The following is a 72,089-nucleotide window of genomic DNA, read 5'->3' on the forward strand; positions in this document are numbered from 1 at the left end:
ATCCCTTGGTCTTTATGGGCGGGAAAATTTGTGCAGTTACCCTAGAAAGTATAAAAGATTTTTTGGAACGGATCTGTCTCTTCAGTTTTGCACTTAAGAGTTCTAGCGCGTATACCCTGGGTTCATCTGAACTTTCGCCCAAACTCAAGTCTATCTCCAGCACAAAAATCCTGTCTGAAGCGTCTTTCCTCTTTTATGTAAGTTCCCTACCTCCATTAACTCGTGCTTTTTCTTTTCTGGGTTTATTTTTCTCTAGTTCCCTTTCTTCTCCCGTCACTAGTTGGGTTTGTTTAGTAAATCATAGAGATGGCTAAATCGAGACTGAGGAAATTAGTCGATATTAAAGAGGCGATGAATAAGTTCATCGTCGATTACAGGATTCCTCCCAACGTAAATCTGAGGCATTGTAAGATGGGGGAGTGACACTATAAGAGGGAAACGGGCGAGGTAGTAATTCTCGTCCTCGCCTTTGTAGAGGGGGGTATGAGAATCCCTATGGGGCCAGTAACGAGGGGTTACCTTAGGCACTTTCGATTAGCCCCCACCCAGTGCACCGGCAACATGTTTAGGATCCTGGGTTGTGTGGATGCTTTAAACGAAAAGATGGGGTTAAGACTAACCCACCATGACGTGAATTGGTGCTATAATCTCCAAAACTTGAAGGGAAAATCCTACTACATGAAGACGAGAGACGAAAGGGTTCGACTAATTCAATGCCTCCCTGATTCTAACAAGGGGTTAAACAAGGATTTCCTTATCGTCTCCGGTGAATGGCATGATGGCAATCCATACCCCATAGTAGAAGGAGAACCAGGTGGGGTGTAGAACCAGGTGGGGTGTAGGGAATGGAAGGGTGCTGACCCTTTGTGCCATTCTAATTTGATGTGGTTTGGTAACTAACCATGCTTATGTGTTTTTCTTTTGTAGATCCACACGCTTATCAACGGCATTTTCACTTAGTTAACCGGGTGGATCTGGAGACTGTTCTACAAGCAGCAGTTTTCGTAAATGACGGAGATGGTCAAGTCCGAGCCGCTCACAAAATATTAGGGTACGCCCCCGTTCAGAAGTCATTTGCCGACGCTAGGCACGTGATCAGCGCCAGCAGTCCTCGGCTTCCGAAAATCACCGTGGTCGAGACAGGATTTTTAATCTCTGAAGTACCATCTGTCCCAGAGAGCATCCCACTAGTGGACCTCTCCTCATCTCATCAAGTAGCAGAGGACGAAGGCAAGTTAGATCAGCCCGAGGAAGGGTTTGGGGTATTTGACCTAGCCAACCAATCTGAGGATCCTCCTGGTGATATAGGTGACCCAGCCTTGTCCGAGGCGAAATTGTCATCAGTAGGCACATCTTCTCAAGCCGAGATGGGACTCAAGAGAAAGCCCCCGACCAGCCTATTCGAACTCCTCAAGGGTTAACCAGGGAAGGGTGCGCAGGGAACACCACAACCCAATGCTCCTTCCCCACCACCTCCGCCCCAGGCTATCCAGACTAGGTCATCCTCCTCAAAGTCACAGCCACAATCCCCTCGCCCCAAACTTCCTGCTTCTCCCCCACCAGCTCTGCCTCCTCGGCTGGAGAGCACTGATTCAAAGAGGAAGAGGAGTCCCAAGGGTAAGGAAACCTTGGATGGGGGAAAGTCCCAACCTTCTAAGGAGAGGGAGGAAGCCCCGCGTGCGAAGCAATTAAAAATTGGGCACCAAAGCAAGGGTAAGGAGATCGAAGTCCAACCTTCCCAAGGTAAGGGAAAGGGGATCGAGGCCCAATCCTCGCCCAGTGCCTGGCTTCTTGCCCCAATGCTCCACGGGGGTCCACTGCTGGAAACTGCGTCTATGAGGGACCTTGGAGATGGCGAGGGTGGTTACGTGGCAGACGCACTAGGGAGAACCATGCTACTTCCCACCGACGTGGATGGACTGAAGAAAATGAGGATGCAGGAGGTCTTCCTCAGTACGAAGAGGTACTTGGGCATGGTAAGGCTCTTGAAACCTAAAACTTTATTAACTCTCACTCCCGGTTTGTCATTCACGATATATTTATCTCCCTTGACAGGCTCTCCAGGCCACCTATAGGATGGAGGAAGAAGTGAACAATCAGAGTAAGGCGGCCGAGAATGAACGCTCCAAGCGCTTACTGGCCGCGCGGACACTTAAAGCTTCCGAGGACGACCTCGCCAAACCAAGACTGCCCTAACAAACGCTATCCGAGACAGGGATAGCGCCTCGGCAGGTTTAGCCAGCGCCCAAAAACAGGCCGAGGACCAAACAAAACGTTTGCTAGAAGCCGAGGATCAGTTGCAAATAGCTAAAGAGCTGATCAAGGATTTAAATAAAAGACTGGTCATGGCAGAGCATAACAAAGGTGTGGTAGAGTACGCCCGTGACAAAGCCATAAGGGCCAAGCGAGAGGCCGAGTTTGCCAGAAACGAGGCTGAGGTTACCAAGGAAACGGCCGAGGATAATGGTTATAATGCGGGGGTAGCTGAAACCCAAGCCATCCTTAAAGCCCAGATTCCTGGAGTATGCAGGCTTTACTGCTCCCAGGTTTGGGAAGAGGCCTTGAAGCGAGCTGGGGTGAATGCTTCATCCGATTTGTGGAAAGCGGAGAACATATTCTACCCTACAGCCATCCGTGAGGCCACCTCCACCAGCTCCGTGGCTGTGAGCGACGAACCCGAGGAAGGGGTCACTCAGTCGGAAACCGTATAGGTTGGCGCCTCTCCTGGCGAAACGCTCAAAAAGGGAGAACTTCAGGGTGTGATAGAAACATCTCAGCATACGGATCCCGAGGTACCCAAAGAGGTTGCTGAGCCCGTGGTTGGCACTCAGATGCCTAATGCTGAGGAGCCAGCCATACTTGCCCAGCCCCTACAGGCAATTCCCCTTGTTGTGGTCCCCAAGAGTACCGATACTAACCCTGTTCAGCCTTCCCCAGAAGGGACTATCCTCCAGGGCGTCGAAGCTGATCCTGTTCCGCCTTCCAAGGACGTGGCCGACGCAAAATTAAAGAAGTAGAAACCCTGGCCAGGCTTCGTATTTGTTTTTAGTTTAACGATTAACTTGTTTCTTTTCCATTTTGAAAAATTTGTAATCTACTAGTAGTTTGAACCTGTTGAACATGTATATATGAAATCCTTTTCTTCCTTTTTCCTTTTGGTTACTTGTTAGTTGCCCTTGTCGATACTTACTATTGTTTATGAATTTTGAACTAATTATCTTAACACGTATGAATAGTTGTGCATGTGATAAATTTAGAATCATGTTTCAAAACATTAGCTTACCTGCACCTGTAGAGCCTTGAACTCATTTCTGACCCTCATTCAATGGAGATATAGGCATCATCCTAGATGTGACGTGTAGTTGCTAAGTCCTGCTTAGTATCCAGGTTTCTTTAAAGTAGTTGGCTTCCCCATAGGTTTGAGTCCGAGGACCATACAATACCTTGGTTCTGTCCAAAACTTGATTTTTAAGTAATTGGTTTCCCCATAAGTTTGAGTCCGAGGACTATGCAATACATTGGTTCTGTCCAAAACTTGATTTTGATAAGTAGTTGGTTTCCCCATAGGTTTGAGTCCGAGGACCATGCAATACCTTGGTTCTGTCCAAAACTTGATTTTTAAGTAGTTGGTTTCCCCATAGGTTTGAGTCTGAGGACCATGCAATACCTTGGTTCTGTCCAAAACTTGATTTTGATAAGTAGTTGGTTTCCCCATAGGTTTGAGTCTGAGGACCATGCAATACCTTGGTTCTGTCCAAAACTTGATTTTGATAAGTAGTTGGTTTCCCCATAGGTTTGAGTCCGAGGACCATGCAATACCTTGGTTTTGTTCAAAACTTGATTTTGATAAGTAGTTGGTTTCCCCATAGGTTTGAGTCCGAGGACCATGCAATACCTTGGTTCTGTCCAAAACTTGATTTTTAAGTAGTTAGTTTCCTCATAGATTTGAGTCCGAGGTCCATGCAATACCTTGGTTCTGTCCAAAACTTGATTTTTAAGTAGTTGGTTTCCCCATAGGTTTGAGTCCGAGGACCATGCAATACCTTGGTTCTGTCCAAAAATTGATTTTGATAAGTAGTTGGGGGAATTAATCTCTCGGCTATGGCATAAGACCTTGGTTTTAGGGGAATTAGCCCCTCGGCCAAGCCCCTAGAACCATCCGTGCTGCTGACGCTACGAAGCGCAGCCCCTAGTAAAGAAACATAGCCCCTAGTGGAACTTTACGCTAGAACACTACAACCGGTTGTTAGAAAATGACAAGGGGACTGTCTCGACCTACCGCCTGCGCCAGCACACAAGCCTTCCCCACAGACGGCGCCAATTGTAAGGACACGGTTTGTAACGACCCGTAATAATGTTGGGTTCGCACGTAAAAAGACTCAAACAATATCATTTATAGAGCGTGGGTTTGAAAGGCTAGGCCTTGATCACAAGACAGTGGGTTTTCCGTGGTGTTCATACATAATTAAATCGTGTTCGCCCTAGGAGTTTTTCTCCTGAAGGCGGACTGGGAGGCTCTGGTTTTTGGCCATTTTTCCCAGGCCCCCTCTTGGTACATTAGCCTTCACATTATATAGCCATTCTTGGTTGATCTTAGCCCTCCACTTGTTGGTCAGGCAAGTGCCTACTTCTGTACCCGTCCCATCAGCTGTCCCTTCTTGCTTTCTGTTAGTTGCGATGATCGAAGTTACCCTGTCCAAGCGTCTTTTCTCATTAAATGGTCAGGACGCTAGCGAGTGCATTTAATGCGGAGGGGACGTATTTACCTTGAACCAATTTTGCACCGTACCTCCACGTGGGCCCCATTCTACTCGCATCCCTTTCAGGGGGCTGTTTGGGGATAGCCTTCATCGAGACGTTGCTCTTCCCCTTGAAGTCCTGGAGTGCCGAGGATAGGGTCGTCCTCAGCTGTTCCCCTTGACACCTCGGCCTTTCATCATTCGTCCTCGGCACACACCCTCCTCGGCATGGGCCCTGAGCCCTAATAGAGCGTGGGCCGGATCATAAGTTCCCCGGCCCCACAGTAAGTATTCAATTATTTTAATTAGTTAAGTATTTTATTGTTCATTTTTTTTATGAATATTTGTAAAATATTTTTGTGTTTTTGCATATGAATCTTAATTAATCTATACCTCACAATTGGGCAAAAAGTAATCATCTTTTTGATAGATAGGATAGAAATTCAACATATGGCATTCACACTTCACTTTATAAGTGTATTAATCGTTTTTTAGTATAAGTGAAATTCAAAACCCAAATCTCTTGTTTAAGAACACAAATTTTTACCAATTAAGCTAATTGGAAAACGAATAATGATAGTTTATGCAATAAACATTATGTCTTGTAATTTGCAATGCACCAAATGAATGACCTTGTCCTTTTGATTTATATATACTTTTCCTCCTTATAAATTGTAGATGGTCCTTTTACCCTTTATTTTATACAAGTAAAAGTTTTTATCTTCTATCCTCACAAATAGAAGAGCCCTTGCCACACAGTAGATATATTAAAATTATTAGTTATTACGTGAATTGTAATTCAGAAATGCGTCCTTTCTCACCAGTGGTACTATGGCTTAGGGTTGAGATTTTTGAATGAAAAATTTCATATAATGAGTAACAAAGGTGGCTAATTTGTTGGGGAATATTAGTAAGGATAGTGTTGTAATTTCACCTTGTGGAAGGGCAAAATGGACAATTTATTGCATTAGGATCATGTGACTTGCACTTGAGATCTTTTAAAAATGGAGTGGTGATTGCTTAATTTGCAAGTTTTATTTTTAACGGATTGGGGTGCAAAGTAGTGCAATGACCCCCATAATATTTAGGATAGTTCTGTACGATTAACCCTAATTTATAATATATTTAGCAAATATAAAACCCAAATTATTCTTTTTTTTTTTTTTAATGTTAAGTTGCTTTAGTCTAGTGGAACAATGGATTTTAATTGTTTTCAATTAATATATAACAGTTGTGCACTTCTTATATTTCTAGTCTCATCACACCACTTTGCTCGTATGATGAGGCTCTATTTTTCTTTTTTGGTCTAGTGTACGTGAGATTAGGAATTAAGGAAACTAGAAATTAAAAAAAAATAATAATTAAATAAGAGAAATCAATGAATCTCGATAAAGTAAAAAAAAATAAAAAAAAGTTGGAACGTGGTCATGAGGGAAATATCAAAGTGGACTAAAAAGTTTTTTTTTTTTTTTTTAATTTTAATTTTTTGGATACATTTGTTTTGAGGATATGGATTAATAGAAGAGTATCTTATTTTGTAGAAATTTAATGTGGAGTTGGAAATATGTTTCTACCGGGTTGTTCTCAAGCTTTGTTTCTATTAAACCTAGGATTTAAGGGTAATTATGAACCACATAATAATCCAATCTAAAGAATGGAATTTTATTATAGATAGTATAGATATCTCTGAAAATTTAAAGAAATAATTAAAAATAAATATTATAATGCCTACAACACTATGTGATAACTAATAACATGGAAAATTTGAAATAGTCATAAAAAATAAAAAAATCTTTGACTTTTACTATTATTATACTTTTTACTTGAGATTCATTGGTCAATTCTGCTGAAAGGTCTGCACATTCCACTGGTTGATGACATCAATCGAATTCCTGTAAGCATCCGAAAACCAGAACAGGGAAAAAGCATTCAAGAAAGATCGGATTAGGTATGTTCTTGTTTATACTCTCTTTTCTTATAATTTTATTTTGTCACAAGGAAAATTATATTTTTGGGCAACTTTATTTCATTTCTCGAGAATGTTTAGAGACAAACCAAATTTCAATACATTTTTATAATATTCTTACTTTGAGTTGCGATGGGTCTCGATATAATTTTTTATTATTTCGTTTTATTTGGACTTTTGGTGGTTTGACATGTCATTTTTTGTAAAACAATTGTGAAATATATTTAAATAAACTCTTTTTTCTCAAATGATAATATTGGTAAAATGATATTTTTAGTTCTTTTTATTTATTTTATTTTTTTTTTCGTTATTGTTTCTTGGCAACAAAAGAGGAGAAACTAATTTGGTTTTCTATATATACTAGATTAATTTGTAGGAAATTATTTGAAAGTTGGAGAAAAAAGAAGGAAGAAATAAAAAAATCAAACAGAACAGGCATAAACTAAGATGTTAAAGTAAGGAAAGAAAAAAAAGGTGATATATTAATATCTCAGGACAAATGTCTTGTTCAGAATTTATGTGATTCTCTTATTTATTTTAAAATTTTCTTTTAATAAGGACTTTTACTTACTAAAGATAGAAAATTGGAGTTAAAAAAAAAAAAAAAAACAAACAAACAAAACGAAGTATTAACAAAAACAGCAAAAATAAAATCTTGTTAAATGTGAAGAAAGGGGGAGAAAGGCCACTAACTTGCAAAATGATATGTAAATAATGCAAGTTGATGAGAATTTCTAACTTACGGATGAGTTGGCAGTGCTCGACAATCTTAACTTGTTCCGTATAAATAGAGAAGGCATGGACATAGGCCCTTAGAGAATTCTCATCAGCCTCACCAATTTAACATATTTATCAAAAATTTGACTAAACTCAACCAAAATAGACGTGCATCAGACTCCCTAGTGTATCCAAAGAAATTAACAAATGTACAGTACCTTGCCACCACTGACGAGGCTATTGTTTATCACCAAAGCCACAAAAATTTGTTTGTTTATCACTAGCTCTTGCATGCTATCTCTCTCTTTATTGTACCCTCTGTCTCTCTCTCTCTCTGTCTCTCTCTCAACTTTTCGTCAAAAAATATGTGCCCTTCTCTTTCTTCATCTTTGATGCATATGATTTGGTGCCTAACCATTTGATCTAGTTTGATGGGTTTGGGGTGTGGGTTGGGATAATGATGGGTTAGTGATGGCAATTTGGGGTGTGGGTCGAGGGTGGTCACCATTGATCTGATTGCTTGAGTGTGAGCAGTGGATGGTGGCTACCGATTTGGGGTTATGGATGTGGGTGGTGGATGATATCTGCTAATTTGGTGGCTTGGGTGTGGTTATTGGATGTTGGCTTGGTGGTTTGTGATATGAGTTTGTTGGTGTGTTATGCCAGGTTTGATGTTTGATTTTTGGTTTTTTGATGAATGCTTGTTTGGTAGAAATAATATTTAAATGATGTACAAATAGATAATTAGGGATGATGTAATTTGTACATTTTTAGACTCCTTAAATACAAACAGATTAACTTAGTTATTTAGCCAAGTGATTAACTTAGGCAAATTATTTAAATCTAGGTTAACACAAGTAAATCATATCATGTAAACAATGCGGAAAATAAAGAACACAACGATATGATAACCCAAGAAAACAAAATCGGTAAAAAACTTGGGAAGAATTTAACTTAGCTATCCTCAAGGTAAAACCGGATCCATTATGAAAGAATTGAAGTTTTACATTAGCGACTTAGACTATTAACATCCTATTGCTACCTCGAGTAGAAAACTTACTACCATGACTACGTGACAGCTCCGAGTCCACGGACTACTTCTTTCCTTGATCCACAGCAACCACAAGTACTCCCACTTGTGTTTTTCTTTAAGCTCTTTATGCAACAACTAAAACGATCACCAAGCTTTGACATCAATCTTGATTTTGATAACCCTAAGTATGTATAAAGGCAAACACATCTACATCTCATAAGAGATTCACACACATAGAATAAACAACAACATAAAAACGTGGCTAGTGTTTTTCCTTTTATACTTAAGGCAAAACATAAAACCCTACACATCATATGGGCTTGGGCTTGAGTTGAAAAAATCTACAGAAAAACATTCTGCACGAGTTTCGACCGATCGAGTCTAATTTTTGATCAATCGAGCCTTGTAGATTTACACATTAAATCTTGCAGTACACTTAATTCCAACTTTACACATAAACATACTTTGAGCAGTCTAAATCTAGACTCTAAGTTTTGTTCATGGTTTGCCAACATTACATATTGAAGTTCTAAAATATTTAGATCCTAAATCCTTAGAACCTAACAAACTCCCCATTTGACAATCCGTGACAAAACACATAATAAAACAAGATGCTCAAAGTTACAAAAATTGCCCATTACAAATAATTGCCCAACCAAAAATAATTCAACTTAACTACTATCTATCAGTTGCAAGTGTAGACAGTAGCACGACTTAATCAACTTGTATATTCCTGAAACACTTAACAAACACATAAACGCATGTGTGGAAAATACAAGTAAAACAAAATAAATTCTTGATTTCACATAACATAAAATAAAAGACATATATCATGAATAACCTCATAAATATAAAATCAATAGCCAATGTAGCACAATGTGAAACAAGAAACAGAAATAAAAAAAATATAATGTCTCCCCCTAACATATACAACTCATAAAAAATAAAGACACCAAAATAAATACATCATGTGCCAAAAAATAAGTACAACATGAAGCACCTAGATACAATCTAAAGCTCCAAAACTCCAAAACAAAAAAATCTCCCCCTATCTCCATCCGTATGTACTCTCCCTTTTTGTGACGAATTGTCAAAGGGCAATCAAACTCATCATCAAAAGGAGGTGGCAGAGGTGACCGTCTAAAGCTCGCCAAAACTGCACGCAAAGCCTGAACCTTCATGAGCATGTCCACCAAAAGCTGACCATGAGCCGCCTGAACGGTCATGATAGTGTCCAACATATGACGAAGGTGGAGGAGCAACAGCAACAACAGTCGGATCAACAAACTCCTCAGTAGTGGAATCACCTAAAGAAGGAGAAGGAGGAGGTGCAACACCCGAAGAAGACTCAACTCTAGGACGTTTAGAGCTAGCTCTCATCTGAGCAGCTCTCTACCTAAGGAAGGTGGCACCTATAGAAGCTATAATGTGTACGGGCTCAGAAGCAAGAAACTCATCTAAACCTAAATGCAACAAAATCCTATGGATAAAAATAGGAAAAAATAAACCATGTGCAGTTGAACTACTCCAATGAACCTCAACCAAGGATCGAATGAAAAGATGAGGAAAACTCATAGGAGTATCTGACACAAAGGCATACAAAAATGCATATCTCTCGATAAGAATGGTGTGCAAATGAGAGATGGGCCAAATAGAATGGCAAGAAATCCAGAAAAACAAATAATGAATCTCAGTCAACTCATGAGAGGTAATCCGAGGATCAGTACCCCACTGAATGGAAGTACCAGTGAGATATGACATAATGTCATTAAGTGGAGGGGTCTTATCATAAGGGTACACAGGCTACTGTACCTTAGGCACCCCAAGAGCAAAGGCCACTACCAAAGGAGTAATGACATACCCTTCACCCCGTATCCAACTCTTCACAAATTGAATGTTGGAATCATTGGAGTAGATAGAGAGGTTCGAGTAGAACTCTCTAATCAAGGTAGCCGAAGGAGGGTGATCTATATCCATCAAAGGTAACCAGGCCCTACGCTCAAAATTCCTCCTAATTTCTAGATCGAGCTCATCTAAAATAACTTTTCTCTCAGCCCACACTAATCTAAAGATGTTTAGCTTCTCAAAGGTCTCTTGGTTTTTCTCAATACGAAACCTAACACTCTTAAAAGCTGGAGAAGAAGTGGAGGAGGTTTTCCTATGAGCTCTAATCTTCCTAACCATGATGCTAAGGGTTGGAAAAGGACAAACAGAAGAGAACCAAAGAAAGAAAAACAAAGAAAACACAAGGGCAGACTGCATCAAACAAGGTTAGAGCAAAAAATATAGAAAATAACAATCTATATGATGCATGAACAGTATTAACACATGATGCATGCTCTAATGCATTGAGAATAGTTCAATTACACTTTAAAACACAGAATTAGCTTGAACTTAGAGTTTTTACAACAAAAACCCAAACTTTGAAAAACCCAATTTCAAAAATCCCAACAAATTGATCAATATATCATTACACAAATTAGATAATAGTATATAATGACATAATTAATCAATTACACAAGCCAAATTCATTAAATTAATCTCAATTGAACAAAATCCCCAAATCTGTTGAGTTACAAGCCCTAGAATTTTCAATTCTTCCCAATCCACCAAATTGATCAAAATAAACCATGAAGAACATGTTTATATCATCCAACAACAAAAACCCATTGATCAATTGTGAAAGAAATCAACTAAAACATCAAAACCCCCAAATTTTATTAAGTCTGAAAATTTCCCTAAAATGCATGAAAAATGAGATTAAACCAAAAAGAAAGGGTAGAATGGTCTTACCGGTGCTAGATGACAAAAACCGTGAGAAAAAATTGAGGGAAAACGACAAAAAATTGTCTTTGAATCTAGATCGGTCGAAGAGAGAGAGAGAGAGAGAGAATAGCTTTTGAAAAGTTTGAAATAGTGAAGAACATGTGAAAAGCTCATGTTTAAAAAAAACTCCCTGACTGATTTTTGATCAGTCGAAAAATAGGTTCGATCGATCGAAAAACACATTCAATCGATCCAGCATCAATTAAGTAGCGATCGAGCCAGGCAAATTCAAACCCAATTTTTAATCGCAATTTCAATCTGTTGAGCAACAGGTTCGATCGATTAAAAATCTGGAAAAATCAAATTTTTGAAAAACAGAGCATATTAATACAGAAACTCCTCAAAGCACAATGTTTTATGAATAAAATGCATGAGCATGAGATGAAACGTTTTTCAAAACCCCTTGAATTTAACCCAGATCTTCCAAAAATAAGATCTTCAATCAATTTGTCCTCAAATCTCAAATTTTAAACACATCTTGCATTAAAATCATGGAGTTTTTAATCTTGGATGGCCATAACAAGATCACACACAATATCATGTACTAAGTTTAGCAAATAATAACTTGTGTAGTGTGTGCAATTAGCAAAAACTTGAGATACATGTGAGATGATAAATAAATAGTTATCAATCACAATTTCTATAAAATTCATCACATAAGTTTGAAAGTGACTATCACCTAAAGAGTTACATCATATAACTCTCACATATCCTAGAGAACAAGCTTGCAATCATGTAAGTTTATTGATTTGCCTCATAATGTACACACCAATTTTATTTGATTTGAAACTTATTAAGATAGCCGAGATAATGTACACACCAATTTTATTTCAATTTGAACTTTATTATAAGTCAAGGCTACACCTTATGTTCTTTTTGTGCATGTGCTACACTCTCTCGAGCACAAAATCATATGATATGCATTAAAGTGTTCATGATTGGCTAGTAAACATTGGTGAGACGGTTATTTATACCTTTGTCTTAGGATTTTTTTAGTCCTTACAATCAAAAGTATATGACTTCAAGATCAAGATCATGTGATAAAAAACTACAAAGCTCAAACTAATAAAGTACAATAAAATAAGCTCATCCAAGCTAACCAAGGTACATAAACATATTATGTAAAGATAATATGGCCAACCTTGATTTCAAATCTAAGAAAAATAACGCAAAACACATTTTTCTTCCCTTTTCCTCCTTTTTTTTGTTTTTTTGGTTTTTTTTTTTTTGAAAAGAATAACAAAAACAACCTACTATGAAATGCAAGAATGTTATGCAATGCAAATCTTAGAAAAAAACAAAGAAAGCAAAAACAACTAAGAGGAATGGTCACAAAGAATAGAGCAATGAAGCACAAGGATCGAGAGAGCCAAAGATGATTAGGGACACAGACTCACACCAATTACTTAACGAAGTATCTCAAACTTACTTCTATCAAGAGATTTGGTGAAGATGTCAGCATTCTGACATTCAGTAGGGAATTCAAGAGCCACAATCTTTCTTTCAACCAGATCCCTAATAAAGTGATATCTAATCTCTATGTGCTTAGTCTTAGAGTGTTGAACAGGATTTTTAGAGATATCAATAGCACTAGAATTATCACAATAGACAACCATGGTGTCTTGTGATATCCCTTAATCTCTCAAAAGCTTTTTCATCCAAAGGAGTTGTGAACATCAACTTTCAACAGTAATATATTCTGCTTATGCAATAGACAGAGAGACAGAATTTTGCTTTTTACTCATCCAAGCAACCAGATTTGCTCCTACATAAAAACACCCACCAATGGTGCTTTTTTTATCATCAGCATTGCCGACCCAATCTGAATCAGAAAAACCAACAAGAGACAAATTTGACTCTTTGCTATAGAATAATTCATAATCACAAGTTCCACTAACATATTTTATGATTCTTTTAACAGTATTCAGATGTGAAACCTTATGATTAGATTGAAATCTAGAGCATACACCAACACTGAAAGCAATATCTGGACAATTTGCAGTTAAATACAAAAGACAACCAATCATGCTTCTATATAATGTAATATCAACAGACCTAATTGTTTGTTTTCTAGCAACAGATAATTCAAGTTCCAAAATTTTCACTTTATCAAGTAATAACACATTCTCAGTCTTCACATTATTAAGCAATTCATTAGCATCAAACAATTTCAAGAGCAAATTTTTCTTAACAAGTTCAAGAGAAGCAATTTTCTATAAGCCTAAATCAACATTCATAGTATCCTTTACAGCAACCTTGCAAAGTTTATTATAGGCTTCTTACAAATCAACACTCTCAAAGAGTTCCCTATCAGAAGGGTTCTCATCAACCACAACACTTTCATCAATTACAGCAGTAACTGTGAAAGCAATGAAATTTCCATCCTCATCATTACCAGACTCATGATCAGAAACTTCATCATCACTAAGGGTTACAGCCATAGCTTTACCCTTTGATCTTACCAGTATAGGACATTCTGATTTCACATGATTATACCCTTGACAGCCAAAACATTGTTGACCCATAGAATTATTAGAGGTTTGACCAACTTTCTCTTTAGGTTTTTCAATATTGTTCACTTTAGTGCATTCATTCCTCCTAATTTCTAGGTTCAGCATTGTTTTTACCTCTTGCCCTTCTGTTTTTGTTCCTAAGAAAGTTTCTATAGTTCTTGGCAAGATATGCAATCTCTGTAGCAAAGAGCTCATCATCAAATCCATTCCCATCAACAGACTTAAGAGCCATTGATTTGGATTTGTTTGTCTTAGGTAGGTCCAACTCATAGGACTGGAGAGATTCTACAAGTTCATCAACAGGGATGGAGTCCACATCCTTTCTTTCAGTAATGGCAGTCACTTTGCGTCTAAAGTCCTCAGTTAAAGATCTAAGTATCTTCCTAACAATCTTAGGTTGATCATAGATTTTACCCAAATTATAAGCAGAATTAACAATATCATTCAGTTTAGCATAAAATTCATCAAAACATTCATCATGAGACATTCTAATACTTTCAAACTTAGTAGTTAATTGCTGTAGTTTGTTTATCTTAACTGTCTTTGTGCCTTCATCTACAGTCTGGAGAATATTCCAAGTAGTATAAGCAACCTCAATATTAAAGATTCTCTTGAATTCCTCCATAGAAACAACATTAAAAATAGTATTCATAACTTTGCCATTAAGCACGGATTGATATAAGCACGGACTTTGTGGAAGGTCTTCCAAGATGTCACAGAATGGATGTGGTTTTTGTGGTAGTGGATTGGCTTACTACATATATCCACTTTATTGCTTTATCTCATCCTTATTCAGCCTCCAAGGTTGCTACTCTATTTGTTCAACATGTGTTCAAATTGCATGGTATGCCCAATTCAACTGTAAGTGATAGAGATCCTACCTTTACATCCCTTTTCTAGTTTGAGATTATGAGGTTGTAGGGTGTTCAATTGGCCATGTCTTCCTCCTATCACCCTCAGACTGATGGCCAAACTGAGGTGGTGAATAGGAGCCTTGAGCAGTACCTTAGGTCCTTCATTAATGATAGACCAGCTAAATGGGCCAAGTGGTTGCCACTGTGTGAGTATTGGATCAATACTAGCTATCATATCTCAACTAAATGCACTCCCTTTGAGGATTTATATGGAGTCCCTCCCCCTAAACTCCTTGATTATATACCTGGTACCACTAAGGTTGAGGCTATGGATAGGCAGTTGCATTCTAAGCAAGAATTGATTGCTATTTTGAAGCACAATTTGGTGCAAGCTCAGACTACTATGAAACTACAAGTAGACCAGCATAGAACAGATAGAGTTTTTGAAGTTGGTGACTGGGTCTACTTGAGGTTGCAACCATATAAGCAGTAATCCATTGCTCACAGGGCTACTCACAAGTTGTCTCCTAGGTTCTATGGTCCCTTCCAAGTTCTTTTGATGATTGGAGCTACTGCTTAAAGTTGCAGCTACCTCCTGAGTCTAGAATTTATCCAGTTTTCCATTTTTCTTGCCTTAAAAAGCAATTGGGGCAACATATCCTTCCAGTTCCTACTCTATCAGCTGTGAATGATGTGGGAGTTCTTAACCTTGAACCAGTAGCTATCTTGGACAGAAGGGAGCTCAATCTTGATCAAGGGTCATCACTAAGTTGTTGGTTCAGTGGCAAGGTGGTTTTGTAGAAGATGCCACTTGGGAGCCATTTCATTCTCTTTCCAAGCAGTTCCCTCACCTTGTGAGCAAGGTGTTTTAAGGGGTGGGGGGGTATTAATAGAGAGCTAGCTACATTATATTGTGAATGTTCAAATAGTGTGTACAACGCCTATGAACATTTAGACCCCCAATTTACAAATTACCAACACAAGCTTATAATCAAATAGTATATGTGTGGAATATGAACAGAATTGGTAACAATCTAAACCGAAATTAATCATAATCACAGCAATAATTAAAAGGCAAAGATTAAGGGAAGAGAGATGCAAACATAAAGACAACATAGCGATGTGTTATCGAAAAGGAAACTGAAGTCCTCAGCGAAAAACCTCTCCGCCGCTCTCCAAGCGATTAATAATCCACTAGAGAATATAGTTGGAATACATGAATAGCAGAAAACCCTCCAAACCTAATCTATCCTGTGCACTTAAGCCCTTCAAGCTTTTTGCTCCAACAGGGTTACATCGAACCTTGTCTTCTCTAGCTTACCGGATCCCACAATAGCCCATTGCATCAACCAAAATGAATTGGTCCCTTCTGAATTGCTTCCTAAGCACCAAATAACCTCTTCACAAATATGGGTATGGTGAGATAAGGATTTTGGCTAATGTACCTCTCAAGGATGTATCAATGGAGAGGGTGAGAGTAGAGGAATTTGGAGAATCAAAGGATGAAGATTGTGGATGAGTCAATCTTGTTTTTCTCTAGGGTTTCTTTCTCAAAATTCTCTCTAGAAACTCTCTACATTTCGTGAGTATAAGGGTATTTATAGTAGGGTGTGTATGGAATGCGAAGAGTCAGTTACAACCAAACAAGGTGTTCTGGCAACTCGGCCTTGCGACTGGAACGAGTCACGAGCTAATTGCCTGGCTAGACTGAAATTTTTGTCCTGTAGTGCAACAATTGGCGTGACCCTTCAGCTCCTCTGCATGCTTCACACGTGTGCCACCTTTGGCGACTTGCCATTCGCGAGATCCAGTTGCAAGGCTCTTCTTGAGTCCACACTCTTGAGCTTTTCTTCACACTCTCTCACACACTACCCTTACATGATTCCCACCTTAATACAGGGTTTCTAAATGCTGAATTACAAGCAAATTTGGTACGGAATAAAACCAACTAATGATTGAATAAATTCAACCTTACATATTGTATAGTTGTATTATATTGTATAGCAACTGTATTGGATTAGAAGCATGTGTTGAGATTGTATTTAGACATGTGCTGATTGTATTAAGCATGTGCTGATGTCCTTGGCAGTTAGGCAGTTAGTTAGTTGCTTGGTATTGATTAGTTAGTTACTTGGTAGTTAGAAAGAAGGCATGAGAGTATAAGAGAGGATTGTAATGTGAAGCCAAGATTAATGAAGAGTATGATGCATTATTAGTTCTTAACCATTCCTAATCTCCACCCTTTCTTGAGGAGGCCCGGTTGTCCTTGAAATTAAAAAGAAAATTCCTTTCTTAGCGTTAAATCATAGATTGCTTGAAGAGTTCTAACATTGTGAAAGGTGAAACAATGAAAGTAGATAAAAGTATATGCAAAGATTGATTGATTTTTTTTTTTTTTTTTAACTTGAAAATTTTTAAAAAATATTTCCTAAATAAATACCCTTGAAATATTCATTAAAAAAAAAAATCATTAATTAAAGCTTGCGTGGACGACATCATATCAACAATTCAAGGATATGATGTGAATAGGTGCAACCGTGCAAGCCGTTTCAATCTTAATCTATCCAAAGAAGGTTATCCATCCGTATTCATTTAGCCCTGTCTTTAATGAGTGAGGCAAGATAAATAAGAACATGTTCATTTGCTTGTGTTTTTGAAAATGACTACATGGAAATTATTGATAGGGTTTCCAATTTGGTTTAAACATGATGACGACTTTTCCAATTAGGGGGTTGATATAGTTCCATAAGAGCATCTCCAACAGCTAATGTAAAGCCAAATTTGGACCACCAAACAGCACTGTTCATGCTCCAGCAGATTCTCCAAACATCCAAATTCTCCAAATTTATTTTTGAAGTTGCTACAGTAATTCTCTTAATTTAGAGAGCACTGTAGCAACTCCAAACCTATTTTTCTGCTTAAAATATTATCTCAATTACTATTATATCAATTCTTTCTCTCTCCTCCGGAATTTTTTTTTTCTCTCATTCTCTCTGTTTCTCAAAGAATCCAAACACTAAACACAAAACAAAATCCAATTCTTAAAATAAAATTGAATCAGAACAAGCAAATATGGAAAAAAAAAAAAAAATTCATAACAATTCTTCTTCTCAAACATCTCTAAAAACTCAAGCATAATCAAAATACAACTCAAAAATATAATCTTAAAATTAATCAAACCATAACAATAAAAGCTAAAAAAAGAAAAACAAAGAAAAAAAAAAAAAGACACAAGCTATCTACCATCTGGGCTGTGTTGGGAGGAAGACGAGCGGCAGCGGCAGAGGACGACGAGCGGCGGCGGCAGAACGGAGCCATCTAACCCATCTGTTCTTTCTCTCTTTACCTATTTCTCTGATTCTTATTACAATGAAAAAAAAAGTTGAGAAAGAGAACCGCAGAAAGAAGATGAAAAAAAAAAAAAAAAAGTTGAGAAAGAGAACTAGAGAAAGAAAGAAAGCCAGAGGGACGTTCTGGAAAGTGGAAAGTAGAGAAAACAAAAAGGGAGGGGATGGGATATATGGGTATACATGTGTGGTGGAGAAAAATCAAAAAAAAAAAAAAAAAAAAAAAAAAAAAAAAAAAAAGAGAAACGTATGGATGATAGAGTAGAAAGAAAGAAATGAAAAATAATATTAAAAAAAAGAAATGATAATTTAGAAATTCTACCACAATATTTTCACAATAAATTTTAAATAATATATTGTTATTAGTTAATATTGGTAAGTAAAAATATAATTTCAGCAATGGGTTTAAATTAAAACTAGTAACAATTTTTCGCATAAGATTTTGATGTGATTCTTATGAAAGTATTGTGAAAAATGTTGTGAATATAACACTTTCTATTGAAAAATATAATTGTTGGGAATGAATATAGAAAGAATAAATGATGATAAAAAAAAATAAAGAAAGAATGAAGAAATAATATTTAAATGAAATAGAGAATGGAATAGAGAATCTGTTGGAAAGTGTATTTGAAAAAGTGGGTAGGTAAAAGTTAAATGTCATTGTTCATCCTCCAAACAGTACAAAAATTTGGAGAAGTTGCTGGAGATGCTCTAATGGATACACAACTTCCAAGCATTCAAGTAGCATCCATAGAAGGATTGAGAGTAATTCGAAAAGTGGTCTTAGTCAATTATTGTCTGTAAAAGTTAGCGTTGCATTGTTATGTGTGCGTCGTAATCGACCACTGAAAATAGTAGTAACTGTGTGGGGAGTCTTTAAGCTACATATATGGTGAAGATGTGGGAGTCCAGTATCAAGTCTTTCGTCTATTTCCCATTTTAATAGAGCTCAGCTCCCATTTTATCTAATCTCCATTTCTTAATTATCCCTTCCTCCATCTTTTACCCGAATCAATTATGACCATTAGGCAATAATAATATTTTTAATTTTTACTCCTATAAATCTTTCATTCAAATTATATTGAACCATAGATCTCAGTTCTTTAGATTAGCTAGGGATGAAAAAAAAAAAAAAAAAAAAGCAAAGTTACAAGTTGAGTAATATATTTTATTTATATATTAAATTATTTCGTGATGAGGTTTTGTTTAATAAACGCAGGAAGTGAAGAGTATTGTCCATCCCTCCTTAATAAAAGCTAAAAACAAAAGTGGTCATACAACTGATTATCTGTTTGCAAATGACCATAAAGACTTGGTTGATGAGGCAAAAAATTGGGTCAAGGAGACAGCCTCTTCTTGTACAGTGCCAGCTGCATTGATTGTTACTATTATGTTTGCAGCAGCAATTACCGTTCCAGGTGGTAACAATCAAAGTACAGGCTTACCAATGTTCTTACCGGATACGGTGTTTATGGTCTTTATACTATCTGATGCGCTCTCCCTAATTTCTGCCACGACTTCATTATTGGTGTTTCTTCTCATCACATCACGTCATACAGAGGAAGATTTCCTTATATCCTTACCCCAAAAAATGATATTAGGCCTTTCGTCCCTTATCTTTTCCATAGCAACCATGATGATAAACTTTTGTACCTCTCTTTTCATTATTCTGGACAGAAATTTATGGGTGGTCATTCCTATCATTTGTCTTGCTACTGTTCCCGTCTTCCTATTCGCATGGAAACAATTTCACCTTCTTCTCGACATGTTCACTTCAACTTATAGACCAAGAATCTTTGACAGGAATGTGAAGCCTTGGATTTAAACTATTTCATTATGCATACTATGTATAAATGATCCTTTTATAATTGGCTTAGGGACAAAAATTACTATCTTTATTTAGAAAGATAACTGGTGAACTTTTGTGATATATATCATGCGTTTTTTTTCTCCTACTTTAGACCTTTTGTGCTTAAATCAAATAAATCATAACTCCATTATATATTTTCAATCTTTTTATTATCTTAATTCATTTTCTAATTTTGTTATTTATTTTGACTGCAAGGATAGTATAATGCCTAATCCATAAAATCTCATTTGTAATGTATATATCTTTTATGAGAAAAATCTGCAATGTATATGTCGAATTTAGATCTTCCCCTTTTGAAGCAAAAAAAAGTCTAGTTAAGTTTGTATTATATATATATATATATATATATATATATATATATAGGTCTAGTTAAGATAACTTTTGTATCCATGGATAATAAGAAGGGCTATTTGATCGAGGACAAATTATTCGCACGATAATATATAATTCGTGTTTGGATTCCAAGTTTTGGTGACCTTCAGCAAAATATATATATATATATATATATATATATATATATAGAAATTTTAGTATAGGTTTTATTTTAGACTTTTTTTTTTATGAGGAAACTTTAATAAAATTAAGGTCAAATTATATTGTTGGTTTCTAAAATCTACCTATTGAGCATTTTTAGCTTCCAAAGTTTCGAATGAATACTTTTGATAAAAAAAAAAAAAAAAAAAAAAAAAAAAAAAAAAAAAAGAAAAAAAAGAGAGAGAGTATTATCGATCCATCCATTAATTTTCTTACCAATATGTCTAATAGAAAAAAAGCGTGTCAATATTTTAAGTGATGCGGTGACCTTTTATTATTAAAAAATTAGACCTCAATGTCTACTCACAATTTGAGTTATCACACACTTTTGTCAAATTAAGAGAGCGTTTGGATTCGGCTGATAAGTCTGCGTTTGCGTTTTGTTTGCTTTTTTTTTTTTTTTTTACTCATTTTTAGCTTTTTGAGTGCTGCGGTTACTGTTCATGTACTGTTCAATAAACAGTAACCGCAAATTTTGACTTTTCTAATTTGTTTCAGCCAATCACAGCACATCATGTACTGTTCACGGACCCACAAATTTCACTTTTCAGCAACTTTTTCATTAAAAACGGGTCCCACGATATTATTCACACATTTAAAAATTATTTTGCTACAGTGTTTTTCAGTTTTCAGTTTCAGTTTTTAGTTTTCAGCTGTATCCAAACGGACCCTAAACATCATAATCTTCAAACAACCCAAATGCCTTTAACAGCTACCGGCCTCCATAGGAAAATCAAAAACCAATTTGAGGAAGTCTAAATCTTCTTGGACCTTGGCAAATTAATTGCCAACACTGAAGAAATTTTATTTATTTATTTATTAAATAAAAATCCACAAAAAATTAGCATCTTTATTCATTTGGCACGTGGCCTTAGATAGCCACCAAGAACGCTAAAATCCCAGCCAAAGTCCAACTAAACAATCCTGGGCAATTTCCTTTTTCCATACTAAGATCAAAGTCCCAGAGTCCCAAAGACTCAAGAGGCTTCCTAGTTAGACCCGACCTTCTCATTTCTCATGAAAGCAATCCCGTTTGCGAGAACAATCGGCCCATCGTGGTCTCTAATTCTGAGTTGAACGGTTCAGGAAGATTTGGATTTTACAATATTATTTGCGGCAATATGGTATTTGGAGGTCGGCGGAATAGTGTGGTTGAAGGGAATTGGGTTGTTTGGGGATTGGAAGAAGTTTAATCTTCTTATTTTTTCTTTTTTTGAGAAACCAGACCAAAGGCCTGGGAATTTATTGAACCAAGAAAACTAAGGGACATCAAATAAAACTAAGGGGCAATATCCTCAGGCAAATCTTCTAGCCAAACCTGAAGCCCCAAAAGGTTTTTTTTGCTTTTTTTAGCTAAAGCATCAGCAACGATGTGTTACAATTACGATAAACTTGACAAAACTCAAAAAGACTCAAAAGCTGCGACACTACTGCGAATATCATCAATGATATTACCATACGCATACAACACTTCATTCCCTTGAGAAATAGCGTTGATTACCTAAGCGGAGTCACCTTCAAAAATAACTCGACGAAGACCAATTTCCCTAGCAAAATGCACAGCCCTTCGACAATCTAAAGCTTGGCCTCCATATCTGCAACTGACTGAGACCAAGGAATGGGCAGGGAGAGAGCACCGATTGCTTCACCTCTCTAATTACGAGCTATAACACCGATGCCGGCTGAGTTGGTTGGCTTGAAGACAGCCGCGTCGAAGTTTACTTTGTACCTAGCTTGATCTGGAGGACGCCATAGTTGCTGGATAGGTGGCCGAATCACAGTTGGGATCGAATTCTGGGCTTCAAGGAACTCTTGCAATAAACTTCCAGCTAACCAGTAGATGTTGGATAGAGGTTGAACAGGTCTGCCAAAGTGCATAGCGTTCCTCCTATTCCACAAAAGCCAAGCTGAGAATACAAAGATTTCTTTTTAAAAGTTGTCGTGAAACTGCAAGAAACAATTAAGTAAATCACAGAAATTCGATGGTGGAGAGGGAACCGATTGGTTAGCCCAGCTGCAAGATTGCCACACGCATTCAACCTCTTTGCAAAGCCAGAAAGAATGCAACGGATCATCGGGAAAACATTTGTAGAGTTCATAATGAGCTGTTGAAGTGATCTGGCGATGTAATAGTCGAATACTCGTAAATCAACATGGCACAAAGTCAACATGTGAACATAAATTGTCATTCCTACTTTCAATATGTGGAGATTTAAGTATGTGCATATCGGTTTAGAAGCTTAGTCATGTGAGTAAGAAAGTGATGAAGATATTCTTGTTGAAGAGAAACATACCAGGTAAGGATTTTGAGAGGATTCATTGTTTTGGATGTGTCAATTAACTGAGTCAAATATCATTGGAAAAGATGAAGTGTTAACAGGACAAGCAATATATATATATATATATATATTTTTTTTTTTTTGATAATCAACATGCAAAATAATTTATACTGTAACATATATTACCACCAAACATATTTTATAAGTTTAAAATTTTTATACTTCCCATTGTAAGTTTAAATTTTTTAAGTTTTAATTAATGCCATAAACTTTTCCAATCATTTGTAATTTAAAAGTGAAAAGGCTTGAGAGCCGAGGCGGCTATATTCTATTTCTACAGCGTAATTATGATCTAAGTTGTGTAATTTCTACGATTAAACACTCTTTGTCTCAACGTGAAAGAAGTCCAGACTTGCATTGCACCAGTTGATTGGTTCTCTCTATTTCAGAAATTTCAGTTTCATTATCAAAACCCAAAGCACCAAAGAGAAAGTAAAGCTTGAATTTCAGGTTTGTAACCGAAATTTTCTATTTATTAGATTTTTCTACTCCAGCCTGTAAAGCTTACCTGTTATGGGTTCTTGAACAACATCATTATCATCATAAAAACAAATTCTGAGAATTGGATTTTTCATTTTTTTACTTATTGAACCAAATTTTAGGGTTTGATTGCAAATTTGATTTGAAAAAAAAAAAATCTGGAATTGTAAATGGCTTATCAAAAATATATGAAGTAATGAAATTTGAGTACTAGGCTATTTAATTATATTTATTTTTCATTCATTTCAAGTTGAATGGTTTATTTTATTTTACTTTCTAGTTTGGTTATATTTTGAAGCATCAAAAATATTAATGGAAAATCTGAGGTATTACTGAGTATTGGGTTTTTGGTTGCAGGTTCTAAGGGAGTGGATAAATTGCTTATCTGAGAATTCAAGTTTAAGAATTGTGATAGAGTAGTTTGACAGTGTATAATACCATTACCAAAAAGAAATCATTGGAGTGCCAAACTCAGTATTGAATTTTGGGTTCTTGAGGGAAGGAGTGGTGGTTTGAAACTAGTTAGAGCATTCTTTTTGGTGGCTCTGATTTCTATACATTTATTGTAAGTAAAAGATGTATAGCAATTTTAAGGAGCATGCGATAGAGTATGTGAAGCAGGTAGTTCAGAAGGATGATGCCAGAAACTATAGCAAAGCATTTCCTCTCTATATGAATGTTTTAGCTTACTTTAGGACTCATATTTGAAGTATGAGAAGAATCCAAAGATTAAGGAAGCGATTACTCAAAAATGTATGGAATATTTGAAGAGGGCAGAGGAGATAAGGGCCATTCTCGATAATGGGGGAAGTGGGGCTGCCCCTAATGGTGATGCAAAAATTGCTAGCCAACCAAAGACAAAGTTGAAGAGAGGAGTGGGGAAAGATGAAGAGGATCCAGAGCAAGCAAAGCTTAGGGCTAACCTTGATTCTGTGATAATCAGGGAGAAACCAAACGTGAAGTGGAGTGACGTGGCCAAGCTTGAGAGTTCCAAACAGGCATTGCAAGAGGCTGTAATACTGCCTGTAAAGTTTCCCCGGTTTTTTACTGGTCAGTTCCTCAATCATTATTTTTAAGTTTTGGGCTAATTTGCTTTTAGTTTTTTTGTTGAATCTCGGCATGCTTTCAATGCGAATAAGCTTGAATTGTTTTATGGTGACACTTGATACTTATGAATATTGAAAAATATGCCACTAATACCATGAATTCAAGTTTAACAGTTATCCGAGAATGCATTCTCCAGTTGTATTACTTAAATTTTTTATTTTCAGGTTCTGCTTTTGCATTGGAAACTGTACAAATAATCCCACAATCGCAAAGCAAAATTCTTAAATCACTAGCATACGTATCCTCAAATACAATTTACCCTACATCCCAGTTTTTATTTTTACATACAACTTAATAAAATAATATAAACTACCCAATAAAATAATTATATTCTGGGTCCGTTTGGATTGAACTTATTTTTGCTGAAACTGAAAACTGAAAATACTGTAGCAAAATAATTTTTAAATGGGTAAATAGTGTCGTGGGACCCATGAACAGTGCATGAATAGTACCGGAACAGTACGTGAACAGTGACATTTGTCTCATGAACAGTAAATTTTGTCTCCTCCCTGAAACGCGTGAAAGCAAAAAAAAAAAGCGCAACGCAGGATTCAGCGGAAACGCTGAACCCAAACCCACACTCTGTTAATTGAATTCAAAAAGGGTTCAGAGTACCAGCCTAATCTTGAACTTGAAAGAATCAGCAAAGTTAGAGAAGGTGGAAAGGATATTTTAAGAATTATAGTTGCCATTGCTTCACTGATTTTTTTGGTTTTGGTCAATGTATTTTTTATTATTATTATTATTATTTATTCTTTTAGAGAAAGGTGTATTTTCCAATTTTAAAGATACACATCGAATAATACTGTCAACTATTATAAGTTTTAAGACCCAATTGAAAACCTTTTGCATATCAAGTTTCATTCTATAAGGGTTTGAGGGGCTGACACTGCTTCAATACATGAGTTATAAGGGTTTAGAATTCACTACGTTGCCAAGACCTCAGGCTTAGATCATCCCTCGCACATGGCTGTGAATTAGAACATGACTTAATTCTATCTGTGATAGCATAAATTCTGGCAAGGGAAGATAAAAGTTCTTTTTTTTTTTAACATTTTGGCACAGCTACTGTTTGATACGCTACCCAATATATAGATGCTGAAATCTTTTTATTTATTTATTTATTTTTGATGTGGAGCCTCACCAAGGTAACCTTTTTTGAACCCTCCTTTACAAAATAAATGACGGACACACAACCTCACCTGCTACACCTTTTTTTTTTTTTTTTCGATTGCCAACATATTAACTAGATTCATTGATACGGACCAAAGTCCATTGAAATTACATCATTTAGAATTTGGAGTTCAATAACAGGGGGAGTATCCTCCACCCATATTACACAATCATCAACATGCAAAGCATTCCTAGCAAGTAAGTGAGCAGCCCCATTGTTGTTTCTGTTGACGTGATTAGCCCTCCATGTCTTGAAGTGACTTAGGCACCTCTGTGAGCCTTCAACAACCTTTTGGATGACCGAAGCTGGGAATACAAATCCTTTCAGCACAAGCATCACAAGCTGAGAGTCCCCTTCCACCACAATATCCCTCAATCCCAGGTCCCAAGCTAACAAAATACTTATTTCAGCAGCTTTTGTTTCGGCTTCTAAGGCTCCCCAAGGCACGGCTACCTTCTTACATAAAGCCCCCATCATCTGTCCTTTGTCATTTCTAATGACCACCCCAATTCCACAGCACCTTTGCTCCTTAAACATAGTTGCATCAACGTTTACCTTATACATACCTTGAGGAGGAGGAGTCCAATGTTTTACCCGAGGAGCTGGTTGGGTTTTTTGGCCCTCATTTAGACATACCGCTCGAAAATCTTCCACATAATTCCTTGCTTCCCCTTCAATGGTCTTCCCATTCTTACACTTACCCTCGAACCTGACAGAATTTCTGTTGTTCCAAAGTAGCCACGCCATGACAGCAAACTTCTCCCAATCCTTCTCACCTGAGGACGCCATTAGCAACCACACCACATCGAGGAAATCCTTTGGGGGTCGGTCTAGTTTGTCCAGCTTGAACCTTGTCAAGCTCCAGGCTTCTTTTGCGACTTTACACCCCCAAAGAATATAACCTGATGATTCACACTCCCCACACAGGTCACACTTGTCCTCCTTAATAACCTTTCGATGCATTAAACATTGTTTCGTGGGAAGGGCACTTTTGCAAGCACGCCAAAAGAAATGCTTAACTTTGTTTGGGCACTTTAAGCTCCATATAAGCTTCCAAATAGCTTCCATTTTAGATGTATCAAAGCAACCCGGTCTACCTTCAATTCCCTTTGAGACCTCTAGGTATGGACTGCCACCCTATATGCACTCTTAACAAAAAAAAAAAATGCCATTGGGGGTTTTAGCCCAAATCTGGGAGTCTGCCGGGTTCATGGAGCTAATAAGGATACTCAGGATGGTCTCTGCCTCAAGGGGGAAAAAGATGCTCCTTACCAAATCACTATTCCATTCAGCTTTGTCGTGTGCCATCAGGTTGGCTACATTCTCCCCACAAACCATTGCAGGCTTGGGTGAGATAATTCTGCCTGTCACCGTGGAAGGAATCCATGCATCATCCCAGATTTTAATGCTCTTTCCATCACCCACACACCATCTAACCCCCCTCCCCCTCTTAACACTGGTATAGCTGCCATCAAGATTCTCCAAATATAGGAGGGTCGTTTCCCCACCTGGGCATCCAAAAAAGAGGAGTTTGCAAAATACTTCGCTTTAAGCACTCTATGGAGTAGGGAACCAGGTCTTTGCTGAATTCTCCACCCTTGTTTAGCCAAGAGCGCAAGATTGAAAGCTTTCAAGTCTCGAAAACCCATGCCGCCCTCCTTCTTTGATTTGTACAGGTTTTCCCACGAAACCCATGCAATCTTCCGAGCCTTTTCTTTCTTTCCCCACCAAAAACCCCCAACTAAAGAGTTTATTTCCGAGCATAAAGAATCAGGCAACTTGAAGCAATTCATGGTGTAGGTAGGAGTAGCTTGTGCAACCGCCTTTATTAGGACTTCCCTTCTGGCATTGGACAACAACTTCCCTTTCCATCCTGCTATTTTCTTACTTACCTGGTCTTTAATACGATTGAAAGCCTTTTTCTTTTCCCTTCCCACCATCGGGGGCAAACCTAAGTATTTCTCGTGTTGTTGTACAATATGTGCACCGAACATGTCCTTCACTCCACTTTGGATATCAGCCCTTGTATTCTTACTAAAAAACAAGGATGTTTTATCCCTATTAATCTTTTGCCCCGACTCCTTCTCATAGGTATCTAGGACCTCAGCCACCTGCTTGCATTCCTCCATTGTAGCTCTACAAAAGATTATACTATCATCCGGAAAGAAAAGGTGCGAAACCGATGGTGCAAGTTTACTCACTCCCACCCCCTTTAGCAGCTCCACAGCTTCCTTTTTTCTGATTAAAGCAGACAACCCTTCCGCGCACAAGAGGAACAAATAAAGGGAAATAGGGTCGCCTTGACGTAGCCCCTTAGAAGGTGTGATTTTTCCCTTTAGGCTCCCAATTAATGAGTACCTCATAGGTCATCGTAGTCACACACATCATAACTAGGGAAATCCATCTCTCACAAAAACCTATATTCCTCATAACGATCTTGAGGTACTCCCATTCTACCCGGTCATAGGCTTTGCTCATGTCCAATTTAATGGCCATTTAACCTTCCTTCCCTTTTTTCCTTTTGCCAATTGTATACATAGTTTCGAAAGCCACCACCACATTATCTGTTATGCGTCGCCCTGGCACGAAGGCACTTTGTGCTTCATTAATCACCTCATGTAGAATCTTCTTCAATCTATTTGCCAACACCTTTGATATTAACTTATAGATCACGTTACATAAGCTGATTGGTTGATAATCCGTTATCTTTTGTGGATTTTTTATCCTCGAAATTAGACAGATATATGTATTATTAATATCCCTAGGCATCACCCCTGTATTAGGAGCTTGCAGTACACAATTGGAAACACTACCACCAACAATATCCCAATAGTTTTGGTAAAAAATGGGAGACATACCGTCAGGCCTGGGAGATTTTGTGGGGTGCATTTGTTGGAGTGCTCGCCACACTTCGTCCGCTTTAAAACTTCCCAGCAGCACATTATTCATCTCAGGTGTCACCCTCTCACTCACTACCTCTAGACTTGCTTCAAAATTTAAAGGATGGTCTATACTGAGTATTGATGAGAAATAACCCAGGATGATCTTCTCTGTTGCTCCTTGCTCCTCCTGCCATATACCTCCTTCATCCATCAAACCCCCTGTCCTATTTTTCCACTATCTTTGGCTGGCTGAAGTATGGAAGAATTTTGTATTCCTATCTCCGTTTTGCAACCAGAGTACCCGAGACTGCTGGTTCCACATAATTTCATCCCTGATGTAGAGCTCATTTAACTCCTTGCGGACTGCACTTATCTCCACTGCTGTATCGTGGAGCATGTTAAGGGACTCAAGCTATTGGAGGCGATCTTGTTTTTGCTTTAAATTCTTAGACACATTCCCAAGTTTGTTCTGATTCCACCCTTTCAGGTTGCTTTGATACCTTTCAATCCTTTCCTGGATAGGCATATCTAAGTCCTCTATATACGAATTCCAAGCCATGTCTACAATTTCTTTACACTCAGCCTCTCTCACCCACATTGCTTCAAACATGAACCTTTCTTTCTTTTTCTTCTGCTACTGAAACTTGTTCAGGGACAAAGCCAACAAACAATGGTCCAATGCCGACATCGAAATATGGAAGACTTTGGCCTCAGGGAAGAGTTGAAGCCAAGCTTCATTAGCCACCATTCTGTCTAGACGGAGCAGCATACGTTGCTCCCCATGCCGTCCATTACACCAGGTAAATTTCTGCCCCACAAAACCTAAATCCACCAAACCACATCTGCTAAGAACATCACGGAAGCTCCTTATTTGATTTGCATCTCTCTCCCTCCATCCCAACTTCTCATTTGGATGCAAAATCTCATTAAAATCTCCACATACCACCCACGGCATCCCGCATTGGGCATGGAAAGCTTCTATCAATTACCAAGAGCTCTACCTTTTACTCATATTCGGATGCCCATAAAACCCAGAAATCCTCCACAGACCGCCCTTACCCTCACCGTGGATTACAACATCTATGTGCGAGTGTGAAAAACTCTTGAACCGAATATCTATGCCCTCCCTCCAGAGCATCGCTAGACCACCACTCTGACCATCACTTGGTACAATAATCCCCTGAGTAAGTCCTAATTTATGTTGAAAGCCCTTCATCCTATCGGTGTTCGCCTTCGTCTCTACCAGGAAAACCACCACGAGGTTTTGTTTCTTCACCTCCTCGGTGAGTGTACGAATTGCCAGAGGAGTCCCCAACCCCCGACAATTCCAAGCTAAAACACTCATGAGGCTTGGCGGTGCTGCACCGCAGCCACCGCCTCACCGCCAACCATATTCCCGTTCTCATCTGTGACCTTACTTACCTGAAGTTTACCTTTTCTGCGTTTTGAGCTTATATTATTTGGGTCTAGCTCTTGTAAAGGAATCGGGCCCTTGTGTTTTGTTTTGCTTGTACAATCCACCTTATTTGGGCTTGGAGTTTTTATTTTCCTAGCTAGGCGTTTCCAGTGGCCACTTGTTGGGCCTAAAGGCTCTGTGACCCATCCCTTTTCTTGGTTGAAGGTCATGGCAAGTGGGCTTGAATTATCATCGGCCCATGACCCAACTGCACTTGATTCTAAGCCCGAATCCTTACCCAAATCCTTACACGTATGCTTCTTGTCCAGTACTCCTTTAGTCTTTTCTCTTGCGTCCTCGTTCTTTGAGATTTCCCAGACCATGTCACCTTCTAGGTCTGCTACGGGCAGTAAGGGAGGCACGCCCACTTTCTCTTTTGGAGTAAGGTTGCTAATAACCTTTTCCAATGTCAAGTTGACCTTACCTTCATTGTGAAAGGTCTCCTCACTCTATCTCATCACCCGTAGCTCCTCTAAACTCCCACTTGGGGTAGTCCCCTGACAATGGATCAATCCAATCACGTGAGTGTCATTCTTTTCCTCACCTCCCTGTCGCCGGAGTGTGTCATCGACATGCTTCTTTCTCATCGTCGCTCCCTTATACTACCTGCCTTCTCCATCATTTTCGTCCCCCATTCTTCCTTGCTCCCAACCTCCCCTTCTCCCTGGTTCGCCTCTAAGCCAAGCTCCGTATTGCATTCCCTCATCACCAGCTCTGTTTTCCGTACTTGCTTTTTCCTTACATTCCTTCACGCCATGATCCAATCTCCCACACTGGTAGCAGAAATTTGGTAACCGTTCGTATTTGAAGAAAACCCATTTGGCTTCTCCTCCTTTGATGGTTACCTTCTTCCCCCTGACCAGCTTTTTCATGGCGTCAACACTGACCCTCACTCGCAGGTACTTACCCCACTGAACACCCTTCTCAGGTACATCCACATCAAGCACCCTACCAATTTTTCCACCTATCTCCAAACCGGATTCTCGAGTCATGCTCATCAGAGGGAGGTTGTATATTCTCGAGTCTCTGCATGTAGCGGCAATGGTAGTCTGGTATATCTCCCTGTGCAAGAGTTTTAGTGGTCTCCTGTGTACAGTGAGATCAGTATAGGTAACCCCTTTCGATGGAACAGAGAGTGGGTTTGTTCTGGAAGGATGGCAAACGAGCTGAAAGGACTTTGGAGTAAGTTAACCTTTACGGAAGAAGAGGGAGAGGATATAGAACTAGGATGTGAGAGCACGAGGGCGGCAAGGGAGATCGGAAAAAAATTGTTTAGTGATGAAGATACTCATGCAGCGCTTCATCGTCCTAGACGCACTCCGAAAACACTTGAAGATGCTATGGAAACCGAACAGGGGTTTAGGGATATCTGAAATAGAAGGGGAAATGTTCCTAGTGGAGTTTGGAGACGATAGGGACAAAAAACGAATCTTGGAGATGTGTCCTTGGAGCTATGAGAAACAACTTGTACTTTTACAGGAGTTTGAGGTGAAAGAGTTCCAAAGGAAATTACTATGAAGTGGACACCTTATGTTAGGTTGAACCATAGAAATTTTGCATTCTCTCTCTACTCTCTTTCTCCATAATTTCATAATATCTAACACTCCCCAAATACAAACAACACTTAAACAGCTTTTTTAGAGTTCATGTTCCTCGTAGTTCTCCAAAATCAAAATAAACTTATAATGAGAGTTCATTACAAATATCAAAAATTATCACTACTACATTGTCAAGTAGTAGCTTACCATCATTAAGTCCTTAGAGTACTTTGGCTAATTAAACCCCTCTACTTGTCTTTTGAGTTTTGACCAGGCAATCAAGCACACATTTCCAGCAAGAGTAATGTTATAAATACAATATTTTTAAAAAGGAAATCATGCGTAGCTAACCACAGCTCAGTTCTTTTATCAACATTACATGGACGAGTTAGAGGAACTAAACCAGCTTATTAGTCATCCAGAAGGGCTGCAATATGTAGATCAGTCTTTGGAGCTAGAAGTTTATTATAGTGGTAAAGGCAACTCAAAAGTTTATGCTCTTGCTTTAGCTTGAAGTGCAAAGTCTTTTTCAGTGTCGGATTCATCATCACTAGCCAGTGATCAAATTACTTTTTCTCCTTTTCCCCTCTTTCTTCTGCACAATAATTAATGGCTTAAAGCTCCCACTCTCCCAGTCATCCACTCCACATCCTCATCTTCCTTGCTCTCAGATACAGAAACCCCACTTAAGGTACAGCAGAGTACTCTCACCACGAATCACACACACACACACACACACAACACCGGCAGCATCACACCACCCTACCCATCATCAATCGCTGCCACAAAACTCGAAGGTCAAATATCCAAACCACTACCTCAACTTCAACTTGAACACCACACCAGCGGGTAGCAACCCACACAAGCATATACCATGGACGAACCATCCCAACACTTCACTCGCACTCTTACAGAAATTCCCAGACAAAGCAAAAAGGAGACGGGAGAGAAAAGGAAGACTGAAAGAGAATTCCGCTTTGGGCTGAAGCCTGAACGCTCAAGCCCAACCCCGAAAGTGACACCCTTTGTTCAAAGCCCACCCATGTTTCAGGCAGATCCAAATCCCATAACCCACACTAATCCAGGGTCCAAAGTCCAAACCCAGAAGCAAGCCCAAACCCAATTCCCAACTTAAGGTATTCTTTTTCCATATATATAATTTTTTTTTTGTGTGTGTTTTTTAGAAGAATTTGTTCCTAAAATAGATAATTATGTGTCCATGACTAATTCATTAATTTTTCTTCTTACTACTCTTACATCATAGATCTCTGACTAATTAAACCAAAGTATACTCAATATATAATTATATATGTTCTTATATGAAAATAGATAAGTAAATCTCCACAATTGAAGCATTTATCATTTTTTAAAAATAAAATATTATTAAATTTATGTTTGGAGAATTAGAGATACAAATAACATGCTTTTATTCTTTTATTTTTAGAAGAAGAAGATTATGGATTTTGTTATTAAGGGCTAGAGATATTTATTGCACTTGTTATCTATGAAAATTAAAATAAGGGTTTTCTTCGGTTTATTTATATTACCGGTATATGTTTAAGCATGTAAAGTGACATTTATTATTTAAATTATTTCAAATTGATTAAATTTATATATGCTTCATAATTTTAAAACTATTAATATACTCTAACTGTGCAATCTCTAATTTATTTAACAAAAAATATTGTTTTAAAATGTTTATTTATTTAAAGAATATTAGTAATGATTTAAAAGATACTTCATGAGTTACAATTTACAAATTGACCGGATAAAAAAAAAATATTAATATTTTTTGGACCAATGTAAAGACTAACTTGATATAAATATTTCTATGGGAAAAATGTCAAGAGACCCCCTGAACTTTGGGATAATGGTCATTCCACCCCCTGAACTTTTATTTTGGCCAATTTACTCCCTGAACTTCACACATTCGCTAAAAAGACGCACATGTTATTCTGCCGTTAATATGCTAATGGAATAGACACATGACAAGTATGTGAACTTTAAAATAAATAAATAAAAACAGATTCAATCCCGCAAAACCCATGTTATAAATTGTTCTTACTACAAAAACAAACCCAGATTATAAATTGTTTTTACCTCCAATTTCTCATTTGTAACCAATTTCCATTAACTTGAATGAAACAAACAAGTTCACATAAACCCCAACCTCGAAAATTAAACCAGACCATGAAACTCCAACAGAAACTCATTCGAATACAACAATTTAATTCTAGCAACCTTTAATTGCAAAAGCGCATGGTCCACCGAAGATTCCTCTTTCAATCTCAAATACCCATGTTCAAACAAATCCTACTAGAAAAGCAAAACCATAAACTATCATTGACTAGCCACATACCAATTGCGTTGAAAAGATCATTGAAACTTCAACTAATAAAACCCATTAGCCATTTGCACCAATTATATAACACCACTATGAACTTTACAGAGGGCATGAAGAAAAAAAAATATGGTAATTAGGTCATAAGCTTGTGCGAACAAACCCTTCTTAGTGAACAAACTCAACTCATTGTTTTGATTATCAGCCTCAAACTTGATGGATGTTGCAACGGTGATAATGGTGGCACAAAGAACTTCAACCCCAAATCTTCTCTCTCTCCTAGGTTTTTCTTCTTTCCATAGGGTTTCACGATTGAATTTGGTTTTCAAAGTTCATGTGCATGTCATGTGACTATTCCATTAATATATTAACAGTGGAATAACAGATTTCTTTATTTGTCACGTGTGTAAAGTTCAAGAAGTAAATTGACCAAAATAAAAGTTCAAGGGGTGTAATGACCACTACCCCAAAGTTTAGGAGGTCTCTTGGCATTTTCCCCTATTTCTATTATATTTACAAGAAAATAAAATATTTTATATCATATTAGGTGTTACAAGCATATATACCATATACGTGTGTATATATGAAAGAGAGATGTTATTTTTTGGATTTAAAATTTCTATACATATTTAACTTAATTGGTCCTTGGAATAAATTTATAATTTCTCCATTGGGTGGCGGGTATGCTTTCTATTTCTATATATAGATTTAGTATATAAAATATAAAGGCTTTAATTTTTTATTAACTTCTTCTATCGTGCTGAATTTGGGAATAAAAAAATTATAACATATAAATTTTCCCTTTCTAAGTGAAAATTCTATTGTATCTAAAAAAAATTCTTTAGGTAATTTTTTTATCAATACGTAGCAATTACAACTATGAAAGTTATGGTTTAAATCCTTAAATTCCCTAACTGCCAATTTTAAAAAATTGATTCAAATATTGATCCGTTAGTTAATCGAATCACAATATTTATGTATTAGCACATTCAACAATATAAGACAAATCATAAACACATGCATATATATGAGTAATTCTACGGTACCCCCCCCCCCAAAAAAAGGGGGGGTACGGTACCCACTAGTAGGTAACCTGTTACATCAGGTTACTTTTTTCTCACATTTGACGGTTTCATACTTACATTGTGCAGTTCCAACATCACATGTGACAGTTTTTTTCTCATATTTGGTGGTTCCCTTACTTTTTTTCTCACATATGACGGTTCTATTCTCATATTGTGCAGTTTAAACATCACAAGTGACAGTTTTTTCTCACATTTGGTGGTTCCCTTACTTTTTTCTCTCACATTTGACAGTTCTATTCTCACATTGTGCAATTCCAATATCACATATGATAGTTCTTTTGTCACATTGGATGGTTCCCTTACTTTTTTCTCACACTTGACGGTTCTATCCTCACATTGTGCAGTTCCAACATTACATGTGACAGTTCTTTTTTCACATTTGGTGGTTCTCTTACTTTTTTCTCACATTTGACGGTTTCATCCTAACATTGTGTAGTTCTAACATCACATGTGACAGTTCTTTTCTCACATTTAGTAGTTCCCTTATTTTTTTCTCACATTTGACGGTTCCATTCTCACATTATGCAGTTCCAACATCACATATGACAGTTTTTTTCTCACATTTGGCAGTTCCCTTCCTTTCTTTTTCTCACATTTAACGGTTTCATCCTCATATTGTGCAGTTCCAACATCACATATGACAATTTTTTTGTCACATTGGGTGGTTCTTTACTTTTTTTTCACACTTGACGGTTTCATCCTCACATTGTGCAATTCCAACATCACATGTGAGAGTTCTTTTCTCACATTTGATGGTTTCCGTACTTTTTTCTCACATTTAACGGTTCCATTCTTACATTGTGTAGTTCCAACATCACATGTGACAGTTCTTTTCTCACATTTGGTGGTTTCCTTACTTTTTTTCTCACATTTGATAGTTTCATTCTCACATTGTGTAGTTTCAACATCACATGTGACAGTTTTTCTCACATTTAGTGATTTCCTTACTTTTTTTTTTTTTTCACATTTGACAGTTTCATCCTCACATTATGCGGTTCTAACATCACATATGACAGTTCTTTTGTCACATTGGGTGGTTCCCTTACTTTTTTCTCACACTTGATGGTTTCATCCTCACATTGTGCAGTTCCAACATCACATATGACAGTTTTTTTCTCACATTTGGTGGTTCCCTTACTTTTTTCTCACATTTGACGGTTTCATTCTCACATTGTGCAGTTCCAACATCACATGTGACAATTTTTTCTCACATTTGATGGTTCCCTTACTTTCTTTTTCTCACATTTGATGGTTCTATCCTCACATTGTGCGGTTCCAACATCACATATGACAATTCTTTTGTCACATTGGGTGGTTCCCTTACTTTTTTTCTCACACTTGATGGTTCTATCCTCATATTGTGCAGTTCCAACATCACATATGACAGTTTTTTTCTCACATTTGGTGGTTCCCTTACTTTTTTCTCACATTTAACGGTTCCATTCTCACATTATGCAGTTCCAACATCACATATGACATCTTTTTCTCACATTTGGTGGTTCCCTTACTTTCTTTTTCTCACATTTGATGGTTCCATTCTCACATTGTGCGGTTTCAACATCACATATGACAGTTTTTTTCTCACATTTGGTGGTTCCCTTACTTTTTTCTCACATTTGACGGTTCCATTCTCACATTGTGCAGTTCCAACATCACATGTGACAATTTTTTCTCACATTTGGTGGTTCCCTTACTTTCTTTTTCTCACATTTGATGGTTTCATCCTCACATTGTGTGGTTCCAACATCACATATGATAGTTCTTTTGTCACATTGGGTGGTTCCTTATTTTTTTCTCACACTTAACGATTTCATCCTCACATTGTGTAGTTCCAACATCACATGTAACAGTTTTTTTCTCACATTTGGTGGTTCCCTTACTTTTTTCTCACATTTAACGTTCTATTCTCACATTGTGCAGTTCCAACATCACATGTGACAATTTTTTCTCACATTTGGTGGTTCCCTTACTTTCTTTTTCTCATATTTGATGGTTCTATCCTCACATTGTGTGGTTCCAACATCACATATGACAGTTCTTTTGTCACATTGGGTGGTTCCTTATTTTTTTCTCACACTTGACGATTTCATCCTCACATTGTGTAGTTCCAACATCACATGTAACAGTTTTTTTCTCACATTTGATGGTTCCCTTACTTTTTTCTCACATTTAACGTTTTATTCTCACATTGTGCAGTTCCAACATCACATGTGACATTTTTTTCTCATATTTGATGGTTTTATTATTTTTTTCTTACATTTGACGGTTTCATCCTCATAGTTGAGGTCATTTTCTTGATGTTTATATTTTTATTATTTATATATGATGGTGAACCAAAAATTAGACTATCTCCAATTCGTCCATAGTGTCGTTCAAGACCAGAAAGGTCATCCAAGTGTAAGAAGGTTGTCCAGCATGGAGTCACCTAGACGACTACCAAAAACTTAGAAATTTTCGAAGTAAATCTATATCCAAAAGCTTATGATTCAGACTACGTTCTACTATTCTGAAGTAGGAGCAAAATTCTTATCCATCGCTCTAACTTCCCACTAAGTTCTTAACTTCTTATGGCAGTTGTAGAAATTAAGTCTAAACCTTCTAACTTCCATCCACGTTGAGGAAGTTACTAAACAAGTAACCACTCTAAAGCTCACTATAAAAGGACTCAGCCATATGAAATCAAAGTAAGTTTTTCACCACTTTTAGAGTTGGAATTCCTAATTTCAAGAGAGAAAACTAACTTAAGTATCGGAGGGTTCTTGGCCAGTTCACCACAGTCACCTTTGATCTTGTGCTTCTTTCTTTTCAGGCCTTCCAAGCAATCTCAAGCCCATTGGCTCTGAAGTTATCAATAAGAGAAAACAGAATGAGAGAGAGCAAGAAACAAGGACTCCAAATTCGGAGGATTTGTGTCAAGAGGAAGATGCTGAGAAAGAAGAAGGAAACTCATCCTTTAACCAGTCCAAGGATGTAGGTTTAATAGCCCATTCTCCTGAAAAAGAGTTAGAAGATGATAAGGAAATTGCCAATGAGGGTCCTATAAAAGAGGGAAGAACAAGTCCAGTGGATATTGATGTTACTGAAAACCTGGCATCATCTAGTCAGCCCTTGAATAAGACAAACAATTCTCCTTGGAGGATGGATCTTCATGCTCTTCAAGTTTCTTATAAGATCAAAAGGCTGAAGCAGCAACTTCTAATGCTTGAGAGATTGACAGGGAAGCAAGAAAGCCTTGAAGATACAGAAAGCAATGATAATGGGCAAATTGGGATCAAGAGTTTCCTTGCATTGATGTCTTTGCTGAATAAACAAGTTGGCAGGTACTAGTCCTTTCAAGAGAAGGCAGATGACCTTTCCAAACGCATGGTAAGCTTGGATTAATTCAGTAAAGTTCAAAAAACTATGAAAATAAAATTGACTTTTGGCAATTCAGTGTTCTCAACACTTTGATAGTTGCAAAATTTCAACCATCTCTTTTAAATATCGGTGCTTCTGTTTGGCTTCAATTAGGGCCTAACACACTATATGACATTCTCATTGGCCTCTCTTTTGGCAGTTTAAAAATGTAGTCATTTACGTATGGTTTCTTTTTTATATTTTTCAGCATGAGCATAATCTAACTGCGAGTGGTGGACATTCTAGTACAGCAAGACCAAAGGAAGAAACTAAAGCACTACAAAAATTCCTAGACGAAACATTTCAGCTGCAGAGACACATAGTTGCAACAGGGCAGAAATGGGTGGAAATTCAATCCAAGATTGCTTTTGGATTTGTTGGGGTCACTGAAGAAATAAATAAGATTGCCAGCTTTGACATGAAACGCTTTGCTGATAGTGTCAGAACTCTCTTTCAGGAAGTTCAAAGGGGCCTTGAGGTTCGGATAGCTCGAATTATTGGAGATCTTGAGGGGACATTGACTTGTGAGAGGATGATACATTTAAGGAGGTAGTGAGGAGAGCTAAAATAAATAAAAATAAAAAATAAAAAAAATTAAAGATGAGGCTTAATACATATTAGATAGTCTTGCAGTTTGTAAGTGTTTCTACTGATTTTTTTTTTCTTTTTTTTGAGAAACCAGTCTATAAGACAAAACAATGCTTTTATTAAAACATAAGAAAACTAATCAAACATAGCAAGGGGGATAATGTCCCCAAGTAAGTCTTCAACCCAAACCTGACGTTCTAGTTCTAGCCCAACCCAAGATTTCTTTGCCAAAGCATCGGCAACAGGCAATCAGTGGTGGACTGTCAAGCCCTTCGGTGTAAAGATTAATTTGTCAAATATATAAGAACCGAAACTCAAACAAAACAATAATATCATAAACCCACAAAGTTTAGAGAAATAATATAAACCCATATCAGTGATAATCATATGTAAAGAGAGAACCTGAAGATTGTGGGTGGCACCGCCGATATAGAATGGAAGAGAAGAAGCGCCGCCGAGTCGTCCGAGAAGTGATGAAGCGCCGCCGAGTTGGATTGGATATGAGTGCGCCGCTGATTTGAATATGGATTAGAGAGCGGCGTTGACGAGTTGGATTGGATGAGAAGAAGCGCCTCCAATTTGAGGTTGTGGGTGCGCCGAGCTCTAAGGGTTTTGTGGGTGCGCTGCAGATGTGGTATCAACTGTCTGATTTGAGGGTTTTGTTTAGAGAGGCAAACAGAGCAATGTGCAAACGAAGTAGAGAGGTAGAGAAGCAAACGTGAGAAAGGAGAAAAAGGCTGAAAAGCATAATGAATGTTTTAATTTTTTGTTTATATATAAAACCTACTTAACCAGTAACCAAAAACCTTTAAAATTTCATTAACGGTCAAGATCAAAATGATAATAAATTAACGGCTCAGATATAGGTGGGTACCGTACCCCCTTATTTTTTGAGGGAGTACGGTAGAATGACCCATATATGACAAATATATGTTCATAGAGTGAAAACCCTAAAAAGGAATGTTCATAGAGTGAAAACCCTAAAAAGGAAAAATATTAAAATACTCTGAGGACGATCCCAGTTAACAATTAGATTGTAGAAGATGATTGTGGTACATCTTAATAAGAAAAACATAGAGAAGTACGAATATACCTTCCTCAATATAGAAAACGCAGGAAACTATTATTAAATGGCATAAGTATAAGTTCCTCTAACTAAGATTGTTCCAAGTGAAGTTAAATATTAAGGTAAATTGTAAACTATATCAATAAAGTTTGGGAGTATTTAAATTTTACACTCTAAAATTTGAAAATTTGAATTTTATTCTCTGATGTTCTATTTTGTTTGCATTGGTCTATATTTTCCGTTAAATGTCATATAAGCTCATGTCAATTGAATGACCTAAACACATGTGACAAGCTTATATGACACTTAATAGAAAATATAAATGAAAGGGTTGTTGATACAAACGGAATAGAAATTTAGAGAATAAAATCTAAATTCTGAAACTTTGAGTATAAAATTCAAATACTCTCAAACTTTAGGAATGTAATTCGAAATTTAGCCTTATTAAATTAGTAACAATTTTACTATGCAAGGATGTTAACGACTAGTTATATAAGGCATGACAATATAGCTTCTTCAATGATATAGAAATTGGATTAAAAAAAAAAAAGATGCTAATAATAATGTAATAATATACCTTCCTCAATATAGAAAACGCATGAAAATATTATTTTTTGGCAAAGTATAAAGACTGAAGACTTGATTCTTTTCTTGTCTTAGTAGGCTTGGACCAGTCTTTAATTATTTTTATTATTTTTTATTAACTAAAGACTGATCCAAAGAAAATAAAGAAAAAAGAGTGTCTTTTTTTCTTTTTTTCTTTGGATCAGTCTCTGGTCCACTAGAGTCACTCTTTTTGTTTCTTTGGATCAGTCTTTAGTTAATTAAAAAATTAAAACATTAAAGGTTTGGACTACTGGTCCACTAGAGTCGCTCCTTTTTTCTTTGGATCTGTCTTTAGTTAATAAAAAATAATATAAAAAATTAAAGGCTAGTCCAAGCCAACTAAGACAAGTAAAGAATCAAGATTTTTGGAAAAAATTAAGTATGTGTTTGGCAAATTAGTTTTTTTTACTATTTAGTTTATTTTTGCTATTATTTATGAGTCTAATTGCACTTTTTGGTACTATTTATAGGCCTCACTGTACTATTTTAGTTACCTTTTTAATTTTATTTACAATACTTTCAGTAAAAAAATTTCAATTTCAACTAAATAAGCTATTTCCAAACAGACACTAAATACTTACATAAACAACTAAAAAGAGATCGCTAGCTTTAAAAAAAAATGCTAGAAATATAAAATGCACCTTTAACCATCTTTTTCACAACTTGCCAATATAACAATATTTAATTAGAATAACATTATATTCATATGATCTCATTATTAACATTATTTTTATTATTTACCAATTACAGCTTCTTTTTTTTTTTTTTTTTTGAGAGTCTACCAATTACAACAGTTAAATATTAGTTATGCAAAAATTCTGTCATTAAAAATATATTGGAAAAAAATAATCTTAAAAAAGGCGTGCAATACTTAACCATCACTTTATTAGTTTACTTCCCTATTGTTACTAAATTCACGTTTTTCTATACAGTCTTTCTAATAAGCATCTTAAATTGAGAAGAGGTCGGTGCTACACCAAATCTTCTCAGGAAACACATGCACTCCATTTGAAAGTTCTCATTGGTTTTTGACAACAACAGTTCTCCCATTTTATCTTTTGGTTGGCCAGATAATATTTCTTTACCACAGTCAATCTCCAGTCCTCTTCGAGCTCCTCAGCTCAGCTGTTCAGGTTCATCTGCTGACTTATTATTACTAGCAGTCTACGTGAAACATTCATACAAGTTTGATACCATCGAATTTCAATTTTGAATTTTTGTTATTGAAAAAAGTTTTTAAAAATATTATTTTATATGTATGCAAGTTTATCATTCTTGATTTCTCTATTTTAATAAGGCAAAAAAGATAGAGGATTTCTATTATTCCTTTTATGGAATGGGCATGAATTAGTTTTAAATTGGAAAGACATTTATCATAGAATTCGATTAGATTTAAATTATATTTTACTTTGAGGACATTTTACCAACTTAAGGTTTGATTGAAATTTAAGCCGCTTACTTGTGGTTTGAAATCCCATTATGCAAGTATTTCGCTGGATTCCAAGTTGGATCGAAATTTAAGTCGCTTACTTGTGGTTTGAAATCCCATTATGTAAGTATTTCGCTGGATTCTTTTTTATCTTAATTGATCTTGTATTTTTATGTTTTTTGTGCTTTTGGAGGAAAGAGATATAAAAGTTGAGTAAAATTGAATATTTAGCTATGTTTTTAAAAGAGGTGGATTACGAAAGTTTAACTAAGCTAACTATAATTTCTTTTATATAAGAAATTCATTGCTATAAAATTTATAGTTTATAGTTTATATAATATTCTTGGGGCATTAGGTGGTTATATATCTAAATGAAAATATGAAATCACTTATTTTTATTTTACCTAAATGGAATAGTGGAGTTGAGATATCGCTTTCGAGCCTTTATTTTACCTAAATAAAATCACTGATTTTTATTTTCTATATTTTTCTATGTCTCTATAATTAGATGTCTATATAATAATTATATATTGAATAATAAGGGGTATGAAGATAGGGCCCTTTTCAAGCCTACCTTAGATAGATAAATTGTCAAATTTCAAACTATAGGTAGACAACATAAATTTTGGCCAAACCACATATAGATATAAGTTGTATCTGCCCTTTTTTTCTTTTGAGACATAAAATATAGTGATTTACTTCCACTTTAATTATGTTACTATTGTCTAACATCCTATATGTAGGAACACAACTTTTTTTTTTTTGGGGGGGGGGGGGGGGGGGGTTGGGAATCCGCAGGAACACAATTAAGAATAAACGCTATTAGGTGTTTATTATACCCAGGTTTAAGATATACTACGGATTAGCATGAAAGGGAAATACACACACACTATTGTTTGGCATTAATTCTTAATGTTCGACTACTCTCGAAGAAACTTGTAAGTATATAAAAAAATGCTAAAAGTATTACATGTTTTACTACAAAAAATCTTACAAACCAATCATGATAATGAACGTAATTGGTAGACCCAACCACCTTATGAAGGAATATTTGAATTATTTTTTTGTGATTTATGACACACTAATTAGTTTGTAAGCTCAATGTAATAAAATTTGTAGTAATCCTAGCACTACTTAAGGATATAATATGTAAATTGTTCATTCTTTATTGCTAAGTTTTTAGTAAAAAATAAAATTTAAAAATTTAAAAAAAAATTTTAAAAAAAAAAGAGAAAGAAAAGAAGACAAAGATGATTAAGGTAGATTTTTGAGCTATTTATGTACCTAGGTTTAAAATCATGACGTAATTTTTGTTATTTTAATGCATTGATTAATGTTTTAAATTTTGAAAATAAGTTATGAAATTGATTTACTATAAAATTATATTGAAAAGGAACCACTCATTTTTTCAAACATGGTAAAATTTTCATTTACAATTATACTGAATTAATAATAGGTTTCTGGTTGCTAAAAAAAAGGTTTCTGAAGGAAATTTTGAATTAGTTTTAAATGGTTTTAAAATAATTTTAAATAGGTAAGAAGTAATTTACTATTCAATAAATACTTTTCAACAAGCTAGAAGTAATTAATTTTAAAGTTTAAAGATACTTTGGACAAAATTAGAGCATGTAAAATCTAATTGCAAATAGGTCTATGACTTAAATTGAAAAGTTTTTAAATGCATAGGACTAAATTCAAAACTTGGAAAAATATAATACTTAATTTGAAACCACCTCCATAATGCCTAGTTTAAGATATTATTCTAGTCCATTTACTTTGATAACGCGGTCACTTTAGTCCTTTCTATTGCTATTAAAAAGTTTTTTTTGTTAACTTCTTTAAAACAATGTTGTTTCACATTCTTTGATCTGAGGGTCATCAAGTAGCCTATGACCCACAACCTAACCCAATAGCCCGACAGCCTACCGGGCTAATGAGCAACCCAACTAGTTGTTAGCAGGTTGTGTGCTAGTTTTTATGCATATGGGCGCCCGATGGGCTAGCCCTATAGCCTAGCCCATTGGCCCAACTTGTTGCCCAGCCCAATAACTTAGATTTCATAACAAAAATATAACTGAGGAGTATGAAGAATTGATCTTAAGACATTATAGAGGAATTTCTTAAAAAAACTCTCCCAACCACTAAGATATTTAAAGTGGTTGTTTTAAACTTAGTTTACTATATATATATATATATATATATATATATATATTCTAGTAGTCTAGTAGCTTTGAATAAACCATTTGACATTTTTTTTATTAAAGTATAAACATAAAAAACCATTTTAAGCCTTAATAAAAAATTAAATAGGTTTCCATCAACAAAACAAAAAATTAAATAGATTTGGTTGTAAAAATTTTTTAATTAAGCATTAAATTCTTTGATCCTTTCCTTTAATTATAAAAAATAATAAAATAAGATACTAACACAAGCTCATGGTTAGCCCATTAGGCCCAACCCAGTAGTCCAGCCCACTAAAGACAAAATAGGCATTGCCCATGGGCGGGATCGATCGTGGGCCAAGGTTTTCTCTTTCAGCCCAACTTAAGTCGTCCTGTTAACTAGTTAATACCTCGCTATACTCAGCCCATTGTGCCCATGAGCCAAGTAAAAAGGGTCAACCAGCCCTATCCGGCCCATTGACAACCCTTACTTTGATCTTAAAAAATAATTTTAGAGATTTTTTTATCAATTTTTTCCCTAAAAAGGAAGAATTTTAAAATTAGCAAACTAGAATGATAAATTTTCAAAGTTAATGAACTAAAATGACAAATTTTAAATTTAGTTAACTAAAATGATAATTGATCAAAGATATAGGTTATAGAGTATATTTTTGACTAATAAGAACAACAATTTGTTAGACCAAATCAATTTTTACACATACGTACCCAATTTTGATTTGACCTGATCAGGTTAAATGGAGATTCAACTTGACCAATTGCTAAGTCTAGGGTGCAAAATCCTAAATTTTAAAGTATTTTAACTCATTTATATTTTATGTTAGGTATGTTGAAGTCATTATTTTTTTATATGAAAAAATTAATGATTTACTCTTCAATTTCTTTTAATTTTTTTACATATATTTTATATGAAAATATTAATGATATTACTCTACAATCTGAAATTATTAAATATAAATATTTCTAAAGTCAAATCTACTAATAATATTGAGCACTTTCTATAATTTAATTATATATTTTATTTAAAATTTATTATTTTTTCCTAGTATGTTTCTTTCATTCTTAAATTTTTGGAAAAAGTATACAAAAAATCCTATATTTTTATCATTAAGACAAACTAAACCCCAAATTTTTAAATGAGACACACACACACACACACACATATATATATTATATATAACCGAAACCTCTAAAACTCTTACAAAAAAACATAAATAAATAAAAAAAAAAAACTTTTTTAAACTTTAAGAAAGAGATTAAAAAAAAACATAAATGAAAGAGCTTTTCTAAAACCCTAAACCCGATATATAGGGAGTGTTTGGTTTGTGTTTTCAAACAATAATTTTCAGTTTTTAAATAACATTACATGTATTTTCACACATTTTTTCACCCACACGTATTTCCACAATTGTTTTCAAACAACAATTTTCAATTTTTAGACACCCATACACTCTGCCTTCTCTTTCTCCAAAATTCACGCAAGAGCTCCTTCTACCAGCTCCCTCAACCCAAAGCTCCTCCTCTACCAGTTCCCCCAACGTTCAGACCCACGACAGATCTCCTTCCTCAGACCCACGGCAAAGACACCATACCCACAGATTCCTCAATCAAAATCCACCATACCCACAAACCAACAGAGATCTCCTTCCTCAGACCCACGGCAAAGACCACTTCTCCTTCCTCCAAAATGCAGACCACCAACCACCATAGAGATCTCCTTCCTCAGACCCAGGCAAAGACCACTGCAGCAAGCCACAAACCACCCACATGCAAATGCCGTCCCATTTACCGTTGATCTCATCTAGCCCATCGAAATCGACCCAGCCAGCCCAGTCGGCGATGCACCATCACACCAAGCCTAGCCCAGTCAGTGATGCAATTTATAGGTTTCATTCTTAATTTTTGTTCTTCGATTCACTTTATTTAGATTTAATATTCCTGATTAATTTCTGCTTTTTTGTTGCATTTCTCTTTAGTCTTTTCCTCCATTCGAATTAAGGTTAAAGGTATGGTATACGTTTGCCTCTGTACTAAATTTCTAAATTTTTTTTAGTGCATCTATTTGTCTATGTACATCTAATTTCTAAATATTGTAGTGTTCTCTTTACATTTAAAGAACTCATGAAACTCAATTTGAATTGTAACTTATCATGTATAAATAATTTTTTTTTGAATTTTAATGTAGTTAATTTTTTGGTTTCAACTTCTTCCAACTCTCTCAGTCCAGTCTCTATGCTTTGCTCTGTAGCCAGTAGACTCAAGTTACTGAGAACATGTCATATTGAATTATATGCTCTCTCTCTCTCTCTCTCTCTCTCTCTCTCTCTCTTTTGTGTTCTCTAAAAACCAGTTTCAAATGATATACAGATATGAAGGTTTGCTTTGCAAAAACAATCATTCCCTTCTTTTATTGATTTCCTAGACTCTTGCAATTTTTGTATTTGATTTCTTATCCCTTGTTCACTCCCTGTGTATTAGGGTGTTCCTTTTTTTTTTTTTTTTATTAATATAACTTATTAGTTATCAAAAAAAAAAGTTATCATCATTGAAAGAGTCAGTTTTTTATTTTGTATTTTTTATTAAAAAAAAAAAAATCATGCATCACAAGGGTTTGTAGATTGCAATCCAAATGTGCAATCAAACAAGAAGAAGAAAAAAAATTGTTTAAATCTTCTTTAAAAAGTTATGTTTGCAAAACATTCATATACATCTTAGAAAAAATAAATTTGCTAAAATCTATGCGTATTCTTCATTTTGATAGTATGGGTTTGATTAAGATTTTATTGGGTGATTTGAGTGGTGCCAATGATTTTTTTTTTTTTCAAGAAATACTATTTTACTATTGCTGAGAAAATTATCATTTACCAATTCATGGAATTTAAAATTCATATTTTTGCATTAGATTCAGGTTTAGTTTGATTATGGATTTCTTACCCAAAAGAAGTAGATTTAAATGTTGTCTTCCTGAAAATATATATCCAATATAAACTATGCAAATATGCAATAAACTAAACTGAAGTAGTAATTTATCTGGGTAGTTATTTACCCGGTAAAAAATCAAAATTTGATGATTTTTGATGCATTCATTCATCTTATGCATTTGATTGTAGGAAAAGGAAACTGGGTAGCTGATTATTTCAAGAAACTACAAAGGATCCTTGAAGGTTGTGTAAGGTTGAATTTATTCAACCATCTAATTGGCTTAATTCCATGCCAAATTTGCTTGTAATTCAGCAATTAGTAACCCTGTATTTAGGTGGGTTTGATGTAAGGGTAGTGAGTGAGATAGAGTGAAGATTGCTCAAGAATGTGCAAGAAAACAGAAACTCGCGGCTGGGCCTCGCGGGTGACTCGCGGCTGCAAGCCGCCAGACGCAGCACACGTGCCAAGCATGCTGGAAGGTGAACAGTCATGCAAGCTGGAGCACTACAGGACAAAACAGGACAACTGGCCATACGGTTATCTCGCGACTGGATCTCGCGACTTAGTCAAGCCGCGAGTTCAAGCCGCGAGCCACCCCTGTTTTGTAAAACCTGACGTTTCACATTCCTCTCCCACTCCAGTATAAATACCCCTTTTACCCACGATTGTAAGAGAGCTTCCAGAGAGAATTTTGAGAGGGAAACCCTAAATAAAAACAAGATTGATTCACCCACAATCTATACATTAGAGTCTCTTCAAATTCCTCAACTCTCTTCCTCTCCATTGTCAAATCCTTGAGAGGCATTATACCAAACCTGATTCTCACCATTATCATTACTGTGAGAGTGCTGTTTGGATTTCTGGGAAGCAATTAGAAAGGAATCAATCTTCATTGGTTGATACTACGGTCTAGTAGCGGAATCCGGGAAGTTAGAAAAAAAAAAGGCTCAGCGCAACCTCGTTGGAGCAAGAAGCTTGGAGGGCTTAGGTGCACTGGGTAGATTAGGCTTGGAGGGTCTATTGCTGTCCATGTATCCCAACTGTATTTTCTAGTGGATTGTTTACCGCTTGGAGGGCGGTGGAGAGGTTTTACGCCGAGGGCTTCGGTTTCCTCTTCGATAACACATCGCGTGTTGTCTTTGTGTTTGCATCTTCCTTCCTCTCTATCTTTGCCTTTTTATTATCTGCTGTGGATTGTGTTTTGTTTCGGCTTAGATAGTTTTTACAAATTCCATATTATAACTTATGTTAAGTTTCCGCACACTAGTTGTTTGACATATTGCTTGAATTGGTTAAGTTGTAATTTGGGGGTCTAAACGTTCAAAGGTGTTTATACACGTTTTTGAACTTTCAGGTTGTTTGGGTATGCTCTCTTCTAAACACACAAAAAATATATGGTTGCTGTTTTAAATCAATATTCTGTTTTTTATAGTTTGATTGAAGGAACATGAGAGACTTTGAACGTTAATGTTGATTATAATTTCTCTGTACTGGTTCTAATGTTGGGTTTCTCCCAATTATGAATATTCATTGGTTAGAAAAGTAAGTGAACATGAGCGGAAACACATTTGGCATATATCACTGAATCGGTTATATCAGTTTTACAAATGGAGGATCTTGATCCATTTAATGTAATGCACAATAGCTCAAAAAGCAATTTATAAATAGAGGATCTTAATTTATTTCATTTTAGGTTCTTTACACCCAACTAAAAAGCTATGAATGTTTATTTGCAAAAAAAATACAGCATTATGGTTTATGTTTTGACTACTTAAAGTTCAGACTTAGAATAGTTTGGATTTCTTAGGTTTCTTTTAGTTTGGATTTTTAAGCATGGATTGAAGTTGCAAATTCTTTTTAGTTTGACTGCTTTATGGTAATTACCTCTTACTAAAACACTTCTCTCTAATAAAGAATAAGATATTAGGGGTGAGAAAATTGGATGGGGTAGATTTTTTGTAGGCCATGTGACCCAAGTTTTTGGAGATTGTAGAAGTATAAGAGTGTTTAAATTGATTGGGAGACCATATGCAAATAAGAGCATGATTTATAGCAATAGGCTATCTATTTAGATAATCTTAATTTTTTGCCAAAAGAACATTAATTTAGCCATTAAACAATAAGTTGCTAGCTTTGTATTTTGGTATGCTAGTACTTATAAACGAAGTTAAACACTTAACTTTCCAAAAGAAGCATAAAAAATTCTAAAAATTTCTATGCATGTCAAACATCTTCAGGAGGTAATTCAGTGTCAGCTATGTTGGTTAAGCTGGTAACCCGATGCAAGGGAATGTCAGCATCAAATTCTTTGTTCTCAAGAGTGATTGTATTTATATGCACCTCAAGATTCATGTAATGCTCATTGACTTTATAGGACACATGAACTTTCTTAGGCTTGGCCCTGACATTGTTATTCTTCTCAGCATTTGATAGTCCTGAATCCTACTCAGTTTTACCATCATTTTCTTCTATTTTCCCTTCTTATTTAGATTTATTGGCACTCAAAGGGACATCATTTGAAAATTGTAACATGTGTTTTGGAGTTCTTTTTCTTGGAGAGGACTTCACTATCCCTTTTTGTTTGTTTTAACTTCTTTTCAGAGATCTCACAAACTTTATGCTTTTTGGGCTATTATCACTTTGAAATGTGTGGGATGATCACACTATAATATTGGCGTCTTGGCACATCTTACTTTCACCATTTGATGCTGGTGATAGACATGTTTCCCATGTGAGAATAAAGGGGTGTACATTAAGGAAGGTTTTGGAGTCCATTAAGGCCTAAAGTTAAGACGTCTAAGTGGCACAAAATATGGGAAAGTGTTTGTTTGATATGAAGGTTGTTTTGGCAGTGCGTGGATAATGAGTCTTTTTAATAAGGTCCTGTCAAAAAGAAGTTCAACTTGCAACTTGCAAATTAGAATGCAGTAATTTCTAAAAGGACAAGTGCAATAGTCAAGTTTTTTGGGTTTTGATATATTAGCCTTTTAAAATAAGTTGTGTATGTTTTATTATTATGTGGTATCATTACTTTTGAAATAAGTTGTTACTTTTTTTACATGATTCACATTTTAAATATATTTGCAGTCTCTACAATACTATGTCTAATATTTTTATGTAATATAACAGGCTGGTGGAAAATACAATTTGGTTTTAAATTGAAACAGAGAGGAATTAAACTCTTATATTTAGTTATTTGAGGATACAGCTTTACTTCAACGTTTTTTTTAATATAATGAATACATTGAATATTTAGTGGAAGACATGAAATAAATGAAATTGAAAAATTGTTGGTAGGAGCTTCAACCTAAAACAGTTGCGGCTTTGAGAGATGATAAATTATTTGGTTATGTATTAAAAAGACCAATGTACCCAGTTGGTCCAATAGTAACACAATCAAGTAACATGTCCAAGAATGGCTTGTTGTTTGATTGGCTAAACAAGCCACCAAATGATTCTATGGTGTATGTGTCATTTGGGAGTGGTGCAACACTGTCACACAGACAAATGACTGAGCTATTTGTGTCATTTTTTTAATCTAGAAAAATGTATATTTTGTTATTATTTGATGGCTGTTACAGTTCTAATGTCACATTATTTATTTTTAATTAAAAAATTGGTAGCATTCCTATGCATCGCACCGGTTAGCGACTAGTTTTAATTAAACCCCTAGTGTGCGCATGTCTATATATATATATATATATATATATATATATATATATTTTGAGAGAGTTTCAACTTATGACGTCCGCTCCTGATGATTGCTATTTATCATCAAACCAAGACACCAATCAGTTTTTGGTGTAGGCGGAGATTGAACCCCAAATCTCTTATACAATCGTCAGAGACTTTACCAGTTGAGCTAACTGGAACCCACATATATATATATATATATATATATATATATCATTTATAACACTGTGGGTGGAATTTGTTTGAATTATTTTTGGGTACATTTATGAAAGTTTGCAGTTTCAATTGTCCCATTTTAAAGTATAGGCTTTAATGTGTCTTAATGGTAAAACTATAAGGTTTATTGTACTTTCCCCTAAAATTTTTAGATATTAAATTATTTTTAAAAGTAACTTTTTTTTTTTTTGAAACTAAAATCAGACTTTCATTTCAATCAAGAAAGCATCAAAGTTTACAAAATCCAAAGCAACTAATGGAACCTCTTCCATCCAAAATAAATTAGTACTAACGTGATGTGCATATATAGCAAGTGCATGGGCCACCCTATTACCATTCCTCTTAATGCAACTCACAGAACTCCACTCCACAGCTCCCATCAAATGCCTAATGTCCCCAATGACATGCCCAAGAGCTGACTGGTTTTCCCTTCCTGATACAATACCCCTCATAGCGTTGACACTATCCCCTTCTATTATGAGCATCGTGAAGCCAGCATCAATTGCAAATTCCATCGCCTTTCGACATGCGAGCAATTCCGCCTCATCACTGTCGTGGATTGCCAGACCCTTGACTATCATTGCTGCCATGACTTCACCACTTGAGTTTCTGATCACAGCACCAAACCCAGAGTTGGCAGAATCTGCAAACACAGCTGCGTCGTAATTCAGCTTATACATGGATTCTGGTGGAGGTTGCCAACCCACCTCAGCGTTTTACAGAACCTGCCTATTTGCATTCAACATCGCCTCAGCTTGTAAACTATTCTGTGACTGCCGGAATTCCTCAAGCAACTCAGCAGCACGCTTATTCAACGAGCCCGGTTCCAGAAATTTGCCTCCATGCACCACTCTGTTCCGTTGATTCCAAATCAACCATGCTTGTACTAACATTAGCTCCACCTCTGTTTTGTCGATCCGATGCAGTAGATACTCCAACAGAGCTACAAAGTCAGGTTGCCCCGTTCCACACTTCTGCAAGGCCCTAACACTACCATGCCAAATATCTTGGGCTGTTGTACATTCCCATAACACATGAATGGTTGATTCCTGGAATAAGCCACAGAATGGACACGACTCATCCACTAAAACCCTTTTCTTTTTGAGGTTCCTTTTGGTTGGGAGAATATCATGACATGCCCTCCACCCAAACACCTTTATCTTATTGGGGATCCGTAGCTTCCATAAAGGAGCCCACACCCTACTAACTCCACTTCCTGATGATGGTTTAGCCCAATCATCCTTCTTCAAGAGAGCCCGTGCAACCTTGTAAGCCGACTTTACTGTGAAGATGCCATCCTTACTGTGCTTCCAAAAAACAGAATCAGGGACTTGCCTTTGACTTAGAGGAATATCACAGATAGCCTCCCCCTCTTCTCGAGTGAAGCTAGCCATAATAACATCTCTACGCCACACATGAAGGTCTTGGTTAATCAAACTTGACACCCATACTTCCTCTTCATCATTCCTTACCGACAAGAAAGGTTTATTTGTAGGGTACTTTGGAATCCACCTATCCCGATAGACATTAATAGATAGTCCATCACCCACCCGCCAACAATGTCTAGCTCTCAAAATAGATAAGGCTGCCATTAAACTCCTCCACACAAATGAACAATTGGGTGATTTTGAAGCCTCACGTATTGAAGTTCTACGGAAATATCGTGCTTTAAAGCACTTATAGAGAAGGGAATTTTCATCCTTTAACAACCTCCACCCTTGCTTGGCCAACATGGCTAAATTAAATGATCTAAGGTCCCGAAATCCCATTCCACCATCCTTCTTCGCCAAAGTCAGTTTATCCCAACTTTTCCAATGAATTTTCCGTTCATTCCCAACTTGACCCCACCAAAACCTAGCACATAACCCTTCCAACTCCTCACATAATTTTGATGGGAGTTGAAAAACACTCATTGTATATGTTGGTATAGCCTGAGTAACCACCTTGATAAGAACTTCTTTCCCAGCTCTAGAGAGCAACATCCCCTTCCACTCCTGTAATTTTTTCCACATCCTATCTTTAATGAAAGAAAAAGTATGATACTTTGCCCTTCCAATCAAAGTGGGCAAACCCAAATATGATTCAAACCGAGACACTTCCTTCACTCCAAGAGTCCCCAAAACCTCCTGCTTCTGGTGGTCAGTGGTGTTATTACTGAAATACACTGAAGACTTTTCCAAATTTATGCACTGCCCAGAGGCTTTGGCATAAACTTGAAGGATCTCAACAATAGCATGAATTTCAGCAGATGAAGCCCTGCTAAAAATCAATGAATCATTGGCAAATAGAAGATTAGTAATCTTTGGTGCATTTCTACAAATAGACACCCCATGCAAAGTCCCTCCTATCTCTGCCCTGTCCAGTAAAGAAGTAAACCCTTTTGTGCATAACAGAAATAAATATGGTGAGAGAGGATCCCCCTGACGAATTCCCCTAGAAGGCAAAACATTACCATACGGTCTCCCATTCACAAGAATAGAGAAAGAAGTCGTAGTGACACAACTCATCACCCTTTCTATCCATGTTTCAGGAAAACCTAATCGCTGCATAACCCCCTAAAGGAAAGGCTACTCCACCTTATCATAAGCTTTACTAACATCGAGTTTCAAAGCCATATACCCTTTCTTCCCTTTCTTCCTACAGTGCATAGTTTGCAATGTTTCATATGCTAGCAATACATTATCAGTAATAAGACGCCCAGGGACAAAAGCACTCTGAATGGCAGATATGATACTAGGTAACACCTGCTTCAGTCTATTGGCTAACACTTTATAAATTATTTTGTAAATCACATTACCCAAGCTTATGGGCCTAAAATCAGACATTTTCTCCAGGTTCTTCACTTTAGGGATCAGCACAATGTAAGTATGATTAATATCAGGCAACAGATGACCATTATTCAGAAAATCCAACATAGCATCAACTATAGTATCACCCACAACATGCCAAAATCTTTGGAAAAATAGAGCATTCATACCATCAGGTCTAGGTGCCTTTGTTGGTCCCATTTGGAACAACGCCACTCTAACTTCTTCAGTAGTAAACTCACTGGACAGGGTATCATGCATCTCAGGTGCACCTTCCTTGGGACTGCATTAAGGCATTCCTCCATCTGGTCACATGTACCTGCACAAAACAAATTGTCAAAATAACCAGTAGCCACATTAGCTATATCCTCCACCTCCTCCACCCAATTCCCTTGTGCACATTGGATCCCCTTAATAAAGTTCCGCCTTCTTCTCTGGGAAGCTTTTGAGTGAAAGAATTTAGTGTTCTTATCACCATGTTTAAGCCACAGGATCAAAGACCGTTGTGCCTAGTAAATTTCCTGCTTTAAAAGCAAGTCATCTAACTGTTTACTGACACACAAATATTCGGCCTTGGATTCTTCAGTCACCACTTCAGCACTATTTAGCACCTCAAGCCGATTTTGAAGGGCTTTTATGGCTGCTTCATTTGGCTCTAATTTGGAACAACCCCATGCTTGCAATTCCTCCCCACAGAACTTAATCTTCTCCTTGATTAAAGCCAAACCGGACTCCCCTCCTCCCCCCATATCCCAAGCATCTTTAACCACTGCACCACAATCCTCCCATAATAACCAAGCTTCTTCAAATTTAAACCCCTTCTTAAACTTCTGCTGAAACCTCTGAACACTCTTCACATGCACCAAGATTGGCAAATGATCCGAAGCATGGGGTGGAAGATGAGATACTGTAGTTAACTGGAATTTAGCCCGCCACTCCATAGTTGCCACAGCCCTATCAAGTCTCAATTTAGTATTAGCATCACCAAGCCTCTTATTAGACCACATGTAGGTATACCCTCTGTACCCCAAATCCTCAAAATTACAAGAGTCAAGCACACATCTGAAGGCATCAATCTCAGCTGAATTAGGTGGCCTCAAACTTAATTTCTCTGCACTATTTAGGATTGCATTGAAATCTCCCACACAAAGCCATGCCCCATTAACAAAGCTTCTCAGATGTTCTAGTAGCCGCCAAGACTTTTCTTTATGCTGCGACTCAGGCCAACCATAAAATCCAGTAAAAAACCAAACAAAACCATCCTCTTTAGTCACCTTCATCAGTATGTGATTAGGCGAATAATTAATCAAGTCCATCACCACATCATTCTTCCATAATAAAGCCAAACCACCCCCTGCATTTGGTTGTTTAACTATAATTTTATTTTGAAACTGTAAATCCCCATACAAACTATCAAAACCTTCTTTATCCAGGCGTGTCTCCATAAGAAAACACACAGTGGGAGCTTGTTCCCTCACAAGTTTGCAAAGGCTTCAACCTGTCCAAGGGTTCCCAAGCCCTTGGTAGTTCCAACATAAAAGCCTCATTGCTCCCGGCAAGGGTGGTCATCCACCCCCGCCGTTCTCTCAATAATAGTAGCGTCCTCATTCTCAAATTTCCCCCTTTTAATTCTTCCCTTCTCTTCCATACTACTCTGGTTACCTTCCAAATCTGATGGACATTGCCTTTTTCCTATAGACGGCAACAACACATTTTGCAATCCCCCCAACCCAAAATCCATCCTATTGAATCTAGTCCAAGATGACTTGGGCTTCATAGCATTCAACCCAGCTGAAAAGGCTTCTGTAAAAGCATCAGAGACACTTAAGCCCATCACTTGACTCACATTCTCCTCACTATTCAGCCCATTATGTAACTCGTCCTTCTGTTGTGCTGAATTTTCGTTCAACTCAGCTACTGACTTGTACACATCAGCATTGCAACTCACTCCAGAATCTGCATGGGCAATATCATCTCCATCACGTTCCTAAACATGTGGAGTGGTTCCTGAAATTGCGGGCTGTCCTTCTGCATCATTCCTAGGGTTTCTACACTGCCATTCCTCCGCCGTCACAGCCCTATTCTGTTGTAGCAATGCTCCAGACCTGATCGGACTCCTCTCAGACCTGTAAGAACCCGCACCGGACTGTTCACCACCCTCCTCTGAACTATATTCCGACCTCCCTTGTTTCCCTACAGACAAATTCTCTTTTGGACGTCCCCCCCATAGCTTTTAGGAAGTCACCATATTGATACACCACCGTACCACCATTATTTGTCTCAGCAAAGTGAGTAGCATAGTTCTTGACATCATGGCCAAGCATGCCACAAAAATGGCAAAACAACAGCAGCCATTCGTATTTAAACTTTACCCAATGTCTTTCTCCATCAGACCCCGCAATAAAACTTCCCCTACGAATGGGCTTCGAGATAGGTAAAGCAACCCTAACCCTCATAAAATAGTTTAACTCATCCTACCCTTGTCTTTGCTCTACTTCCTCAACAGCCCCAAGTCTATTTCCGACTTCCTTAGCAACTTGCGGAGTAAACATGTCCAACGGTGCCCCCCAGATCTGAACCCAGAGAGTGGCCGTCTCCATTCTAATACTCTTAACAGTCATCCCTTTCCTCCACCACTTTAGTAGTAATAATTGATTATCAAAGGTCCACGGACCGCCTCGTAAAATTCTGCTCAGATCAAATTCAGATGTGAATTTAAACTGAAAAAGATTCGGGCCCTACCTCTGTGATACGTAGGCTATTCTCTAAACCCCAAGCCCGTCTCATAGTACTCTTGGCTGCTCTCTTGTTAAAGGATTTGCACATCAAAAACTTGCCCATCAAACTTAGAGTGCAATCCTCAATGGCTTCCAATTGTCCTTCATCAAAGATGGTAATCACTTCCTCCTCTTCCGTAGTCAGCTTCATGTTCTCCATACTATAAACAACATCATCAGCCATGGTAAACTAGTGATACACGCTCAGGTAGATACTGAAAAGAAAAAAGGTGCCCTAGACCTAAGTCAAGGGAGGAAGAAACTCGTATGCACGAGAGAGAGAACTCCATGGGGGAGAGAGCATAGTAAGTTGAGATTTTAATTTGGAGCTTTTTTAAAAGTAACTTAATTTTTCATGTTTTAATTTATATATGACAAGCGTGCGCATAATATTGTGTGTGTGTTCCATTATTAGGTTAGTAGAGTATTAAAAACAAATTTCAGACTACAAGATTAAGGATTTATGTATTATAAAACTATTCTTTTTTACTCTTTTCTTTATTATTTTATTTTAAAAGAAAGAAAGATGAAAAAACAAGTTAAATAGTACATTAAAAAAAAAAAAAAAAAATTGTTTGCACGCGAAAGAAATACATGTTCTAACAGATTGAATGACCTGCGCGTAAAAGACTAAAAATGTAATAAAAAGAGAGAGAGAGAACATGTATAAAAATTATTATACATGCATGTTCTAACAGTACCTGATCGGATCATATATATGAACTCGTCCAATCCAATTTGATTGCCAACTTGATTGACACCATGTAGTTTTATTGACAGATTAAAGATGGAAACAAGATCTGCTTCAAGGAGTGCAGCTGTTAGTGAAGTTCTTAACGTAGACAATTATTTGGCTTGGAGTGTTCAAGTGAAAACCTATTTGATGGCTCAAGATCTTTGGGACATTGTTGAAGGAACCGACAAACGTCCTGAACCAAAATTTGTTGAAGCAACCGATGAAAGCCCTAAACCAGAAATTGTTGAAGCAACCGACGAAAGTCCTAAACCAGAAATTGTTGAAGCAACTGATGAACGTCTTAAACCAGAGAATGATGAAGCTGCTTTAAAGGCTTGGACCTGGAAGAATGCCATGGCTTTACACGTGATCCAGATTTCAAGCGAGCCACGGATGTGTTTTGTGATTAGTCAGATTACTTCGGCCCAAATTGCTTGGGATACTTTGGCAATAATATGCAGCAAACCGAAAAGTAGTTTCACTGGTATATATATCTCTCTCTCTATGCTGCACATGCTCAAACATTATATACGTAAAAAACAGGCTAAGATCAGGAACAGGAAGATATGATAAACGTACACGAAATAAATAAACCTAAAAGACTCTGAATAGTTGCTCTCAAGAAGGAAGGAAGAAATAAAAATGAAATGCAGAATCAATTCATCACACCTTTCTTCCTGCCCATCTGGCCACCCGTACAACACTACAGCTTTACTACACCAGCAGTGTTTACGGGAGGGGCCTTATGCTGGAGAATAATGCTGAGGGCCAAACCCATTATTGGAGTCCACGTTTCATCTTCATGAGAACCGCTATCTACCCAAAACTTGACTCTTCGTCTTCATTCTATTTCTTTTGGTTCTTTATTTAAATATAATTAAATTATAAAACCTGAGTATTCTCTTTCATACTCTTATTATTCTTGTTCTTATAATATGCTTTAACTACAATTCATGCTATAATTTTAGAAAGTAAGGCTCTTTTTGGTCAAATTTCCTGCTATTTATCTTATAAAATTTTATGCATTTAGATCCCAAAAAAAAATCTGTTGTCTATTATTTATATATTTATTTTTTAAGAAAGTTAAGCTATCTTAGGTTGTGTTTGGTTCCCTGAAAACACCATGTTTTCTGCTTTCATTTCTTATTTTCTGTAGGTCTCACCACCTAAAAACATGTTTGGGTGTATTTTTTGTTCTTGGTTTTCAAAAACAAGATTAAAAAAAAAATGAGGGTTTTAGGACAGAAAATGAAAACAATTTTTTAGTGTTTTTGGATACAGAAAAAATGAATTCTGTGTCATTTTTGTAAAAAACCTGAAGTTAGTGGATTCCACGCCCATTTATTGTCAACTCATGGTCAGCATTTACACTCCACTCCCCAACAACTCGCTCTCTCCATCTCCACACTTAGCCAACGTCTATCTTGCTCCACTCTTCCTCAATCACCTATTTTGTAACTTACCCTACATCTCAATTTTTAATTGTGTATCCAAATCAATAAAGTAATATAAACTACCTAATAAAATAATGAAAAATACTTTCCTCCCACTCTCTTTTTTTCTTCACACACTACTACAAGATTAAAATATTATTTTGTTTCTTTACAACATATGAACTGTAAGGTAACCTTATTGTAGCAAGATTGCAAATTTTGTTAAGTTTACAAACTCGGATGGAGTGAGTTTTTGACATCTTGGGTTGTAAAATAACAAATGGGGGGTGTTTACACCCCCCAATGTTGTTTGCATGCATAAAAATGAGCTAGAAAATATTTTTTCCATTGGTACGGTTTTGAGATCTCTCTCTCTCTCTCTCTCTCTCTCAAAAAAAAAAAAAAACCATTGGAGCATATGTGTGTATTAAAAAAACCATTTTCAGATTTTATATAGAATAATTTCCTAGTGGATTTACCATTAGAGGGGGCTTCTTTCACTTGGTTTAGGGATTCCGAACCGAAGTCTATGTCTCGTATCGACAGGACATTGGTCTCTGCTGATTGGGAGGATCATTTTGGACCCAAAGGGTGCTTCCTCAAGTAATTTCTGATCATTGTCCGATTTTGGTGGAATCTGGTGTTGTGGGGAGGGGGCGCGGTGCTTTTAAGTTTGAGAACATGTGGTTAAAGGTGGAGGGTTTTGTTGAGAAGGTTCAACAGTGGTGGATCAGGTATTGCTTTACGGGATCACCTAAGTTTGTTTTGGCTCAGAAATTAAAGGCTCTTAAAGAAGACCTAAAAAAGTGGAATAAGGAGGTTTTTGGTGATTTGGCTTTTAAGAAGAAGAGTTTTCTGTCTGAATTATTGGTTTTGGATGCTGAGGAAGATATTCTGGGCCTTTCACATGAGGATCAAGCCCGCCGTACTCATGTTAAAGGTGAGATAGAAGTTTTAACTTCCATGGAAGAGACTTTCTGGAGACAAAAGTCCCGAGCTTGTATGTGAAGGAAGGTGATAACAATACACGCTTCTTTCATAGATTAGCAAACTCTCATAGAAGAGCTAATCATATTAGTAGTGTTGAGGTGGATGGGATATTATATGAGGATGAACCTATTGTGTAGGCTCAGGTGATCCAATTTTATCAGGAACTTTATACAGAACGGACATGTGGCGTCCAACTGTGGATGGGTTGGATTTTGCTAGTATTGGGGAGGATGATAGGTTGTCCCTTGAGGGGGAGTTTTCAAAAGAAGAATTCTCCCAAGCGCTGGCAGAGATGGAGGGGGATAAAGCTCCTGGCCCGAATAGGTTCACAATGGCATTTTTTCATAAATGTTGGAGGGTGGTGGAGGATGATGTGATGGCTATTTTCAAGCATTTTCATAGGTATTCAGTTTTTGAAAAGTCTCTTAATGCTTCTTTCCTCACTCTTATTCCTAAGAAATCCGATCCTGTCAATATTAAGGATTTTCGGCCTAATAGTTTGGTGGGCAGTTTTTACAAGTTGCTGTCTAAGGTGTTGGTGAATAGGTTGAGGGTGGTTTTAGACAGTTTGATCTTGAAGACCCAAAATTCCTTTGTTGGTGGAAGACAAATTTTGGACTCAGTGTTAATTGCGAATGAGTGCCTAGATAGTAGATTGAAGTGTCATTCCCCGGGTGTAGTTTGTAAGCTGGATATAGAAAAAGCTTACGATCATGTTAATTGGGATTCCCTACTTTATTTGTTGAATAGGATGGGCTTTGGGTTGAAGTGGAGGGAGTGAATTAAGGCTTGCATTTCTACTATTCGATTCTCAGTTCTTGTGAATGGTTCCCCGGTAGGCTTTTTTAGAAGCTCTCGTGGGTTGAGACAAGGAGATCCTCTATCCCCTCTTCGTTTCCTCTTGGTTATGGAAGTTTTATCTCGGATCCTTAAGAAAACCAAGGATAGTGGTCTGCTTCGTGGCTTTCATGTGGGACCAGTGAACTCTATCGAGGTTCACATATCTCATCTGCTTTTTGCAAATGATACTATTCTGTTCTGTGATGCCTCTAGAGATCAGCTGTTGGTTATTTGACTGGCTTTGTCTTGCTTCTAAGCCTTTATTGGTTTAAAGGTCAATGTGAGGAAGAGTGAGATTGTCCCAGTGGGCGAGGTTGGTAATATTGATGCTTTGGCTAATATTCTCAGTTGTAGGGTGGGTAGCCTGCCCATGAAATATTTGGGCATGCCTTTGGGCACCTTGTACAAGACTGCCTCCATTTGGAACCCCATTTTGGAGAAAATGGAGAAGAAGCTGGCTGGTTGGAAGTGTCTATATTTGTCTAAGGGTGGTAGGCTTACTCTCTTGAAGAGTACCTTCTCTAGTCTTCCCACATACTATTTATCCTTATTTACCATCCCTGTAGCTGTGGCTGACAGATTGGAGCGTATTCAGACGAAATTCTTGTGGGGGTCTTTAGAAGAGTGTTTTAAACATTCTTTGGTGGCTTGGGAGAAGGTGTGTTCACCTTTAGAGATGGGTGGTTTGGGGGTTAGGAAGTTAGGTCACTTCAACCAAGCTCTATTAGGGAAATGGTTATGGAGGTTTGGCCAAGAAGGAACTAGTCTTTGGCGGAGGGTTATTGCCACCAAATATGGCGAGGATCAAGGGGGGTGGAATACTAAAGATTGTAGAAGGGCACATGGGTGTGGCCTTTTGAGTGGTATTAATGTCAGTTGTGAGAGGTTCTCCAAATACTTAGCCTTTGTGGTTGGTGATGGTTCCTGTATTCATTTTTTGCATGATAGGTGGGTTGGGGATTTCTCTCTTAAAATGCTCTATCCTCAATTATTTGCATGTTCTAGTGACAAGGAAGCCTGTATTTTTGACTTGTTGGATCAGCAGGAGGATGGGAGTAGTAGATGTTGGAATGTGAGATTTTATAGGAATTTTCATGAGAGGGAATTTGAGGCTGCCTTCTCTTTCTTAGAACTCATTCAGTCTCGGATCCCATAAGGTTTTGGGTGGGATAGACCCCATTGGTGTCTTAATAGGAATGGTAAGTTTGATACTCGGTCATTCTATCATAAGATCAAGGGTTCAGCTCCTTCTTACATCCCATGGAAGGGGATTTAGAAAGTCAAGGTGCCTAAAAGGGTGGCTTTCTTATTGTGTACCGTAGCACATGGCCAGATCCTTACCTTGGATAATCTCTGGGGCCTCCATTTGGCTAATAGGTGTTGTATGTGCTGCTATTTTGTGGAATCTGTGGACCATCTTCTCATTCAGTGTTCGGTAGCTTATACTTTGTGGGTGCAAATGTTACAAGTTTTTGGGATTCAATGGGTCATGCCAGGTTCTGTGGTGAGTTTGGTGTCTTGTTGGAGTAATTGGTTGGGAAAATATGCTTCGAACGTATGGAATATGGTTCCTAGTTGTTTGATGTGGGTTGTTTGGTTGGAAAGAAACCGGCGCTCTTTTGAGGGCCTGGAGAGAATGCTTGATCAGTTACAAGCGCTCAGCTGAAATACTCTTTTTGAATGGGCTAAGTGTTGGGGTTATTCAAACTATTCTTCTACTTTGGAGTTCTTTTCTACCCTTAGTAGTGCCACTTAAGTTGCTTCTCTTATTCTGTTTTCAATTGTTTTTGTTTGCTGTTTTTTGTGTTCACCATCATGAACACTTGTAATGGTTGTTTGCATATTTCTTGTTGAATAAAAGTCTTATTACTTATTAAAATTAACCAGGCCCCGCTTATACATTGACCAACATTTTCTCATTACCAAACATGAAGAACGTACCAAAACCAGCAACTTAAACAAGTTAAAAAAATAGCCACTACTAGTTAAGCACGAACAGAGAACAACAGTCGAAATACAATCCCAACTCAAATCAGAAAAAAAAAAAATGCAAATAATCAACAAGGAAAAGCACAAAAACAAGAAATAAAGAGTGTGAGAAAGAAAACCCATACCTTTTTCTTGAAGATTTTGAGTTGAAATGAAGCAACAATGGAGTTTGAAGTGGGTTATACGGAGCGTTTAGGAAGGAGACAGTTGAGAGAGAAAATGAACAGTCATAAAAAGTTCGAGGGAAGACTGAAAAAGATTTTAAAAACTACCTTTACTGTGCAAAACACGCGTTTTTCGTCGCTGAGGTAAGTCGCCCGAAAGCCGCCAAAATAACCCTCCAAAACACTTCAAAACAAAAAATTTGAAAAATTTATTAAGTGTTTTTCGCGACTGGAAGTCTCACTCGCGAGGGAGTCGCGAGCTGAATAGCGAAAATCTCTGTGTACCCCTCGCGACTGGACCTTCCACTCGCGAATAAGTTGCCAAAACTGACCCGCGATCTCGCGACTGTGGCATGCGACTTGACTCACCCGTGACTGAGTCGCCAAAACAGGGCAACACTGTTTTTGAAATTTTCAGATTTTGAGAAAACAAAATACTTTTCAAAAACAACTGAAACACTCAAAAATCTTTTTGTGTTTGAATCAACAAAGATTGAGCATGTGAAAACACATTTCATCAAGTACAATCACACAAATGAATATGGCATTCATTGAACATAAACTTGTGTGTTGTGTGTGGGTATCAACAATGAGATAGTCCCTAGTCTAATGTGAAGCTTCAATGATCAATTCAACCAAGGCATACACAATTAGCACTAGATCATGTGACCCTTCTCAATTATAGAAGTATACATATATGACCTCCCACAAGACTTGAATACATAATATGGAGCTTTACATTTGACTCCATTTTTAATCATAACATTTGATCTTTTTGATCCTTTTGAGACAATAACCTCTCATTATGAGAGTGATATTTGATATTTCACCTTGATAAGATAGCCTTTGGCTTTTAAAATAATCATTCACTTTAATTTTTGGTCGCTTTCCCTTTTTCCTAGTCGAATACTAGTATGTGCGACAGGCTTTTACAGCTCAAAATCTCTTTTCATTTGGAGATTTACATTTGGTGAGCTCTTTTTAACAAAAAAAAAACAATAAAGAGTGGGAAGATATATAGGCACAAGTCTATGCATGTCTCAAGATCAACATAACCATTCACTAATCATTCATGACAAGTTTGGAGATCTATTTACAACAGTCGCATAGATTTCAAGATTTCTTCCACAGTGATAAGAGTGCATAGAGACAAGCTACGCTCATAAATGCACAAATCCATTAGCACAAAGGTACAAGGCAAAACAAGTTTTGAGACAAAAACTCAACAGTGTCGATCAAACTTTTTGATTTTCTACTTTTTATGAGGTTTTGGATTTTTGTCATAAAAGAAGAAAAAGGATTGATCAAAATCAACAAAAAGAAATAAATGATAGATTGCAAAAACAAACAAACAAATTTCAACCAATCACAATTAAAAAGCAAACAATCAAACCAAGTCACAAAGCATAGGAAGTATTTAATGCATGGACATGTTGTAATGCTTATGCATGAGTACCCTTTTTCACCCGCACGTCACTTGCGTTTGGGGTGATTTCCTTATAGGATTGGGTACGAGAGTTAGGACTTTCAAACCTTCGTGTGAAGCTTTCCAAGCAATTGGTGAAAGCACCAATCATCTTCATCACGTCCATCATTCCGGGATCACCACTTTGATCCCTTGATGGTTCACCAGCCCAATTTCTCCTGTCATTTCTAGGTCCTCATGACCTTGGAGCAGTTGCATTATTCATTGCTCTCAACTTTTGACAATTTGGCCGAGTATGCCCTTTAAGTCCACAATGATGACACACATAGTTCGATCTAAGACCTCTTTGTGATCGTGGACGAGACTTAGCTCGGGATTCGAACCTTCCTACAGATTGATTACGGGGGTTGTTTACCATCCGTTGATTCTCCACATTCCTCTTCTCCTCTATCTTGGGCTTCTCAGTAGTAGAGCCAACTTCAACTAACTTTTTGGCCTTTATAAACTTCACTTCTTTTGTGACATTGCCAGATGAGCTACTCCCTCCGGTATATCCCAACCCGGATTTGTTTGAAAAATGCTTTTGAGATGAAATAACATCATCGAACTTCTTGGTGGAGACCCTCTCTATCTTGGCATTTGCTTGCACAACCTCTTGCTTAAGAAATCTCACTTTTATGTAGGCTTCTGACAGCTCACCATTCAGTGTTTCTATCTCACATTTGGCCTCCTTATAGCGAATTAGAAGACTTTTATAGTCCTCCTCTGCCTTCTTCATCTTTTTTACAGCTGCCTTGGCCACTCTTGTGTACTCACCCAACCTCTCCAGGAGTGAGTTATAATTTTCTTGAAGATTGGCTGTGTTTTCATCTTCTTTTGCATCTGATTCCTCAACAACTCCAAATGATTCTTCATCACTATGTACTCCAAGCTCTTGTACAAGCAGATTCAACTCGTTTGAAGACTCAACATGGGCAATAGTCATAAAAGCTGAATAATTCCCTTCTCCATAACAGCTTTCCTCAAAATCTGAGTCGGATGAATCCGAGTCACTTAATGTTGTGGCATACACTTTGCCTTTTGATTTCGAATAATTCGAACATTCTTTCTTAAAGTGTCCATGCCCGTTGCATTCAAAACAAGTGACACCTTGTGTAGATTGGGATTCTTTTCCATCTTTCTTTTTGGATTCCCTTTTCTCCCTTTCTGAACTTTGGAATTTCCCTTTACCACCAAATTTGCCATTATTCTTGAATTTCAAGAATTTTCGAAAATTTTTTACAAGGTATGCAACATCTTTGTCAACTACATCTTCATCCGATGAGTCATGGACCTCCACCTTCTCATTAATGGTCTTAAGAGCAAGAGATTTGCTCTTCCGTTGATTGGGCAGTGACATTTCATAAGTCTGAAGAGAACCAACCAGCTCTTGGACTTTGATGTCGTCAAGGTCCTTACTTTCTTCAATCGCTGTCACTTTAGCACGAAAACTTTCTGGCAATGATCGAAGGATCTTCCTTAAAATTTTAGAATCCTCCGTTTTCTCTCCCAAATTGAACTTGCTTACAACCACCTCATTCAGCTTGCTGTAGAAAGAGTCAAAGGACTCATCCTCACTCATTTTTAGTTCCTCAAACCGAGTGGTCAGCATCTATAGCTTGGTATCTTTCACTTTCTTCGTTTCTTCGTAGGTAGTCTCCAATATCTTCCATGCTTCTTTGGCAACGGTAATGTGAGAAATTCTATGAAACTCATCTAGAGACACACCATAGAAAATTGCATTAAGTGCTTTACTGTTAGCATTAGATGCAGCGAGTGCTGCCTTATCCCACATGGATTTGGCTTCTTCAGGCCTAGTCCAACCTATATCAACAGCATCCCAAACTGGAACATAGAAAAGCTCTCATGTGAACCTTCCAAAAAGCATAATTACTACCATCAAAATATGGAGGTGCATTTAGGGATTGAGACTGATCCATCTCAATAGGGAGTCAAGGATCACACTATGGTAATAAAACCACTATAAGTGTACCCGCTTTGATACCAATTGAAAGTTCAAATAGTATATAAAACACTCTTGAACGTTTAGGCCCCCAATTACAAAATAACCAATTCAAGCTTTATGACAAACAACTAGTGTGCGGAAAATGAACAAAAGCTATAAACAAAATTGGTAAACAATCTAAGCCAATTAAAATCACAATCACAGCAGATAATAAAAGGCAATGATAAAAGGAAAGGAAGATGCAAACACAATGACAACACTCGATGTGTTATCGAAGAGGAAACCGAAGCCCTCGGCGTAAAACCTCTCCGCCGCCCTCCAAGCGGTAAGTAACCTACTAGACAATGTAGTTGGGATACATGAACAGCAATAGACCCTCCAAGCCTAATCTACTCAGTGTACCTAAGCCCTCTAAGCTTCTTGCTCCAACGAGGTTACGCCGAACCTATTTCTTTTCTAACTTCCCGGATTCCGCTACTTGACCATAGCATCAACCAATGTAGATTGGTTCCTTCCTAACTGCTTCCCAGAACACCAAACAGCCCTCTCACAGTAATGGATATGGTGAGAACAGGTTTTGGTAAAAGACCTCTCAAGGGTTTGACAATGGAGAGGAAGAGAGTTGAGGAATTTGAAGAGACTCTTATGTAAAGATTGTAGATGAATCAATCTTGCTTTACTCTAGGGTTTCTCTCTCAAAATTTTCTCTGGAAGCTCTCTTTCTTTTATGGGTATAAGGGGTATTTATACTAGGGTGAGAATGGAATGTGAAGAGTCAGGTTTTTCAAAACAGGGCTAGCTCGCGGCTTGACTAAGTTGCGAGATCCAGCCGCGAGATAACAGAACGGCCAGTTATCCTATTTTGTCTTGTAGTGCTCCAGCTAGCATGACGCTTCAACTTCTGGCATGCTTGGCACGTGTGCTGCTTCTGGCAGCTTGCAGCCACGAGTCACCCGCGAGATCCAGCCGCGAGACTCTGTTTTCTTGCACACTCTTGAGCATTTCAACACTCTATCTCACTCACTAACCTTACAACAAACCCACCTAAATACAGGGTTACTAAATTCTGAAATACAAGCAAATTTGGTATGGAATAAAGCCAACAAGATGGTTGATTAAATTCAACCTTACACATTTTAATTTTAATATTTTTAACAACAAAACAAATACAAGGTTAAAATTAATTCAAAATATGAAATGCAATGGATTACAGCATGCAATAATGTACATACTGTTGGGATGATGCTATGCAGATTAAGGAGTCAAAGAAATTTGTCCTATAGCATATAGGAAGTATTGAAACAAAGAAGCGAAAATGATACTCATTTTTGGAATCCTTTCTCACCCTTACAACACGAGTCTTAGGTTGTGAAGGTGGGAAGACATTGGTCCTAAAGCTTTTGTGGACTGGCTGAGAGTGATTCACATTCCTTTGGAATTGATTGAACAAGCTCAAAGCTTTAAACAACTAGCGGAACAGTGGTACATGATCTTGTGATATAGGCTAGACACACGTTACTTAGATTTTAATTTAAAACAAGTTTGACGAGTGTGTCTAGTGCCACCACAATGATGACAAAAATAAGTAGTCTTAGGGCTACTTTGCTTCTGTTGATGCCCACTTTGGTAAAAAGGCCCAATAATAAGAAAAAGCCCAACAATATAAAAGGATGGGGAAAGGAGAGTTAATAAGGTAAGAAAAACCATTAAACCCGAATAGCAGGAATAATGGTCCACAAGCCTATAAAATAACAAAAAGGACACAAAGAAAGTAAACGGGCCCAAGGAAGCCCAGAGGAAGGAGTAGGAAACCCATGGGTATAATAAGAAATGGAAAGCAAGCAAAAATGGGCCGAAAAAGCCTAAAGGAAGGAATTAACAAATAGTATGGTAATTGGGCCAGGGAAGCCCGAAAGATTTAGCAAAAACTCATGGGAATATAGTAATGGAATGGGCTAAGGATGCCTAAAGAAATGAAGCAGGCTAAGGATGTCCAAAGTGATGAAATGGGCCAAGGAAGCCCAAGATAGTATGAGAATAGGCCCAGTAAAAGTACTGGGCAACTAAATTAAGTAAAGGAAAAGTATGTGGTAGGCTAAAATGAGGCCAAGCAAGCACAAAATAACATGGCAGAAGCAATGGAGTGGCATGGCAGAAGTGTCAACCGACCCACAAAGAAGGTAGGGGCTGGATTGAAGAAGGAAAGACCCATACCCGAAGCAAAGCCCAGCCCAAGGAAGAAACAAGATGCAGAGAATGAAGATCCAGTGACTCTTTCACACCACAAAGGGTTAAAAAAAAAAGCAACAGATTCACATGGGAGTAGAGCACGTACAAGGCTCAGGCACCACCCACTTATACCCAGCCATTACAAGCATAGTAGGCCATGGGTTAGAGGTAAGAGAGGATATGGTCTGGCGGTGGGGAGAAGGTGAAAGTCTATTCTATGATTCTTGCTCAAAGCTCTTTTGGGAGAGAAGTATCCTGCTGAGATGACATACCGCATAAAAGGGGGAAAGATAAGCTGGAGTCACTAGGTGCATGCCATAGGAACTTGTAGGCGCCTGAAATAAGACTGTTAGGCTCGAACTCACTTGGGCTCACAATTTATTTATAGAGTGGGCTTCAGGATTTCCAACTTTGGGTCGTTCTCGGCACAGAGACTCAAAGTAATATTCCTCCTCTCTTCCTTAATGACTATTTTTTCTCTCTTTTTTCTGAACCCCTTCATCTTCTCCAACTTCTTCTATTTATAGCTTAGGTTAGTGGGGAGATCATGATTACTGCCATCGCTAGTGCAATTGAAGGTCCAATATTATCTATTTTAAGTGAGTGTTTAGGTGAGAGTGGAATGTAACAATTATGGCCTTGGAACTTGGTTCCAACTCAGGCGAATTTGCTCGATAATGATGTTCCCCAAGCATCCCATGGTTTGCCTAGACAAGGTTTATCTGACTGTTCGGGAAGTTTTATGCCGAGCACAGTTCAAGATCCGAGGCCCAAAACTCGTTCTTTATGAAGGCAGTTTCAAGAAGGGCTTAGGGCGATGGGGCCATACCATTGGGCCTAAGCCCCGGGCCCATATGGGTCTGGGGATCTTGGGATGTAGGCATTAAAGGTAGGGGCCTGTGAAAGACCTTCGGTACAGTTTGCGATCTGAAGATAGCCAGTACCGGGGAGCCACCCGACGAATCTTTTTGGCCTCGTTTTCATCGTCCAGAACTTTATCCTCGGCAAGGAAATCTATGATCAGGTTCATCCAGCACGGATTGGCCACTTTCACCTTGGCAACCTCCACCCTGGCCTGGTCATAATCACTCTTTACACTGATGCTTGGCTCCCTTATAAGCTCTATTTTGACTGGCCGTGGTGTATCCTTGGTAGCGGATGAAGCCAACGTGGCGAGCGAGTCGGCATGTCTGTTTTGCGCCCGACTTACCTGGGCCACCTTCACTGTCCCGAATTGGCCAATAATCTGCTTAGCTGCACTTAAATAGGCTTTCATCCGAGAGTCCCGAGCTTCGAAGCTTCCTACGATTAGATAAACGACCAGCCGAGAGTCTGAATAAATCTCAACATCCTTTGCACCCAAATGCAATACGGCCCTCAACCCGGCCAGAAGGGCCTCGTACTTGGCTTCGTTGTTTGAGGCTTTAAATCCCAATCTGAAGGAGTGTTCTAGTCGTATGCCCTCTGGGGTGATTATGACAATACCAGCTCCGGCCCCCATAGCATTCGAAGCGCCGTCTACAAATACTTTCCACGGACGACTTTCTGCATTACAGATTATCTTCCCATCGTTCTTAAGGGTGAATTCTGCGATGAAATCAGCAAGAACCTGTCCCTTCACCGAGCTTCGCGGTCGGTACCTTATGTCGAACGAACCCAACCGAGTCCCCCATTTGGCAATTCAGCCCGTGAAGTCCGATCTTTTTAACAACGACTGCAGGGGATACTCGGTGAGGACAAACACCGTATGAGCCTGAAAATAATGTGGCAACTTCCTAGTGGCGTGTACCAGTGCTAAAACTAACTTCTCCAGGGGCAGGTACTTCATCTCGGAATCTACTAAGGTTTTGCTTATGTAATACACTGGCATCTGTACTCCTTGGTCCCTTAGTAACACAGCACTTATGGCATGGTCAGTCACTGAGAGGTACATAAACAAATCCTCCCCGGGTTCCGGGGCCGTTAACATGGGCGCTTTTGCCAAGTATTCCTTCAGCTCTCGAAAAGCCTCATCATATCCCTTGTCCCAATGAAACCCTTTCCACTTCTTCAGAAGTTGATAAAACGGTCTGCAGCGATCAGCGAATTTGGAGATGAATCGGTTTAGGGCGGCTAACATCCCGGTTAGCACTTGCACTTCCTTGGGATTGCTTGGCGGTCTGAGGCGATTCACGGCCTCTATCTGGTCTGGATTGGCCTCTATCCTCCGAGTAGAAATCAGATAACCCAAGAACTTACCAGCCCCCACACCGAAAGTACACTTCTCGGCGTTCAAGCGCAACTTATGCCGCCGAAGTATCTCAAATATTCCCTAGAGGTTTTCCGTATGTTATGACTCCTTTCTGCTTTTTACCACCATGTCGTTAATGTATATTTCAACCGTGCACCCAATTTTTCCTTGGAACATCCTCGTCATCATCCGTTGGTATGTGGCTCCAGCGTTCTTCAATCCAAACGGCATGACTTCGTAGTGATAGTTTGCACTCGGGGAGATAAATGCTGTCTTTTCTCGATCCTCGGGCGCCAAGGCAATCTGGTGGTATCCCTAGAAAGCATCCAAGAAGCTCATCCTCGGGTGCCAATACGTGGCGTCTACTAGTTGGTCAATCTTAGGCATTGGGAACGAATCTTTAGGACATGCCTTGTTCAAGTCTGTGAAATCCACACAAACTCTCCATTTACTGTTCTTTTTCTTCGCTACCACTGTATTCGCTAACCATCTCGGGAAGAATATTTCTCTTATCACTCCTGCTTCCTTCAGCCTCTAGACTTCCAAGTTCACCGCGTCAACATGCTCTTTCAATGCTCTTCTCGGTTTTTGCTTTTCCGGGGGGAATGATGGGTCCACGTTAAGCTTGTGGATAATGAACTCGGGATCTACGCCGGGCACTTCATACGGGCTCCAAGCAAAAACATCTACGTTCTGCAAAAGGAACAACAGCATCTCTACCTTTTCTCGGTCATTCATGCTTGTACCTATCTGGAAATACCTGTCAGTATCTGAAAAAATTCTAACCTTCAAAACCTCCTCGGCAACGTCTGCCCCCGTTTCCCCTCGGGGCTTCTGTAATTACTATAAAGTTTCTCTTTCGGTCTCCTCCGCTTGTCCGAGCTGTTCACTTTTCCACCTGACCGCGGCGACAAGACATTGCCTAGCCACTCGTTGGTTCCCTCTCACCACGGCGACTCCATACTCGGTGGAAAATTTTACTTTCACGTGCAGGGTGGACGGAACGGCCTTCATTACATGAATCCACAGCCTTCCTAGGATTGCAGTGTATGGTGAGAATGATCGGACTACTATGAAGGTCACTATTACTTCCTTGCCTTCCATGTCCACCGAGAGAGAAATCTGACCTTCGGGAATCACGACTCTCCCGTCAAATGAGACCAGCGACGTGTCATACTTCGCCAAATCCTGACTCTTAAATCCGAGCCCTTCGAACAGGTCCAGGTACATAACGTCGGCCCCGCTTCCTTGGTCTATCATCACTCTTGTCACCAAGAACCCGCTTATCCGAGCTGTTACTACCAATGCATCATCATGAGGTTGGATCGTCCCTTCCAAATCTTCTTCACCAAACGAGATGGTTAGCCAATCAACTTTCATCCTCTTCTCGGGTGAATCTCTTTCCGTGCAAGCCACTGTCAATACCCTTTTAGCTGCTGCCGTACCTCTCGGGGCAGCGTGGATGACTTCTATCACTCCCAACAGTGGCAGGAGGGAATTTCTTTTCTGTTGAACACCCTGGCCAGCTTCTCGGTCAGCGGAGTCCACTACAAACTCTTTCAGATA

The 72,089-nt window shown here is 37.6% G+C and overlaps 5 protein-coding genes and 2 pseudogenes across 5 annotated transcripts in view; 3 read left to right on the top strand and 4 right to left on the bottom strand.

Annotated features, from left to right (window-relative positions):
* Positions 1–12,984: 12,984 nt before the first annotated feature.
* On the bottom strand, positions 12,985–13,756 carry LOC115985244 (secreted RxLR effector protein 161-like). Its single transcript, XM_031108211.1, has 3 exons — positions 13,744–13,756; positions 13,573–13,640; positions 12,985–13,413 (listed from the first exon to the last, which is right to left on the bottom strand). The coding sequence occupies exons 1-3, from the start codon at positions 13,754–13,756 to the stop codon at positions 12,985–12,987; spliced, it is 510 nt and encodes a 169-aa protein (XP_030964071.1).
* A 10,134-nt stretch (positions 13,757–23,890) lies between these two features.
* LOC115985246 lies at positions 23,891–24,294 on the top strand (annotated as a pseudogene).
* A 5,428-nt stretch (positions 24,295–29,722) lies between these two features.
* LOC115985247 lies at positions 29,723–30,829 on the bottom strand. Its single transcript, XM_031108212.1, has 3 exons — positions 30,444–30,829; positions 30,322–30,334; positions 29,723–30,235 (listed from the first exon to the last, which is right to left on the bottom strand). The coding sequence occupies exons 1-3, from the start codon at positions 30,827–30,829 to the stop codon at positions 29,723–29,725; spliced, it is 912 nt and encodes a 303-aa protein (XP_030964072.1).
* A 925-nt stretch (positions 30,830–31,754) lies between these two features.
* Positions 31,755–38,765, top strand: LOC115985248 (annotated as a pseudogene).
* A 12,332-nt stretch (positions 38,766–51,097) lies between these two features.
* On the bottom strand, positions 51,098–51,577 carry LOC115985249. The gene has a single exon (XM_031108214.1). The coding sequence runs from the start codon at positions 51,575–51,577 to the stop codon at positions 51,098–51,100; it is 480 nt and encodes a 159-aa protein (XP_030964074.1).
* A 7,754-nt stretch (positions 51,578–59,331) lies between these two features.
* LOC115985250 lies at positions 59,332–61,636 on the top strand. Its single transcript, XM_031108215.1, has 3 exons — positions 59,332–59,650; positions 59,778–60,355; positions 60,755–61,636. The coding sequence occupies exons 1-3, from the start codon at positions 59,332–59,334 to the stop codon at positions 61,634–61,636; spliced, it is 1,779 nt and encodes a 592-aa protein (XP_030964075.1).
* A 9,730-nt stretch (positions 61,637–71,366) lies between these two features.
* Positions 71,367–72,089, bottom strand: part of LOC115985251 — a 957-nt gene continuing 234 nt past the window's right edge. Inside the window, exon 1 of the mRNA XM_031108216.1 lies at positions 71,367–72,089. This exon is cut by the window's right edge and continues 234 nt beyond it. Within this exon, the coding sequence (XP_030964076.1) occupies positions 71,367–72,089 (723 nt within the window).

The sequence above is a fragment of the Quercus lobata genome, chromosome 4 (assembly GCF_001633185.2).
Source record: "Quercus lobata isolate SW786 chromosome 4, ValleyOak3.0 Primary Assembly, whole genome shotgun sequence".
NCBI classification, from domain to species: domain Eukaryota; kingdom Viridiplantae; phylum Streptophyta; class Magnoliopsida; order Fagales; family Fagaceae; genus Quercus; species Quercus lobata.

Excerpts from the sequence above, each read along its gene's own strand:
- LOC115985244 (XM_031108211.1), bottom strand. Across the intron at positions 13,414-13,572 it reads ATAGGGAACTCTTTGAGAGT|ACTGAGAATGTGTTATTACT; the intron begins GTTGATTTGTAA and ends AATAATGTGAAG.
- LOC115985250 (XM_031108215.1), top strand. The coding sequence starts at position 59,332 with ATGTGGTTAAAGGTGGAGGGTTTTGTTGAGAAGGTTCAACAGTGGTGG. Across the intron at positions 59,651-59,777 it reads GAGACAAAAGTCCCGAGCTT|GCTCAGGTGATCCAATTTTA; the intron begins GTATGTGAAGGA and ends CCTATTGTGTAG. Across the intron at positions 60,356-60,754 it reads TAGAAAAAGCTTACGATCAT|GTCAATGTGAGGAAGAGTGA; the intron begins GTTAATTGGGAT and ends ATTGGTTTAAAG.
- LOC115985249 (XM_031108214.1), bottom strand. The coding sequence starts at position 51,577 with ATGTATAAGCTGAATTACGACGCAGCTGTGTTTGCAGATTCTGCCAAC.
- LOC115985247 (XM_031108212.1), bottom strand. The coding sequence starts at position 30,829 with ATGACTCGAGAATCCGGTTTGGAGATAGGTGGAAAAATTGGTAGGGTG.